At 44.7% G+C, this 72,089-nt stretch overlaps 1 protein-coding gene across 1 annotated transcript; it reads right to left on the bottom strand.

The window, feature by feature from the left end:
* Window positions 1-62,881: 62,881 nt before the first annotated feature.
* LOC308098655 (RNA ligase 1-like) lies at window positions 62,882-63,856 on the bottom strand (the record flags this gene model as incomplete). The annotated part of the gene is made up of 2 exons (XM_080447063.1): window positions 62,882-63,414; window positions 63,679-63,856. The coding sequence occupies 2 exons, from the start codon at window positions 63,854-63,856 to the stop codon at window positions 62,882-62,884; spliced, it is 711 nt and encodes a 236-aa protein (XP_080303189.1).
* Window positions 63,857-72,089: the final 8,233 nt, after the last annotated feature.

Below are 72,089 nucleotides of genomic sequence, written 5' to 3'. Positions count from 1 at the left end.
ACCGTAACTGTCACAGGCTTTGCAAATTTTATCACATACATCCATGAGGCCTTCAAAGTCTGGACTGTAATTTGTGATGTTTTACTGTATGTGAACACCAAGGTGTGCTGCAACTCAGTTGGTTTGCTGCAACTCTGCAACTCAGATGTGTGCTGCCAGTTGAAGCACACTTTGGTTTACTGTGAAGAGAGACAAGGTAAACCAAAGTGTGCTTCAAATGATGGAAGCAGTATGTTTTCTCTCTGAATGTGTTTTCAGGTCAAATTGAGTTCATGTGGAAGTTGAAGCAGTATTCTGACAAAACTGAGATCAGGTCAAACTGAGTTCATGTGGAAGTTAAACTCTGTTTGACCTGAACTGGAAAACTCACAGTTGAAGCACACCTTGGTAGTGCTGATTGAAGTTGCAGAAGTTGGATTTGGAGGCCTTCAAAGTCTGGACTGTAATTTGTGATGTTTTACTGTATGTGAACACCAAGGTGTGCTGCAACTGAGGCAACAACTTGTTGCCTCAGTTCCACTTTGGTTTACTGTGAAGAGAGACAAGCAAACCAAAGTGTTGTGAAGAGCACTAAACTTTAGTTTACTCTGCACAACACTTTGGTTTACTCTGAAGAGAGACAGAGAAAAAACACACAACACTTTCACAACACTTTGGTTTACTCTGAAGAGAGACAGAGTTGTGTGTTGTGTTCAACAACAACTTGTTGGTTTCAACCTATCACCGTAACTGTCACAGGCTTTGCAAATTTTATCACATACATCCATGAGGCCTTCAAAGTCTGGACTGTAATTTGTGATGTTTTACTGTATGTGAACACCAAGGTGTGCTGCAACTGAGGCAACAACTTGTTGCCTCAGTTCCACTTTGGTTTACTGTGAAGAGAGACAAGCAAACCAAAGTGTTGTGAAGAGCACTAAACTTTAGTTTACTCTGCACGACACTTTGGTTTACTCTGAAGAGAGACAGAGAAAAAACACACAACACTTTCACAACACTTTGGTTTACTCTGAAGAGAGACAGAGTTGTGTGTTGTGTTCAACAACAACTTGTTGGTTTCAACCTATCACCGTAACTGTCACAGGCTTTGCAAATTTTATCACATACATCCATGAGGCCTTCAAAGTCTGGACTGTAATTTGTGATGTTTTGCTGTATTGAACACCAAGGTGTGCTGCAACTCAGTTGGTTTGCTGCAACTCTGCAACTCAGATGTGTGCTGCCAGTTGAAGCACACTTTGGTTTACTGTGAAGAGAGACAAGGTAAACCAAAGTGTGCTTCAAATGATGGAAGCAGTATGTTTTCTCTCTGAATGTGTTTTCAGGTCAAATTGAGTTCATGTGGAAGTTGAAGGAGTATTCTGACAAAACTGAGATCAGGTCAAACTGAGTTCATGTGGAAGTTAAACTCTGTTTGACCTGAACTGGAAAACTCACAGTTGAAGCACACCTTGGTAGTGCTGATTGAAGTTGCAGAAGTTGGATTTGGAGGCCTTCAAAGTCTGGACTGTAATTTGTGATGTTTTACTGTATGTGAACACCAAGGTGTGCTGCAACTGAGGCAACAACTTGTTGCCTCAGTTCCACTTTGGTTTACTGTGAAGAGAGACAAGCAAACCAAAGTGTTGTGAAGAGCACTAAACTTTAGTTTACTCTGCACAACACTTTGGTTTACTCTGAAGAGAGACAGAGAAAAAACACACAACACTTTCACAACACTTTGGTTTACTCTGAAGAGAGACAGAGTTGTGTGTTGTGTTCAACAACAACTTGTTGGTTTCAACCTATCACCGTAACTGTCACAGGCTTTGCAAATTTTATCACATACATCCATGAGGCCTTCAAAGTCTGGACTGTAATTTGTGATGTTTTACTGTATGTGAACACCAAGGTGTGCTGCAACTGAGGCAACAACTTGTTGCCTCAGTTCCACTTTGGTTTACTGTGAAGAGAGACAAGCAAACCAAAGTGTTGTGAAGAGCACTAAACTTTAGTTTACTCTGCACGACACTTTGGTTTACTCTGAAGAGAGACAGAGAAAAAACACACAACACTTTCACAACACTTTGGTTTACTCTGAAGAGAGACAGAGTTGTGTGTTGTGTTCAACAACAACTTGTTGGTTTCAACCTATCACCGTAACTGTCACAGGCTTTGCAAATTTTATCACATACATCCATGAGGCCTTCAAAGTCTGGACTGTAATTTGTGATGTTTTGCTGTATTGAACACCAAGGTGTGCTGCAACTCAGTTGGTTTGCTGCAACTCTGCAACTCAGATGTGTGCTGCCAGTTGAAGCACACTTTGGTTTACTGTGAAGAGAGACAAGGTAAACCAAAGTGTGCTTCAAATGATGGAAGCAGTATGTTTTCTCTCTGAATGTGTTTTCAGGTCAAATTGAGTTCATGTGGAAGTTGAAGCAGTATTCTGACAAAACTGAGATCAGGTCAAACTGAGTTCATGTGGAAGTTAAACTCTGTTTGACCTGGACTGGAAAACTCACAGTTGAAGCACACCTTGGTAGTGCTGATTGAAGTTGCAGAAGTTGGATTTGGAGGCCTTCAAAGTCTGGACTGTAATTTGTGATGTTTTACTGTATGTGAACATCAAGGTGTGCTGCAACTGAGGCAACAACTTGTTGCCTCAGTTCCACTTTGGTTTACTGTGAAGAGAGACAAGCAAACCAAAGTGTTGTGAAGAGCACTAAACTTTAGTTTACTCTGCACGACACTTTGGTTTACTCTGAAGAGAGACAGAGAAAAAACACACAACACTTTCACAACACTTTGGTTTACTCTGAAGAGAGACAGAGTTGTGTGTTGTGTTCAACAACAACTTGTTGGTTTCAACCTATCACCGTAACTGTCACAGGCTTTGCAAATTTTATCACATACATCCATGAGGCCTTCAAAGTCTGGACTGTAATTTGTGATGTTTTGCTGTATTGAACACCAAGGTGTGCTGCAACTCAGTTGGTTTGCTGCAACTCTGCAACTCAGATGTGTGCTGCCAGTTGAAGCACACTTTGGTTTACTGTGAAGAGAGACAAGGTAAACCAAAGTGTGCTTCAAATGATGGAAGCAGTATGTTTTCTCTCTGAATGTGTTTTCAGGTCAAATTGAGTTCATGTGGAAGTTGAAGCAGTATTCTGACAAAACTGAGATCAGGTCAAACTGAGTTCATGTGGAAGTTAAACTCTGTTTGACCTGAACTGGAAAACTCACAGTTGAAGCACACCTTGGTAGTGCTGATTGAAGTTGCAGAAGTTGGATTTGGAGGCCTTCAAAGTCTGGACTGTAATTTGTGATGTTTTACTGTATGTGAACACCAAGGTGTGCTGCAACTGAGGCAACAACTTGTTGCCTCAGTTCCACTTTGGTTTACTGTGAAGAGAGACAAGCAAACCAAAGTGTTGTGAAGAGCACTAAACTTTAGTTTACTCTGCACAACACTTTGGTTTACTCTGAAGAGAGACAGAGAAAAAACACACAACACTTTCACAACACTTTGGTTTACTCTGAAGAGAGACAGAGTTGTGTGTTGTGTTCAACAACAACTTGTTGGTTTCAACCTATCACCGTAACTGTCACAGGCTTTGCAAATTTTATCACATACATCCATGAGGCCTTCAAAGTCTGGACTGTAATTTGTGATGTTTTACTGTATGTGAACACCAAGGTGTGCTGCAACTGAGGCAACAACTTGTTGCCTCAGTTCCACTTTGGTTTACTGTGAAGAGAGACAAGCAAACCAAAGTGTTGTGAAGAGCACTAAACTTTAGTTTACTCTGCACAACACTTTGGTTTACTCTGAAGAGAGACAGAGAAAAAACACACAACACTTTCACAACACTTTGGTTTACTCTGAAGAGAGACAGAGTTGTGTGTTGTGTTCAACAACAACTTGTTGGTTTCAACCTATCACCGTAACTGTCACAGGCTTTGCAAATTTTATCACATACATCCATGAGGCCTTCAAAGTCTGGACTGTAATTTGTGATGTTTTGCTGTATGTGAACACCAAGGTGTGCTGCAACTGAGGCAACAACTTGTTGCCTCAGTTCCACTTTGGTTTACTGTGAAGAGAGACAAGCAAACCAAAGTGTTGTGAAGAGCACTAAACTTTAGTTTAGTGATGTTTTGCTGTATTGAACACCAAGGTGTGCTGCAACTCAGTTGGTTTGCTGCAACTCTGCAACTCAGATGTGTGCTGCCAGTTGAAGCACACTTTGGTTTACTGTGAAGAGAGACAAGGTAAACCAAAGTGTTGTGAAGAGCACTAAACTTTAGTTTACTCTACACAACACTTTGGTTTACTCTGAAGCTCTACAGAGAAAAAACACACAACACTTTCACAACACTTTGGTTTACTCTGAAGAGAGACAGCGTTGTGTGTTGTGTTCAACAACAACTTGTTGGTTTCAACCTATCACCGTAACTGTCACAGGCTTTGCAAATTTTATCACATACATCCATGAGGCCTTCAAAGTCTGGACTGTAATTTGTGATGTTTTGCTGTATTGAACACCAAGGTGTGCTGCAACTCAGTTGGTTTGCTGCAACTCTGCAACTCAGATGTGTGCTGCCAGTTGAAGCACACTTTGGTTTACTGTGAAGAGAGACAAGGTAAACCAAAGTGTGCTTCAAATGATGGAAGCAGTATGTTTTCTCTCCGAATGTGTTTTCAGGTCAAATTGAGTTCATGTGGAAGTTGAAGCAGTATTCTGACAAAACTGAGATCAGGTCAAACTGAGTTCATGTGGAAGTTAAACTCTGTTTGACCTGAACTGGAAAACTCACAGTTGAAGCACACCTTGGTAGTGCTGATTGAAGTTGCAGAAGTTGGATTTGGAGGCCTTCAAAGTCTGGACTGTAATTTGTGATGTTTTACTGTATGTGAACACCAAGGTGTGCTGCAACTGAGGCAACAACTTGTTGCCTCAGTTCCACTTTGGTTTACTGTGAAGAGAGACAAGCAAACCAAAGTGTTGTGAAGAGCACTAAACTTTAGTTTACTCTGCACAACACTTTGGTTTACTCTGAAGAGAGACAGAGAAAAAACACACAACACTTTCACAACACTTTGGTTTACTCTGAAGAGAGACAGCGTTGTGTGTTGTGTTCAACAACAACTTGTTGGTTTCAACCTATCACCGTAACTGTCACAGGCTTTGCAAATTTTATCACATACATCCATGAGGCCTTCAAAGTCTGGACTGTAATTTGTGATGTTTTACTGTATGTGAACACCAAGGTGTGCTGCAACTGAGGCAACAACTTGTTGCCTCAGTTCCACTTTGGTTTACTGTGAAGAGAGACAAGCAAACCAAAGTGTTGTGAAGAGCACTAAACTTTAGTTTACTCTACACAACACTTTGGTTTACTCTGAAGCTCTACAGAGAAAAAACACACAACACTTTCACAACACTTTGGTTTACTCTGAAGAGAGACAGCGTTGTGTGTTGTGTTCAACAACAACTTGTTGGTTTCAACCTATCACCGTAACTGTCACAGGCTTTGCAAATTTTATCACATACATCCATGAGGCCTTCAAAGTCTGGACTGTAATTTGTGATGTTTTGCTGTATTGAACACCAAGGTGTGCTGCAACTCAGTTGGTTTGCTGCAACTCTGCAACTCAGATGTGTGCTGCCAGTTGAAGCACACTTTGGTTTACTGTGAAGAGAGACAAGGTAAACCAAAGTGTGCTTCAAATGATGGAAGCAGTATGTTTTCTCTCTGAATGTGTTTTCAGGTCAAATTGAGTTCATGTGGAAGTTGAAGCAGTATTCTGACAAAACTGAGATCAGGTCAAACTGAGTTCATGTGGAAGTTAAACTCTGTTTGACCTGAACTGGAAAACTCACAGTTGAAGCACACCTTGGTAGTGCTGATTGAAGTTGCAGAAGTTGGATTTGGAGGCCTTCAAAGTCTGGACTGTAATTTGTGATGTTTTACTGTATGTGAACACCAAGGTGTGCTGCAACTGAGGCAACAACTTGTTGCCTCAGTTCCACTTTGGTTTACTGTGAAGAGAGACAAGCAAACCAAAGTGTTGTGAAGAGCCAAAGTGTTGTGAAGAGCACACAACTTTAGTTTACTCTGCACAACACTTTGGTTTACTCTGAAGAGAGACAGAGTTGTGTGTTGTGTTCAACAACAACTTGTTGGTTTCAACCTAACACCGTAACTGTCACAGGCTTTGCAAATTTTGCAGAGGTTTTGGTAGTGCTGATTGAAGTTGCAGAAGTTGGATTTGCAACTGAAACCCCAACGGTATCACATACATCCATGATGCCTTCAAAGTCTGGACTGTATGTTGTGATGTTTTACTGTATTGAACACCAAGGTGTGTTTCAACTGAGGCAACTCAATTAGCATATTAGCATCTTAGCTTAGCATGTTAGCATTAATTAGCATAATGTTGTAATTACCCCTAGTGGTAGGTTTTGGTACTGGAAAGTGCCCTGTGACGTCAGAGAACAAAATGGCGGATGCTAACTTTATTAGCATGTTAGCATAAATTAGCATAATGTTGTAATTACCCCTAGTGGTAGGTTTTGGTACTGGAAAGTGCCCTGTGACGTCAGAGAACAAAATGGCGGATGCTAACTTTATTAGCATCTTAGCTTAGCATGTTAGCATTAATTAGCATAATGTTGTAATTACCCCTAGTGGTATGTTTTGGTACTGGAAAGTGCCCTGTGACGTCAGAGAACAAAATGGCGGATGCTAACTTTATTAGCATGTTAGCTTAGCATGTTAGCATAAATTAGCATAATGTTGTAATTACCCCTAGTGGTAGGTTTTGGTACTGGAAAGTGCCCTGTGAAGTCAGAAAACAAAATGGCGGATGCTAACTTTATTAGCATGCTAAGCTAATATGCTAATAGCGTTATCATCCGCCATTTTGTTATCCGACGTCACAGGGCACCAAAACCTACCACTTGGGGAAATTTTACCATTATGCTAATTCATGCTAACATGCTAAGCTAAGATGCTAACTGTGTTAGCATCCACCATTTTGTTTTCTGGCTTCACAGGGCACTTTCCAGTACCTAAATCTATCACTAGGGGAAATAATAACATTATGCTAATTAATGCTAACTTGCTAAGCTAATATGCTAATATGCTAATAGTGTTAGCATGACATCACAGGGCACTTTGACTGTCACCTGTCAAACCAAAGTGTTGTGAAAGTGTTGTGTGTTTTCTCTCTGTCTCTCTTCAGAGTAAACCAAAGTGTTGTGAAGAGCACTAAACTTTAGTTTACTCTGCACAACACTTTGGTTTACTCTGAAGAGAGACAGAGAAAAAACACACAACACTTTCACAACACTTTGGTTTACTCTGAAGAGAGACAGAGTTGTGTGTTGTGTTCAACAACAACTTCTGTCACAGGCTTTGCAAATTTTATCACATACATCCATGAGGCCTTCAAAGTCTGGACTGTAATTTGTGATGTTTTGCTGTATTGAACACCAAGGTGTGCTGCAACTCAGTTGGTTTGCTGCAACTCTGCAACTCAGATGTGTGCTGCCAGTTGAAGCACACTTTGGTTTACTGTGAAGAGAGACAAGGTAAACCAAAGTGTGCTTCAAATGATGGAAGCAGTATGTTTTCTCTCTGAATGTGTTTTCAGGTCAAATTGAGTTCATGTGGAAGTTGAAGCAGTATTCTGACAAAACTGAGATCAGGTCAAACTGAGTTCATGTGGAAGTTAAACTCTGTTTGACCTGAACTGGAAAACTCACAGTTGAAGCACACCTTGGTAGTGCTGATTGAAGTTGCAGAAGTTGGATTTGGAGGCCTTCAAAGTCTGGACTGTAATTTGTGATGTTTTACTGTATGTGAACACCAAGGTGTGCTGCAACTGAGGCAACAACTTGTTGCCTCAGTTCCACTTTGGTTTACTGTGAAGAGAGACAAGCAAACCAAAGTGTTGTGAAGAGCACTAAACTTTAGTTTACTCTGCACAACACTTTGGTTTACTCTGAAGAGAGACAGAGAAAAAACACACAACACTTTCACAACACTTTGGTTTACTCTGAAGAGAGACAGAGTTGTGTGTTGTGTTCAACAACAACTTGTTGGTTTCAACCTATCACCGTAACTGTCACAGGCTTTGCAAATTTTATCACATACATCCATGAGGCCTTCAAAGTCTGGACTGTAATTTGTGATGTTTTACTGTATGTGAACACCAAGGTGTGCTGCAACTGAGGCAACAACTTGTTGCCTCAGTTCCACTTTGGTTTACTGTGAAGAGAGACAAGCAAACCAAAGTGTTGTGAAGAGCACTAAACTTTAGTTTACTCTGCACAACACTTTGGTTTACTCTGAAGAGAGACAGAGAAAAAACACACAACACTTTCACAACACTTTGGTTTACTCTGAAGAGAGACAGAGTTGTGTGTTGTGTTCAACAACAACTTGTTGGTTTCAACCTATCACCGTAACTGTCACAGGCTTTGCAAATTTTATCACATACATCCATGAGGCCTTCAAAGTCTGGACTGTAATTTGTGATGTTTTGCTGTATGTGAACACCAAGGTGTGCTGCAACTGAGGCAACAACTTGTTGCCTCAGTTCCACTTTGGTTTACTGTGAAGAGAGACAAGCAAACCAAAGTGTTGTGAAGAGCACTAAACTTTAGTTTAGTGATGTTTTGCTGTATTGAACACCAAGGTGTGCTGCAACTCAGTTGGTTTGCTGCAACTCTGCAACTCAGATGTGTGCTGCCAGTTGAAGCACACTTTGGTTTACTGTGAAGAGAGACAAGGTAAACCAAAGTGTTGTGAAGAGCACTAAACTTTAGTTTACTCTACACAACACTTTGGTTTGCTCTGAAGCTCTACAGAGAAAAAACACACAACACTTTCACAACACTTTGGTTTACTCTGAAGAGAGACAGCGTTGTGTGTTGTGTTCAACAACAACTTGTTGGTTTCAACCTATCACCGTAACTGTCACAGGCTTTGCAAATTTTATCACATACATCCATGAGGCCTTCAAAGTCTGGACTGTAATTTGTGATGTTTTGCTGTATTGAACACCAAGGTGTGCTGCAACTCAGTTGGTTTGCTGCAACTCTGCAACTCAGATGTGTGCTGCCAGTTGAAGCACACTTTGGTTTACTGTGAAGAGAGACAAGGTAAACCAAAGTGTGCTTCAAATGATGGAAGCAGTATGTTTTCTCTCCGAATGTGTTTTCAGGTCAAATTGAGTTCATGTGGAAGTTGAAGCAGTATTCTGACAAAACTGAGATCAGGTCAAACTGAGTTCATGTGGAAGTTAAACTCTGTTTGACCTGAACTGGAAAACTCACAGTTGAAGCACACCTTGGTAGTGCTGATTGAAGTTGCAGAAGTTGGATTTGGAGGCCTTCAAAGTCTGGACTGTAATTTGTGATGTTTTACTGTATGTGAACACCAAGGTGTGCTGCAACTGAGGCAACAACTTGTTGCCTCAGTTCCACTTTGGTTTACTGTGAAGAGAGACAAGCAAACCAAAGTGTTGGGAAGAGCACTAAACTTTAGTTTACTCTGCACAACACTTTGGTTTACTCTGAAGAGAGACAGAGAAAAAACACACAACACTTTCACAACACTTTGGTTTACTCTGAAGAGAGACAGCGTTGTGTGTTGTGTTCAACAACAACTTGTTGGTTTCAACCTATCACCGTAACTGTCACAGGCTTTGCAAATTTTATCACATACATCCATGAGGCCTTCAAAGTCTGGACTGTAATTTGTGATGTTTTACTGTATGTGAACACCAAGGTGTGCTGCAACTGAGGCAACAACTTGTTGCCTCAGTTCCACTTTGGTTTACTGTGAAGAGAGACAAGCAAACCAAAGTGTTGTGAAGAGCACTAAACTTTAGTTTACTCTACACAACACTTTGGTTTACTCTGAAGCTCTACAGAGAAAAAACACACAACACTTTCACAACACTTTGGTTTACTCCGAAGAGAGACAGCGTTGTGTGTTGTGTTCAACAACAACTTGTTGGTTTCAACCTAACACCGTAACTGTCACAGGCTTTGCAAATTTTGCAGAGGTTTTGGTAGTGCTGATTGAAGTTGCAGAAGTTGGATTTGCAACTGAAACCCCAACGGTATCACATACATCCATGATGCCTTCAAAGTCTGGACTGTATGTTGTGATGTTTTACTGTATTGAACACCAAGGTGTGTTTCAACTGAGGCAACTCAATTAGCATATTAGCATCTTAGCTTAGCATGTTAGCATTAATTAGCATAATGTTGTAATTACCCCTAGTGGTAGGTTTTGGTACTGGAAAGTGCCCTGTGACGTCAGAGAATAAAATGGCGGATGCTAACTTTATTAGCATGTTAGCATAAATTAGCATAATGTTGTAATTACCCCTAGTGGTAGGTTTTGGTACTGGAAAGTGCCCTGTGACGTCAGAGAACAAAATGGCGGATGCTAACTTTATTAGCATCTTAGCTTAGCATGTTAGCATTAATTAGCATAATGTTGTAATTACCCCTAGTGGTATGTTTTGGTACTGGAAAGTGCCCTGTGACGTCAGAGAACAAAATGGCGGATGCTAACTTTATTAGCATGTTAGCTTAGCATGTTAGCATAAATTAGCATAATGTTGTAATTACCCCTAGTGGTAGGTTTTGGTACTGGAAAGTGCCCTGTGAAGTCAGAAAACAAAATGGCGGATGCTAACTTTATTAGCATGCTAAGCTAATATGCTAATAGCGTTATCATCCGCCATTTTGTTATCCGACGTCACAGGGCACCAAAACCTACCACTTGGGGAAATTTTACCATTATGCTAATTCATGCTAACATGCTAAGCTAAGATGCTAACTGTGTTAGCATCCACCATTTTGTTTTCTGGCTTCACAGGGCACTTTCCAGTACCTAAATCTATCACTAGGGGAAATAATAACATTATGCTAATTAATGCTAACTTGCTAAGCTAATATGCTAATATGCTAATAGTGTTAGCATGACATCACAGGGCACTTTGACTGTCACCTGTCAAACCAAAGTGTTGTGAAAGTGTTGTGTGTTTTCTCTCTGTCTCTCTTCAGAGTAAACCAAAGTGTTGTGAAGAGCACTAAACTTTAGTTTACTCTGCACAACACTTTGGTTTACTCTGAAGAGAGACAGAGAAAAAACACACAACACTTTCACAACACTTTGGTTTACTCTGAAGAGAGACAGAGTTGTGTGTTGTGTTCAACAACAACTTGTTGGTTTCAACCTATCACCGTAACTGTCACAGGCTTTGCAAATTTTATCACATACATCCATGAGGCCTTCAAAGTCTGGACTGTAATTTGTGATGTTTTGCTGTATTGAACACCAAGGTGTGCTGCAACTCAGTTGGTTTGCTGCAACTCTGCAACTCAGATGTGTGCTGCCAGTTGAAGCACACTTTGGTTTACTGTGAAGAGAGACAAGGTAAACCAAAGTGTGCTTCAAATGATGGAAGCAGTATGTTTTCTCTCTGAATGTGTTTTCAGGTCAAATTGAGTTCATGTGGAAGTTGAAGCAGTATTCTGACAAAACTGAGATCAGGTCAAACTGAGTTCATGTGGAAGTTAAACTCTGTTTGACCTGAACTGGAAAACTCACAGTTGAAGCACACCTTGGTAGTGCTGATTGAAGTTGCAGAAGTTGGATTTGGAGGCCTTCAAAGTCTGGACTGTAATTTGTGATGTTTTACTGTATGTGAACACCAAGGTGTGCTGCAACTGAGGCAACAACTTGTTGCCTCAGTTCCACTTTGGTTTACTGTGAAGAGAGACAAGCAAACCAAAGTGTTGTGAAGAGCACTAAACTTTAGTTTACTCTGCACAACACTTTGGTTTACTCTGAAGAGAGACAGAGAAAAAACACACAACACTTTCACAACACTTTGGTTTACTCTGAAGAGAGACAGAGTTGTGTGTTGTGTTCAACAACAACTTGTTGGTTTCAACCTATCACCGTAACTGTCACAGGCTTTGCAAATTTTATCACATACATCCATGAGGCCTTCAAAGTCTGGACTGTAATTTGTGATGTTTTACTGTATGTGAACACCAAGGTGTGCTGCAACTGAGGCAACAACTTGTTGCCTCAGTTCCACTTTGGTTTACTGTGAAGAGAGACAAGCAAACCAAAGTGTTGTGAAGAGCACTAAACTTTAGTTTACTCTGCACAACACTTTGGTTTACTCTGAAGAGAGACAGAGAAAAAACACACAACACTTTCACAACACTTTGGTTTACTCTGAAGAGAGACAGAGTTGTGTGTTGTGTTCAACAACAACTTGTTGGTTTCAACCTATCACCGTAACTGTCACAGGCTTTGCAAATTTTATCACATACATCCATGAGGCCTTCAAAGTCTGGACTGTAATTTGTGATGTTTTGCTGTATGTGAACACCAAGGTGTGCTGCAACTGAGGCAACAACTTGTTGCCTCAGTTCCACTTTGGTTTACTGTGAAGAGAGACAAGCAAACCAAAGTGTTGTGAAGAGCACTAAACTTTAGTTTAGTGATGTTTTGCTGTATTGAACACCAAGGTGTGCTGCAACTCAGTTGGTTTGCTGCAACTCTGCAACTCAGATGTGTGCTGCCAGTTGAAGCACACTTTGGTTTACTGTGAAGAGAGACAAGGTAAACCAAAGTGTTGTGAAGAGCACTAAACTTTAGTTTACTCTACACAACACTTTGGTTTACTCTGAAGCTCTACAGAGAAAAAACACACAACACTTTCACAACACTTTGGTTTACTCTGAAGAGAGACAGCGTTGTGTGTTGTGTTCAACAACAACTTGTTGGTTTCAACCTATCACCGTAACTGTCACAGGCTTTGCAAATTTTATCACATACATCCATGAGGCCTTCAAAGTCTGGACTGTAATTTGTGATGTTTTGCTGTATTGAACACCAAGGTGTGCTGCAACTCAGTTGGTTTGCTGCAACTCTGCAACTCAGATGTGTGCTGCCAGTTGAAGCACACTTTGGTTTACTGTGAAGAGAGACAAGGTAAACCAAAGTGTGCTTCAAATGATGGAAGCAGTATGTTTTCTCTCTGAATGTGTTTTCAGGTCAAATTGAGTTCATGTGGAAGTTGAAGCAGTATTCTGACAAAACTGAGATCAGGTCAAACTGAGTTCATGTGGAAGTTAAACTCTGTTTGACCTGAACTGGAAAACTCACAGTTGAAGCACACCTTGGTAGTGCTGATTGAAGTTGCAGAAGTTGGATTTGGAGGCCTTCAAAGTCTGGACTGTAATTTGTGATGTTTTACTGTATGTGAACACCAAGGTGTGCTGCAACTGAGGCAACAACTTGTTGCCTCAGTTCCACTTTGGTTTACTGTGAAGAGAGACAAGCAAACCAAAGTGTTGTGAAGAGCACACAACTTTAGTTTACTCTGCACAACACTTTGGTTTACTCTGAAGAGAGACAGAGTTGTGTGTTGTGTTCAACAACAACTTGTTGGTTTCAACCTAACACCGTAACTGTCACAGGCTTTGCAAATTTTGCAGAGGTTTTGGTAGTGCTGATTGAAGTTGCAGAAGTTGGATTTGCAACTGAAACCCCAACGGTATCACATACATCCATGATGCCTTCAAAGTCTGGACTGTATGTTGTGATGTTTTACTGTATTGAACACCAAGGTGTGTTTCAACTGAGGCAACTCAATTAGCATATTAGCATCTTAGCTTAGCATGTTAGCATTAATTAGCATAATGTTGTAATTACCCCTAGTGGTAGGTTTTGGTACTGGAAAGTGCCCTGTGACGTCAGAGAACAAAATGGCGGATGCTAACTTTATTAGCATGTTAGCATAAATTAGCATAATGTTGTAATTACCCCTAGTGGTAGGTTTTGGTACTGGAAAGTGCCCTGTGACGTCAGAGAACAAAATGGCGGATGCTAACTTTATTAGCATCTTAGCTTAGCATGTTAGCATTAATTAGCATAATGTTGTAATTACCCCTAGTGGTATGTTTTGGTACTGGAAAGTGCCCTGTGACGTCAGAGAACAAAATGGCGGATGCTAACTTTATTAGCATGTTAGCTTAGCATGTTAGCATAAATTAGCATAATGTTGTAATTACCCCTAGTGGTAGGTTTTGGTACTGGAAAGTGCCCTGTGAAGTCAGAAAACAAAATGGCGGATGCTAACTTTATTAGCATGCTAAGCTAATATGCTAATAGCGTTATCGTCCGCCATTTTGTTATCCGACGTCACAGGGCACCAAAACCTACCACTTGGGGAAATTTTACCATTATGCTAATTCATGCTAACATGCTAAGCTAAGATGCTAACTGTGTTAGCATCCACCATTTTGTTTTCTGGCTTCACAGGGCACTTTCCAGTACCTAAATCTATCACTAGGGGAAATAATAACATTATGCTAATTAATGCTAACTTGCTAAGCTAATATGCTAATATGCTAATAGTGTTAGCATGACATCACAGGGCACTTTGACTGTCACCTGTCAAACCAAAGTGTTGTGAAAGTGTTGTGTGTTTTCTCTCTGTCTCTCTTCAGAGTAAACCAAAGTGTTGTGAAGAGCACTAAACTTTAGTTTACTCTGCACAACACTTTGGTTTACTCTGAAGAGAGACAGAGAAAAAACACACAACACTTTCACAACACTTTGGTTTACTCTGAAGAGAGACAGAGTTGTGTGTTGTGTTCAACAACAACTTGTTGGTTTCAACCTATCACCGTAACTGTCACAGGCTTTGCAAATTTTATCACATACATCCATGAGGCCTTCAAAGTCTGGACTGTAATTTGTGATGTTTTGCTGTATTGAACACCAAGGTGTGCTGCAACTCAGTTGGTTTGCTGCAACTCTGCAACTCAGATGTGTGCTGCCAGTTGAAGCACACTTTGGTTTACTGTGAAGAGAGACAAGGTAAACCAAAGTGTGCTTCAAATGATGGAAGCAGTATGTTTTCTCTCTGAATGTGTTTTCAGGTCAAATTGAGTTCATGTGGAAGTTGAAGCAGTATTCTGACAAAACTGAGATCAGGTCAAACTGAGTTCATGTGGAAGTTAAACTCTGTTTGACCTGAACTGGAAAACTCACAGTTGAAGCACACCTTGGTAGTGCTGATTGAAGTTGCAGAAGTTGGATTTGGAGGCCTTCAAAGTCTGGACTGTAATTTGTGATGTTTTACTGTATGTGAACACCAAGGTGTGCTGCAACTGAGGCAACAACTTGTTGCCTCAGTTCCACTTTGGTTTACTGTGAAGAGAGACAAGCAAACCAAAGTGTTGTGAAGAGCACTAAACTTTAGTTTACTCTGCACAACACTTTGGTTTACTCTGAAGAGAGACAGAGAAAAAACACACAACACTTTCACAACACTTTGGTTTACTCTGAAGAGAGACAGAGTTGTGTGTTGTGTTCAACAACAACTTGTTGGTTTCAACCTATCACCGTAACTGTCACAGGCTTTGCAAATTTTATCACATACATCCATGAGGCCTTCAAAGTCTGGACTGTAATTTGTGATGTTTTACTGTATGTGAACACCAAGGTGTGCTGCAACTGAGGCAACAACTTGTTGCCTCAGTTCCACTTTGGTTTACTGTGAAGAGAGACAAGCAAACCAAAGTGTTGTGAAGAGCACTAAACTTTAGTTTACTCTGCACAACACTTTGGTTTACTCTGAAGAGAGACAGAGAAAAAACACACAACACTTTCACAACACTTTGGTTTACTCTGAAGAGAGACAGAGTTGTGTGTTGTGTTCAACAACAACTTGTTGGTTTCAACCTATCACCGTAACTGTCACAGGCTTTGCAAATTTTATCACATACATCCATGAGGCCTTCAAAGTCTGGACTGTAATTTGTGATGTTTTGCTGTATGTGAACACCAAGGTGTGCTGCAACTGAGGCAACAACTTGTTGCCTCAGTTCCACTTTGGTTTACTGTGAAGAGAGACAAGCAAACCAAAGTGTTGTGAAGAGCACTAAACTTTAGTTTAGTGATGTTTTGCTGTATTGAACACCAAGGTGTGCTGCAACTCAGTTGGTTTGCTGCAACTCTGCAACTCAGATGTGTGCTGCCAGTTGAAGCACACTTTGGTTTACTGTGAAGAGAGACAAGGTAAACCAAAGTGTTGTGAAGAGCACTAAACTTTAGTTTACTCTACACAACACTTTGGTTTACTCTGAAGCTCTACAGAGAAAAAACACACAACACTTTCACAACACTTTGGTTTACTCTGAAGAGAGACAGCGTTGTGTGTTGTGTTCAACAACAACTTGTTGGTTTCAACCTATCACCGTAACTGTCACAGGCTTTGCAAATTTTATCACATACATCCATGAGGCCTTCAAAGTCTGGACTGTAATTTGTGATGTTTTGCTGTATTGAACACCAAGGTGTGCTGCAACTCAGTTGGTTTGCTGCAACTCTGCAACTCAGATGTGTGCTGCCAGTTGAAGCACACTTTGGTTTACTGTGAAGAGAGACAAGGTAAACCAAAGTGTGCTTCAAATGATGGAAGCAGTATGTTTTCTCTCCGAATGTGTTTTCAGGTCAAATTGAGTTCATGTGGAAGTTGAAGCAGTATTCTGACAAAACTGAGATCAGGTCAAACTGAGTTCATGTGGAAGTTAAACTCTGTTTGACCTGAACTGGAAAACTCACAGTTGAAGCACACCTTGGTAGTGCTGATTGAAGTTGCAGAAGTTGGATTTGGAGGCCTTCAAAGTCTGGACTGTAATTTGTGATGTTTTACTGTATGTGAACACCAAGGTGTGCTGCAACTGAGGCAACAACTTGTTGCCTCAGTTCCACTTTGGTTTACTGTGAAGAGAGACAAGCAAACCAAAGTGTTGGGAAGAGCACTAAACTTTAGTTTACTCTGCACAATACTTTGGTTTACTCTGAAGAGAGACAGAGAAAAAACACACAACACTTTCACAACACTTTGGTTTACTCTGAAGAGAGACAGCGTTGTGTGTTGTGTTCAACAACAACTTGTTGGTTTCAACCTATCACCGTAACTGTCACAGGCTTTGCAAATTTTATCACATACATCCATGAGGCCTTCAAAGTCTGGACTGTAATTTGTGATGTTTTGCTGTATTGAACACCAAGGTGTGCTGCAACTCAGTTGGTTTGCTGCAACTCTGCAACTCAGATGTGTGCTGCCAGTTGAAGCACACTTTGGTTTACTGTGAAGAGAGACAAGGTAAACCAAAGTGTGCTTCAAATGATGGAAGCAGTATGTTTTCTCTCCGAATGTGTTTTCAGGTCAAATTGAGTTCATGTCGAAGTTGAAGCAGTATTCTGACAAAACTGAGATCAGGTCAAACTGAGTTCATGTGGAAGTTAAACTCTGTTTGACCTGAACTGGAAAACTCACAGTTGAAGCACACCTTGGTAGTGCTGATTGAAGTTGCAGAAGTTGGATTTGGAGGCCTTCAAAGTCTGGACTGTAATTTGTGATGTTTTACTGTATGTGAACACCAAGGTGTGCTGCAACTGAGGCAACAACTTGTTGCCTCAGTTCCACTTTGGTTTACTGTGAAGAGAGACAAGCAAACCAAAGTGTTGTGAAGAGCACTAAACTTTAGTTTACTCTACACAACACTTTGGTTTACTCTGAAGCTCTACAGAGAAAAAACACACAACACTTTCACAACACTTTGGTTTACTCCGAAGAGAGACAGCGTTGTGTGTTGTGTTCAACAACAACTTGTTGGTTTCAACCTAACACCGTAACTGTCACAGGCTTTGCAAATTTTGCAGAGGTTTTGGTAGTGCTGATTGAAGTTGCAGAAGTTGGATTTGCAACTGAAACCCCAACGGTATCACATACATCCATGATGCCTTCAAAGTCTGGACTGTATGTTGTGATGTTTTACTGTATTGAACACCAAGGTGTGTTTCAACTGAGGCAACTCAATTAGCATATTAGCATCTTAGCTTAGCATGTTAGCATTAATTAGCATAATGTTGTAATTACCCCTAGTGGTAGGTTTTGGTACTGGAAAGTGCCCTGTGACGTCAGAGAATAAAATGGCGGATGCTAACTTTATTAGCATGTTAGCATAAATTAGCATAATGTTGTAATTACCCCTAGTGGTAGGTTTTGGTACTGGAAAGTGCCCTGTGACGTCAGAGAACAAAATGGCGGATGCTAACTTTATTAGCATCTTAGCTTAGCATGTTAGCATTAATTAGCATAATGTTGTAATTACCCCTAGTGGTATGTTTTGGTACTGGAAAGTGCCCTGTGACGTCAGAGAACAAAATGGCGGATGCTAACTTTATTAGCATGTTAGCTTAGCATGTTAGCATAAATTAGCATAATGTTGTAATTACCCCTAGTGGTAGGTTTTGGTACTGGAAAGTGCCCTGTGAAGTCAGAAAACAAAATGGCGGATGCTAACTTTATTAGCATGCTAAGCTAATATGCTAATAGCGTTATCATCCGCCATTTTGTTATCCGACGTCACAGGGCACCAAAACCTACCACTTGGGGAAATTTTACCATTATGCTAATTCATGCTAACATGCTAAGCTAAGATGATAACTGTGTTAGCATCCACCATTTTGTTTTCTGGCTTCACAGGGCACTTTCCAGTACCTAAATCTATCACTAGGGGAAATAATAACATTATGCTAATTAATGCTAACTTGCTAAGCTAATATGCTAATATGCTAATAGTGTTAGCATGACATCACAGGGCACTTTGACTGTCACCTGTCAAACCAAAGTGTTGTGAAAGTGTTGTGTGTTTTCTCTCTGTCTCTCTTCAGAGTAAACCAAAGTGTTGTGAAGAGCACTAAACTTTAGTTTACTCTGCACAACACTTTGGTTTACTCTGAAGAGAGACAGAGAAAAAACACACAACACTTTCACAACACTTTGGTTTACTCTGAAGAGAGACAGAGTTGTGTGTTGTGTTCAACAACAACTTGTTGGTTTCAACCTATCACCGTAACTGTCACAGGCTTTGCAAATTTTATCACATACATCCATGAGGCCTTCAAAGTCTGGACTGTAATTTGTGATGTTTTACTGTATGTGAACACCAAGGTGTGCTGCAACTCAGTTGGTTTGCTGCAACTCTGCAACTCAGATGTGTGCTGCCAGTTGAAGCACACTTTGGTTTACTGTGAAGAGAGACAAGGTAAACCAAAGTGTGCTTCAAATGATGGAAGCAGTATGTTTTCTCTCTGAATGTGTTTTCAGGTCAAATTGAGTTCATGTGGAAGTTGAAGCAGTATTCTGACAAAACTGAGATCAGGTCAAACTGAGTTCATGTGGAAGTTAAACTCTGTTTGACCTGAACTGGAAAACTCACAGTTGAAGCACACCTTGGTAGTGCTGATTGAAGTTGCAGAAGTTGGATTTGGAGGCCTTCAAAGTCTGGACTGTAATTTGTGATGTTTTACTGTATGTGAACACCAAGGTGTGCTGCAACTGAGGCAACAACTTGTTGCCTCAGTTCCACTTTGGTTTACTGTGAAGAGAGACAAGCAAACCAAAGTGTTGTGAAGAGCACTAAACTTTAGATTACTCTGCACAACACTTTGGTTTACTCTGAAGAGAGACAGAGAAAAAACACACAACACTTTCACAACACTTTGGTTTACTCTGAAGAGAGACAGAGTTGTGTGTTGTGTTCAACAACAACTTGTTGGTTTCAACCTATCACCGTAACTGTCACAGGCTTTGCAAATTTTATCACATACATCCATGAGGCCTTCAAAGTCTGGACTGTAATTTGTGATGTTTTACTGTATGTGAACACCAAGGTGTGCTGCAACTGAGGCAACAACTTGTTGCCTCAGTTCCACTTTGGTTTACTGTGAAGAGAGACAAGCAAACCAAAGTGTTGTGAAGAGCACTAAACTTTAGTTTACTCTGCACGACACTTTGGTTTACTCTGAAGAGAGACAGAGAAAAAACACACAACACTTTCACAACACTTTGGTTTACTCTGAAGAGAGACAGAGTTGTGTGTTGTGTTCAACAACAACTTGTTGGTTTCAACCTATCACCGTAACTGTCACAGGCTTTGCAAATTGTATCACATACATCCATGAGGCCTTCAAAGTCTGGACTGTAATTTGTGATGTTTTGCTGTATTGAACACCAAGGTGTGCTGCAACTCAGTTGGTTTGCTGCAACTCTGCAACTCAGATGTGTGCTGCCAGTTGAAGCACACTTTGGTTTACTGTGAAGAGAGACAAGGTAAACCAAAGTGTGCTTCAAATGATGGAAGCAGTATGTTTTCTCTCTGAATGTGTTTTCAGGTCAAATTGAGTTCATGTGGAAGTTGAAGCAGTATTCTGACAAAACTGAGATCAGGTCAAACTGAGTTCATGTGGAAGTTAAACTCTGTTTGACCTGAACTGGAAAACTCACAGTTGAAGCACACCTTGGTAGTGCTGATTGAAGTTGCAGAAGTTGGATTTGGAGGCCTTCAAAGTCTGGACTGTAATTTGTGATGTTTTACTGTATGTGAACACCAAGGTGTGCTGCAACTGAGGCAACAACTTGTTGCCTCAGTTCCACTTTGGTTTACTGTGAAGAGAGACAAGCAAACCAAAGTGTTGTGAAGAGCACTAAACTTTAGTTTACTCTGCACAACACTTTGGTTTACTCTGAAGAGAGACAGAGAAAAAACACACAACACTTTCACAACACTTTGGTTTACTCTGAAGAGAGACAGAGTTGTGTGTTGTGTTCAACAACAACTTGTTGGTTTCAACCTATCACCGTAACTGTCACAGGCTTTGCAAATTTTATCACATACATCCATGAGGCCTTCAAAGTCTGGAAAGTAATTTGTGATGTTTTACTGTATGTGAACACCAAGGTGTGCTGCAACTGAGGCAACAACTTGTTACCTCAGTTCCACTTTGGTTTACTGTGAAGAGAGACAAGCAAACCAAAGTGTTGTGAAGAGCACTAAACTTTAGTTTACTCTGCACAACACTTTGGTTTACTCTGAAGAGAGACAGAGAAAAAACACACAACATTTTCACAACACTTTGGTTTACTCTGAAGAGAGACAGCGTTGTGTGTTGTGTTCAACAACAACTTGTTGGTTTCAACCTGTCACAGGCTTTGCAAATTTTATCACATACATCCATGAGGCCTTCAAAGTCTGGACTGTAATTTGTGATGTTTTGCTGTATTGAACACCAAGGTGTGCTGCAACTCAGTTGGTTTGCTGCAACTCTGCAACTCAGATGTGTGCTGCCAGTTGAAGCACAGTTTGGTTTACTGTGAAGAGAGACAAGGTAAACCAAAGTGTGCTTCAAATGAGGCAACAAGTGTTTGGGAGTTTTCTGTTTCCTCTCTGTCTGGAAGCAGTATGTTTTCTCTCTGAATGTGTTTTCAGGTCAAATTGAGTTCAGGTCAAACTGAGTTCATGTGGAAGTTGAAGCAGTATTCTGACAAAACTGAGATCAGGTCAAACTGAGTTCATGTGGAAGTTAAACTCTGTTTGACCTGAACTGGAAAACTCACAGTTGAGGCACACCTTGAAGCAGTATGTTTTCTCTCTGAATGTGTTTTCAGGTCAAATTGAGTTCAGGTCAAACTGAGTTCAGGTCAAACTGAGTTCATGTGGAAGTTGAAGCAGTATTCTGACAAAACTGAGATCAGGTCAAACTGAGTTCAAGTGAAAGTTAAACTCACTTTGACCTGAACTGGAAAACTCAGTTGAAGCACACCTTGGTAGTGCTGATTGAAGTTGCAGAAGTTGGATTTGCAACTAAAACCCCAACGGTATCACATACATCCATGAGGCTTTCAAAGTCTGGACTGTAATTTGTGATGTTTTACTGTATTGAACAGTTGAATGTAAAGGTGTTTTGCCAAAGTCATGAACTCAGTTTAACCTATACATTGAAAACATACAACACTTTGGTTTAGTCTGAAGAAAGACAGAAAGAAAACACACAATCTCTCTGTCTTCTCTCAGTGTTGATATCAAATGTTTGTACTTGTGAGAACTCCTTTTAAGAACAGGATTACAAATGTTTGCTCATAATAAAATTGTTTTATTTATCTATTCATTGTTCTTGTCATTCTTAGGTGATTTTCTCCCCCCTTGTATACATGTTTGGCTGAAATATACTGGATGAACACTCATTTGTTTACAACACTTTGGTTTACTGTGAAGAGAGACAAGTTAACCCAAGTGTGCTTTCAAATGAGGCAACAAGTGTTTGGAGTTTTCTGTTTTCTCTCTGTCTGGAAGCAGTATGTTTTCTCTCTGAATATGTCGATCTCTAAATGTGTCTTCAGGTCAAATGGAGTTCAGGACAAACTGAGTTTATTTGGAGTTTGGTGAGGAATGAAAGTTCTGGAAACTCCAAACACTTGTTGCCTCAGTTGAAGCACACAATAATCATCGCAATACAACTTTAAAAAAAAAGTTAACCCATTTTACGATTACTTTGGCTATTTTTCATGGCTTTGTTCATTTCTGCTTCTGTGGAACATAGATTATATGTGATGCAACACTTCTCAAACAAAACATGTCTCATGTATACTGGACATATGGGTGGTAGGAGGCAACGCATAGCACATTAAAACGATGAAAACACAGAAAAGAGGGTCAAACAATGAACCTAAACTTAACAGGATAGCTCATGGCAAGTAAGGCTGAGGTCCTTGATATTCCCTTTGCTGAGCTCCTCCGATTTTTGCAAACAGCTCTGGTACAGTTTCAAGACTAACTCTTTCTCATCATCCGTAATCGCTGCCAGTTGGCTCCACTCCTTGTTCTCATACAGCTGTTTAGCAGTCATCCTCTGTGCAGGGTTGGGTTGGAGCAGGGAAAATACGACAGCCTTCACCACAGGCAGACGCAATACATTCGGCATCAGCTTCTCCCGTGCCTTTAGCGAGCCGCCGTCGCCCGGCATGTCTATCAGCATGCTCACCAATTGGAAGTACGCACGCTCTAGCTGTTTTTTATCTTTTGCACTTTCAAGCACACTATCCCAGAATAATCTCCTCTTCTCCACTGATTCGGCTATTAAGACGCCTAGGCTCCAGTTGTCTATGTCTGTTGAATAGATAGTATTTCCGTGGGCCAGCTCAGGGGCTCTGTATAACAAAGTGCATACCCCACCACTCATCTCTGTTGAGTTGACCCATCTGGAAAAGCCGAAGTCTGCAATCTTGGCCCTCAGGTTGGCATCAACCAACACGTTATTCGCAGTCAAGTCCCTGTGGATAATACCCATCTTATGCACATGCGCAAGACCACATGCCACGTCCTGGGATACCTTGGCAACATAGCTGAGCGGTAACTTGTGTGATATGATCATTCTCTCGAGGGTAACTGGCAAGTATTCCATGGTGAAAGCGTGCGATTTTTCATTTTTTACATTTGGGAGACCTGTGAGTATCAACCCTTCGTGGACGGTTACAATGTTTGGGTGGCTACTCAGCCTACTCAGAATGCGTATCTCCCTGGCAAAGTCCAGGGGGAAAGATTTTGCCTTGTACTGTGTTGTGGCCACCTTCATTGCAAGCTCCTGGCCGCATCGTTCAACCACCTTGAACACCTTCCCAAATGAGCCCTCACCCACAAGCTTGATCTCTTTGTAATCAAGGGGTATGATTACCCAATGATTGGACTCCATGGTGCAGACCTTGCTGATAAACCTTAAGGAATGGCTTTATATCCTTCTTTAGCATCCCCTTTGTCCTTTTCCTTCAAAACGGGGCGGATCCTTAGTGTGCATTGCCCAGAAGAATTGTCTGAGGTGATGAAAGAGTAATCAGAAAAGAGAGACTACATAGTATTTCATCTCTGTTTATTTCACAGCAAAAGACACAACCTCTATCAACACTGCCTCAGCCATGCAGAAACAGCAGTAGGTTTATGTGCAGCAGTTCGACCAGAGCCACCAGCTGCATATAGGCACAACCTAGAGCATTCAGGTCCTGCCTTACATTTAGTACAAAGCGGTTCTCTAGGCTGCCCACGCTGCAACCCAGATCGTCCTTGGTCGCTCGCGAGTACCTTTGCCCCGTGACACATTGTAGCCTTACATACTCCTCGATGGTTCTCTGGTAGTCAGCATCGCAGCAGCGCGTGAGCTGCATCTCGCCTTGGTCAGACTGGGTCAAACGAACACTCAGGAGAGGGTTGAGCGCTCCGCATACAGTGATGACTGACTCCGTGCCGCCGGTGAATTTGCACATTACAGGCTCCGCACCTGCATTGGGCAGCTGCTCTAATATGTGCATAGCACACAATGAGTAGATGTTCATAAAAGCATACGACTCGGCTTGTGAGATCAAAGTCAGCGCCTTGGCTCTCACCAGGTTCTGCAGGTCAAGCAGCTTTTCCCTGAGCTTGCTGTACAGTTGCTCATACTCTGTGATCAACAACCCAGGTTTGGTAACCTTGTCGGGCATCATTTCTCTGTGCTCTCCATATGTCCTGGGCCTCTTGGGTGGCTGTTGGACACACCCTGCTCCATCACGACCCCACTCGGGTAGAGTTCCATAACAGGCCAGAATGGCAGAGGCCACAAAGAATCGGCCAGGTGTCCTGCTATCTACCTGCCCGGGCCCACACCTTTGCATAAGGGACTATGTCACCTTCTTAGGTTACCTTGCAGATGAGATAGTTGTGGCGACTGCTGAACACGGTGTCCCACTTCAGGGTTCCGTACTAACTTCGAGGTGTTTAATAGATTGCCTGGCTGACTACAGGTTGCTGGTTGCAGGCTGCTCTCTGTGGTCCCCTCGTCGTTCGGCATACACAGAATTTAACACGCAGCTGCATGGGGGCTTCTCATACCTGCGAACCTCGGGTCCGGTGTTGTTGGAATTCCTGGAGAAGCTGGTGCCAATCTATTGTCGCCTCTGCTTCCTCACAGTGAGGCACGAAGAGGCCAAGGAGAACGCACAGGCACTGGCCGCAGACCTGCGTGTTAATCACACTAACGGGGCAGCATCATTCAAGATCAGAACACTCGAATACCTGGCAACCAACCTATCAACAACAGTACCCGCAGAGTGGGGGTATCTCTCGCGCTCACCTGATGTTTCGCCCTCTTGTAAGATTGGTGCAGAATTGTTGTGGAGCCATTTGACTCTGCTGTATGCTGGACACCGGAAGCTACTGTTATTCAACTTGGGAGAATTATTTTCCAGAACCCAACCCTCACTTCAGCTTTGCCCCTGGGAGCTCAAGAATGCGTTGTTTCTCCATGGTCACGAACACAAGCCAAACTTGCCGCACAAGGTTCGAGAGAACCCCGCCACGTCCGCTCGCAAGTGTCCCATCCTGGCATGTGGACCCAAAGGCCCACGCGCAAAAGCCAAGAGCGCAAGGCTGTACGAGTCGCGGACCTCACGGCTGTGCTGGCTCACGGGCCTTTGGTGCATGGATGCGGACGTGCACCGACGTGCCTTTCGTTGGCTCTACACACCGGAGCCCTACTCAGCGTTTATCCCATCTGAGGGAAAAGTGGAAAAGCCCTAACGCAATGCTAAGGTACACAGGCAGCTGTGTGGTGCCCCTAGCTGGTGATGTCTTGCTACACGTGCTGCAGGTAAACACTGTGGGAAATCAACAGTTTCACTCAGTGGTATTCTCCAAATCCCTACGCAAATATGCAGAGGTGCAGTCCAATACCACCAAGACACTAAAGAAATCCAGGCTCAGCTTTGTTTCGCACAAGAAGAGGCTATGCTCACGCCATGGCCACAGGAACACCTACATAGAGTTCACGACCAACGTGAGCCGAAGCGCTAACTTCACATCCAATGCAAAAGAGCCACTCCAACCATATTTCAGGAGCACCTTTGAGACCATTTCGCTAGCACAGGGACGGGCTGTCACCTCAGCGAGACCGTTCACTGTCAGCAATGAGAATATCACGTGCTATATCTACGGCGTAGCCAACCCTGCTGCAGTGGTGCTGAAAATGAAGATGAACAATGTGGATTTTCACGAGCCTTTCTTCTTCTCCTCAGTCAATGTGTGCGGGAGCGAGAGTCACCAGCTTTTCACATCCATGGCCATCAACTCGCAGAAGGTGAAGAACGCAGAAGTGGAACTTCCCAACGCACTGAACAAGGTGGCCCGCATGGTTGAAATCCACGTGCACCTCAACAGGCTCTGCTGCCAGCTGGCTCAGGAACGACGCGGGATGCTCACCTCGAAGGAGAAGCTGTGTATAGTTTACCTTAACGAGACATGGTTTGCAGGGATCGTTGACCGCAGCTCGCCCAGGTACTGGCACCAGTACAGCAGTCATATACACAGGGAATTCGAAAAATACAAGAGCCCAATGTCGTTTCACCAGGACAAGGTGCTGATGAACTACCACGCGAAGAACCCTGAGTTTGTGCACCTTACCCGCTGGCTGCTTAAGAACCCCAGCGAGCAACACCACAAGATGATAATAGACCATGAGGCATACTTAAGGGCCGAGAGCAAGCTCCATGCCAGGGCGGAACTCATTGTAACCGTTTGGAAGCATGTCGCTCAACACAACGCAAGAGCACCAGAGGGATTCCCCCCCGTCTCATCTATACGTTTCGAAGATCTCGGATATAGTGAACAAGCATTACGAGAGTCTATTGGTGGATACGGGTCTCTCCTCGACTAAAGTTAAGGCTCAAGTCAACAGGCGCGATCGCAGTAAGGAAATCAGGGATCTGGTGACGAGCAAAGAGAAGAGGCTGCGAAAGCTCGAGGATGGCATCAAGGACCTAGAGAGCGTGAACTTTGCGGGGGGTTCTCACAGAGCTGAACAGGCATCCACCTCAGAGTTTGATGGTGATTGGAAGTTCCTCTACCTGGAGACCGGGCGCCCATTTGGCTACATGCGCTTGGAGGCTATGGATGTTGAGGGTAACTCGGGTACTTTCGGTCTCCCGAGTAACGTACTTGCTGAGGCGAGTTTGAAACAGCACAAACGCGGTTGCGAAGATAACCCACAAGGAGGAGTATACAGCGAAATCAAATGCCCTGCCTGCGGAAACAATTTTCACCTGTACAAATTTTGGTTTCACGCGCTTGAGGAGATCTGCCGCAACAATGTTCGAGTGCACGCTTACATGAGGGATGACAGGTGGGTTGTTCCGAGCTCCTCTGGATGGACCATTCCTATTTACCATGTCCAGTTGTTCGATCGCACACAAGAGCTGGCCAACTGTTTCAGCTTGCTCAATATTGATGCCAACCTGGATACGGACCAAAGTTTCTGTGACCTTTTGGACAGAAGATGCTTAATGCTTAGCAGTTTAACTGGAGAGTAACTATGGATGAGTCGATTGTCGAGGGATACCTTGGGAAACGTTCAATAAAATTCAATATATTTGCTGGAGTGCATATCGAAAACGGGGATCCCCAGTTTGTGAGCTATGCCACCTCGCCGCAGCACAAGAGATGCTTCGCTAACAAGATGGAGCACATGCAGCGTGTCAACCAGTTCTTGAATGCCTTGTTGAATGTAAGGCAAACTTACGAAATATTGCTATACGTGCCAAAGCCATTTCAGAACACCACAGTGTGGATCAGAGTCTCACTAGATAATATTGACTCCCTCAGCCTGGAGATCCTGTGGAGTCTACCAGGACGCGGGAGTTTAGACCCTAAGGGTTTCCTCAACCTCATGTTTGATAATGTCTTGCCCACCCAGGTGACAATCAACAGCGAACGACTGCTCAGTCTCTGCTCGACCAAAGAAAACCTGATTAGCCGCTATGCTGCACTTGCCGCAGAAGTGTTGCGCTGTCATTCACCTACCAAAGCTAACCCAAAAACCAACACAGGTATTGCGATTTCCTGCAGGGTGAAAAAAAGAACCAGATCACTCAGGGAAGGTCGTAACGTAAACACCTTTACTCAATCTTCAGAAAAGACAAAGCACATCTTGCCTGGGACTTGTAGGGGTATCAACAATGTTGAAACTTTGAACAGGAGGAAGAGGCAGAACTGGACCCGTTCCAGGCGTCTCCTGCACACTTCTGGCTCTATGAAAAGGTATGCTTCTGATGACCTCACACTTGGTACAGAGAGCCCCGTGACCCCTCCAGCAGATGGATCAGATCATGAGCAAGTGGGTCACTCCTTAACCGTTAATGACTCCCCTGCTGTGGATAAACACAAGGATCCTGATACCCATTCCGTGGCAATGCACGATCACTCTCTGAAGCCTCCTTCCGTGCACGAGGAACACAATCCCTTGGATCTGACTCCGAAATCCATGTGTTTGCTGATGTGACCTCCATTTTCTCTTTATCATCCCTTTCCCGTGGGCTGTGCTTTACGTCTGACATGCTGAGACCCAGTTTGTGAGATAGGAGCAGGGCGTAGGCTGACTGAGTCAGGTTTTCTCGCACCAGCATGATCTCGTTTACAGGCAGAGAGCCATCTGGCCTTCTGCCCACAAGGTTGTCTGCAAACGTGCGTCCTGAGATGTTGAGCAGTTCCACAAAGAAAGTGTGGAATGTGTGGCTTGGTGAGCCAGAGTCAAACTCCCGGCCCTGGTTCCTGCTGGTGTACTGGATTGCGTTGTGTCTCCTTTCGAACTGACTTAAGCCAGACAGTGTGCTGCGCCAAAAGTTGGTCCACATGTTAAGGATCTCCTCGATCTGTGATATGTTCGCAGCCGAAGGATAGTGACACAGCAGTCTGACTTCAGGGCCAAGGTCCTTGACCGGATCATCTACAGAGTCCATGGCATCTTCATTCATAGCCTTCATCTGCTTCACAACCGCTTCTGCAGCGGAGATCAGCCTTATGTCCTTGTTTGGGTTGCATTGAACTTTGAGCTCAAGCAGTGCCCTCTCGGGGTCTGTGGACAGAGTCCTCAGGAATTGGTCGGTCACGATTTTGTCTTTGCTGTCTTCGACCAAAGAAATGAGCATTGTGCTCAGTTTTTGTGTGAGACATGCAGACCTATGTGTCGAGGTGTCAGCACCTGGCCGTAATAACACATTGTTCAGAACCTCTGGTGGAATACTAAACAAATCTGAACTTCTGTCATTGATCAGCATTTCTGTCACCCTATCAATGGGACGCCTGGGAGAGGGGCCTCCTGTGCCATCTTCATTCATAGAGACCACCACTTCAGCGAACCTGCCTACAGCTGAGGAATGCAAGGATGGACCAGATGATGTGTACATGCGCCGGTTGGAGGACATGCGTAACCCCTTGACAGTCTCCTCAAATAGCGTGGACCAGCCCTTGACTGTGGCATAAGCCCTGCTGGCCAAGGTGCACACAGGAGCACAGGATGTGTCTGTCCTCAGCACCGAAATGTGCTCATACACTATACCCTGGACTGAGGCCGTCACCATGTCCGTCACTGGATCGTAGAATGCCAGGCAGCCCGAAGGCCTGCACTCAGGCACCACAGGGCAACGGCCATGCTCCAGCGTTTTGACCACCTCCCACAGATCTACAACGGATATCTTAATTTCACTTTCGCGCTTCCCGGCCATTAAAATATCACCAATCCATTCGCTGATCAGCTTGCACACAACATTGGTGAGATTGCTGGGCACAATGTTTTCCATCAACGCTTTTAGCCGATCTGGTACCTCACTGATGTCCACATTGAGGAGCAGCTCAAGCACCTTTCTATGTGCCTCCTGTTCCTGCATGGCTTCTAAAGCCGCCTCCCTAGGACCCATGGCAGATAAGTGCTTGCTTCTTACGCTTGAGCTCAGGCATCTCCCGGTAGCTCGGACAACATTTGTGTTAGCTGTCCTGCCAAACAAGCCCAAACGCAGCTCCCTGAGCTCCCTCCAGGGCACAAACAAGCAGGGAACGAAGCCCTCGAGCACAGTCCAGCGCACAAGGTTTCTCAGCGTGTCCTTGATGTGATTACCCACATGCGTGAACGGGTACTGATTGAGCAGAAATTGCACAAGCGTAGATGCACTTTCGCAGTTGCCGCCCAACACGTGGTACAGCAACAGTTGCACTGAAAGGTGTGGGTTGAACGAATTGACAATCTCCTCGATGACAATGTTCAGCTGTTGGTCCTCACCCACCAGGAGCTGTGCCTCAGTGTTTCTGTACAGTGCACTATGCAGAGGAATCAGTTCATGTTGCTTCTCACCACGCTGTCCCACTGACCAGCTAAGGTTTCCTCCTAAGCGCTCTGGGTTCCGGTTGGCTAGAGCTATCGCAGACAGTTTCTTCTCTTCCTTATCCATGGACTCGTTTTCTCTTGTACCTTTTTTCTCTAGCTGTGTCCCTCTGTTTTGTTTGTTCATTTTTCTATTGATTTGTGTTTGTTTGTTTTGTACCATGTAAGATTGTGAGTGAACCTTCAATAAAAACGTTGTTTTTTTAAGCACAAAAACTCTGAGCCTGTTGTGTTCTATTGTATTTTGTTCAGCGGGCCGGGCTGGTTAGTAATACTAACATGCTTCTGGACTGGCTTTATTGTGTTTAATCGCCTTGTGAGTCGCTAACATGCCGTTTTTCATAGCCAGACTCATATTCTGCCTGTGCAGCCCAGGAAGCTACCTGGAGGATGAGCTGGCTGAGGACAGTGAGGATGATGAGGACGGCGAACGGGACATCCTCGGCAGAGCCGATAAGAAACGAAAACAGAGGGAGGTAGAAAATGTGCACCGAGCTGTGGCGAGGATCACAAACTCAGTTATGTTTTCCCAGCGGGCGAGTGAGCACCCCAGAGACCAAACATTACTAATGAAAGCAGAGAGAGCCGAGGAAGCAATGACCAGGTCTTTGGCGGAAATCAGGCACAGAGTGCTGGGTTTTTTACCCATACAGCGCATGAGAAGCAGCACGCGAAGCAGCACGCGAAGCAGCACGAGAAGCAAGTCAAAGTGACAAATTGCACAAGTCAGGTCATCTAAATACCCCCAGATAGGACGTGGGCACTCTGTCCGCGTAAAGAGCGTGAAGATGAGCACAAATGTATTGGATAACTCCTCGTTTTCCCTTGTTCCCAGCGCCTATCTGCGATATACGGAACAGGGTGCCCCGGGATTTCTTGACTGGCAGCCAGCGGCTTTAGCCAACGCATTGGTAGAACACATATTCGGGCCAGGGGCAGTGAACTCGAGCATCAACACACAGACTTTGATCAAGTTTGCAGTGTCAGAGATAGGAAGGGTGTTATTCAGAGATAATGAAGAGCTGTCAAAGCTGCTTGCTGGCTTTGTATACAACATGATGGTGCCTATGCAACATGTTCCCAAATCTAGTGAGTTTGTGAAAAAGTTCACAGTGACTGACCAGCGAGAGGCCCAGGAGGGTGCTTATGACTCAGTGGGAAACAGCGTTCAGACCAGAGAATACAAGCAGGTGTACAGGATGATAAACCGTTTCCATTCTCTGAAATTTGGTAATTTGCTGAAAATGATCAGCCGCACTGAGGCACAGCTCCTTATCAATCAAGAATTCCAAAACGCCAGCAATTCCTGGCGGCTAGCAAAGGTTGTAAACGTGCTGAAATACTGCTCACAGCAGCCCACGCTGGTCGATATGACACTGCGCCGCATCAAGCACCCGACCCCAGCTGATCGACTCTACTGGGCGCTCCTATTCACAGAGATCTTGTGTGGAATCATCAACATATCCCCGGATGCCGCCCAAAACGTGTTCGAGGACGTACGCAGAATCCTCAACAGCGAGAAGGACGAGGTGCTGATCATGGGCCAGAGCATGTACCGGGCAATTTCCAATTGCAAGCTGAAAGAGATAACCGTCAATCCTGATACTTTTTACTATGACCTGACAGCGGAGGCACTGACTCCTGATCGCACCTGTGAGTACGTGATGAAGTGCTCAGAAGGCCCATCATCAGGCACAGAAGGAGCAGCCGACGTGCCCTTCATTAAGTCCTCGGAACAACAGCAGAAAGGGGAAAAAATGAATGTGCCAGTCATGACATTACGCGGTGGAAAGTCGTCCGAAGTGCCCATAATACGCGTTGGCACACTCCAGTTGGAGCACAACACTGAGGAAGACACTTCACTTGAGAACAAATGCTTTTCGAACCCTCAGGGGCACAAGTGGGATTACTGCACAGTTGGTTGCCTTGCTCCTGTTGTGACTATGATCAGGCCCAGCCAGATCCTGGGCACAAGCGGTGGTGAGGGTGAGTTGACTTTTCAAGATGTCATGAAGCGTTCCCCAAACGTGTCCCACATCATCCAGTATGATGGCAAGGTGGTCAGAGTAAAACTTAAAGAAATCCATAAGCAAGCAAACCCATCCATGCTGTTTGGTCCAAAACGTATAGAGGATCTCCAGAAATATATCCTAAGCACGTTCCAAGGTCGGCCCTTGGTGCCAGTGAACAAGCTGTCTCTGCTGGGTCATGCGGACAACTGGTTGGCCAAGACGGAGAACCCTGCCTGTGTGCTTGAGTTCTGCCCACGGTACATGGTGATTCCACAGACAGAAACAGACAATGCCAGTAAGGAAAACCTAGAGCCTTCACACTGGACAGTAAGGCCCCGTGTAGCACTGTTCAATTCCTCGTTGATGAACAGTGTCTCAGGCGAGCTTGTTCAAATCGGAAGCGAGCTTCTTGGCCTGCTGGGCAAAGAGCAGGGAAAATGCCTGGAGGACTACTTCCAGTTCATCCAGCAGGGCTTGAACAACTCCAATGGTGCCAAAGAGATAATGGAAATCAGGAAAAAAGCTTACAGTAAAGACACAGAACGCAAATCATATAAAGAAACAGATCCGTTGATAATGCCTGGTTTTTGTAAGCTGACAGCCATCATGAGCGACCCAATATCAGCTGTTTTCACTGCACAACATTTCAGAGATATGAAACAAGCAACACCAGAAAGTGCTGCGATGTTGACTACATTCGATGGCTTCCAACACTGTATCCTGAACATATTCCAGAGAGTGGTTGGCAACAGACGCACAAACACTGTGGTGGCTTCATTGCCTCTGTTCTGTGATCCCCCAGAAGTCAATGAGAGGTGCGAAATCGGAACAGGAAGCTACCCATATTGGTTCACCCAGGATGACATCGACTACTGCAATCTAATGTACTGGATCATCCTGCCTGTTCTTGGTGCAGACGTCTACTCTACAAAAAAAACAGACAGTAATAAACCATTCAAGCTGAATTTCGGAAAAGAAGAAACAGACCTTAACGCAGAGCTGGGCCTGCGGGGAAATGGAAATCTCACCGTTGGCAGACTGGAGGGTTGTGATTATGTATTCGCCACAGTGCAACCCAAGGGTTATGTCTGCTGTTCTCATGTTTTCGAGCCCACCGCGGGAGAACCGGAGCAGGTCGGACACCTGGGCCTAAGCTCCACGTCAGTAATCACCTACGCTTGGGCGTTCAGAGTGAATATGCTTCGAAATCTACCACAAGTTTTGCCCAAAGTGTTGTTGGCTATGCATTACACTACGCTGCTTACACAACGCGTGATAGTGGAACACTTTGATCAGGAATACTACTCTGGTTACTCGTACCTGCTCTTCCGTGGTGTGCGCTTCACAGGAGTGGGAGCAACGCTCATAGGACAGAAGTCAGTGAACTTCACCGTGGGGACCAAAATTATGTGCGCACCGACCGACCACAACACCCACGTGCAGACCACGTATACACAGTCTTGCGAGACAGTGGTGATGCCTGAGGGGCTAGAGTCACCCGGGATCCATGTGCCCAACATGTACATGAAGGACATAGTTGGTGGTGATGTGTCTCTCTCAGAATCCGACCCCTATTCGATGGTGGTGGCAGACACTTACAACAGCTTCAGCCCAGAGTCGGACGGGTCAGCAGGTTACCGCAGACCTTTCATCTTCATCTGCGGCCGCTCCAAAGACCTGAACGGGGATTTGGAGCCAGATCCCCTGGCCGGACCTGGGGGTGGACGTTTTTATTGCTGCATGCCTACACTACTCAAACCCTTCAGCTCGGTGTACTGTTTCTACCAGCGACAAAAGCAACAAAAGCGCAAGCCAATGCAAACCTTAAAGCTATTCTGCGAAGTGCGTCCCGTGTGCGACGTCGATAACCAGCTCGACGAGGCATTTTGCGGTGACCCTTTCCAAGACGCAGTGAAACGTGCTGGGAACAATTTGGGGTTGAACACTCTTCTAACCCCCGAGCTCGGCGTGGCTTTCTGTGCTACTTATGGTATCGGCAACTTCTCAGACAAGGCACTTAAGCAGCAGGATGTACAGCGAACTATCGCCAGCGAACTATCGCCAAGAATAAGTGGCACAGGTTTGTTCCTGTACTCAAATGCAGATGTTGCAAAGAACATCACAGGAATGCTGCTGTCCAGGATTATCAACTTTAACACGCACCAGCGCTACATCGTAAACTGACATGCAAGAGTGGCTGTGGCAAGGTGCCGGAGAGAAGATATGCCGTGGCCTGGCCAAGCTCGCTTTCCTTGTCATATTCAGCGGCACAAACTTTTTTGCATCACTCTACATTCACCACCGCCCCCGTGAGTCCATGCTGTGCAATGAGGAAAGGAAGAACTCCACTCTTGACATCGCGCTCCACACGATCTCCAAGTGCAAGGCTGATCTCGAGAGACGCTGCAATTACTACCGTGAGCTGAGGACACAAGCCATAGGCCAGTCTTTTTCGAAATCGGAAATCATTATTTACGACAAGGTTATCGAGTCGACGATCAGAGAAATCAGCAATTTGGACAACGTCCTCAGTATGCTGGACAGTGGCATTAGACCTGACGAACTGACTGCAGCTGTGGAGATTGCAGTGAGGCGCGCTGCTGAAAACCTCAACACCTCTGCTTACATTGATAAGCAGTCCCTAACTCTAGCCTTAACCAGGGACGTAAACATGATGAGAGTGCCAGTCAGCCCAAGCACTGTGGAAGATGCACTCCAGGATTACACAGACAGTAATGTGAGACAAGTTTCCCAAGGTAATATCACTGGGCTTGTGTAATCCCATGAGGATCCCTGTGAGAGTAAAATAAATATGTACAAAAAAAAGTACCTTTGAAGTAAAAATCTGTTTTGTGTTTTATATGTTAAGCAAACATAAATAAAAAATAAATTGAAGTAAAACAAAAAAAAACTTTGTCCATGATTATCTTTTTCCTCAAAACAAGACAATGGATGGCACTCTCGAAGTATATCAAACTCCATGTTATGCTACATGTTATGATCAATTGGTCTTAGCACAATATTGGAAGAGAGGTGTTGGCAAGACAATACCTTGGGAGCCACAGCAATGCTGCTTTCACACAGTGATAACAAGTAAGGCATGTGTAGACATGTTCTTGTTTTTATTTTTATTTCAAATAGCAAAACATAAATCAGTATTGAATTATTTATTTTTTATCCAGGCAGCAAAACAGTTTTCCCACAGCTTATCAGCATGAGGGTAATGTAGAACTTCATCTAGTTATGCATGTTTAAACTATGTTCAATAAAAAAAACTCTTTCATTCATCGTAATCCTTCTCGTCCATTCTCCGCCTCTCCAGCACCATCTCGGGTCTCTTCCAAGGCATTGGAATCTTGGCCTCCTTGCATCTGCTGCTCACCTCCCTCGCGGCCCCCCTTGATCAGTAAAGCTCTCGGCAGACTCCCCTTGCCGTACTCTGCCGCTGCATCACGTCCTCTCCTCAAATGTAGGGCCTCTTCCACCATCTCCATCGGAGAGGCAAGACTAGAGGTGTGCAATTTCCGCTGTACAATGACAGTGTCCTCTCGTTCGTAGAACAGAATGTAGGCTGACTTTTGCCGATTGCGACAGACTGACTTACCCGTTGTTTGATACACTTTGTGATCATCATAGATGAGCCAGCGGTCTGTCTCAGGACGATACAGCCCGTCACAGGTGAAATGGCCTTCACAAACATTGGGTCCAAAATGGTTGACTACACTCGCCAGAGTGTACATTGCTCTATGGTCATTGTCTGATGCACTGACTAGCAGCTTCCTGGACAGGTGCACCTCAGTATCTTTTGTTTCATTCCAATTGGAACGATTAAGGTGGAGAACCAAGATATTAGGCAGGTTTACAAATAACCACTGCTGGGCGGATCTCAGATGTCCGCACTCACACGTGCATTCCAGATCTGTCTCCTTTAGGTATTCGTCGAGACATCTTTCCACGGATAATCCAGGTATCACAGTCAAGGACAGGTTGGTGAATTCCTGCTGTGTAAAGGACAGCCTGCAACATCCTTCACAGGTCCGGGTGTTGCACATCAAAAAGCTCAGGTGAGCCTTAACAGGACAGGTGTACGTCTGTGTTGCTGCCTTCAGACTGGGGTACTGAGACCTAAGCTGTTCCAGCACACAGATTAGGAACTCATGGGCGTCCTTTTGCTCGTTGTCACGAAATATCTCATACTCTTTGCCCTGTGAGATCCTCCACTTGAAGATGTCCAAGATTTTTTTTTTAAAGTCCACATCACTGGAGAAACGTGACAGGTCAACAGTCACCAAAAGAAACAGTATTTCAGCCTCAGGGACTATACTTAAAACAGTACAACAGTATGTTTTAAGTTGAAGGTGAAGCTCATCCCTGAATGTTTTCAAAGTCAGTAGGCTCTGCAGGATAGAGTTCATATAGCACGTTTGCCCCACGTTGTAAAACCCAAGGTCGGAAAGCTTTTCTGTTTCACAGAGCTGGGGGATGGCTGAGACTGAGTGCTGAATGTTTGAAAAACACACTGTTACACCTGCTGGAGTGAAGTCCTTGAGTTGAAAATATGGTGTTACACCTGCTAGTGTCCCTATATTTGAATCTTCCTGTTCCCCCACTCCGTTGCCATGTGAGCTGACACGTTCTGTAAGCTTGTCATTTTTATCCACAAACTTCTGGACTACTGCATTCCGTTGAGCAATTGTTGTCTTTGTTGCAGTAACTTTCGACAAATCCGTTGGTTGCTGAACAGGACATTGTTCAAGTGATGTTTGCACCCTTTGCTTAGAGGTCTGAATTTGCAGACTGCTCCTCCCGTACCCGAAACGCCAGCGTCTCTCCATCCTATACATCTCTACTCTACTACATCTACTCATACTACATCTACTCATTGGTGAAGTGCACCTTCAGTAACGGGTCTCCATTGTAAATGCATTGCTGATTCTTCTGTGCATGTTATCCTGGATTGTCTTCTAGAGCCTTGTGGTATCTTATACTGATGACTGAGATGATGAGGATGATGATGATGATGATGATGATGATGATGATGATGATGATGATGATGATCTTATAGTGGGGGAAGGTGTTGCACATTGAAAGAGTTGAAGTCTTACACAGTCTGTTAGGCTTGCATTACCACATCTACAACCATCATTCATCTGCATTCATACCCATTCATGGAGAAGCTGAAGGAACAACTCTCTACCAATGCATTCAAAGTTCTTCATATTTATATATGTGTGTGTCACAGTGTGTAGATAGGAGATAGACAACTCTCAAATGAACTCACAAACTCATGAACTCAGTTTGACCTGAACATTTGTAGTTCAATGTCAGAGTGGCCGGTGTTCTAAAGGACATCAAAGCTTACAAGGTTAATTAAGAAAACCACACTAAGGGTTAGAGCAAATCTTGTTTATTTTTCATTTGGTGTTAATAACTTCCATTATCACATCAAACAGTGAATTACAGCATTACACTGATACACTCATACACTCATACACGTTTTCTGAACGCCACTCTTGTCCAGTTCGCTCGTGTCCAGTTTGCTTTCTGTTCTGCCAGCAGAAAAATCCCAGTAAGGATGAGAGTAATAATGCGACCAACATAACATTAACAGCAACCAATCCAGCTTGTACAAAGTCTGTGACAGTCGTAGTTCCATGATCTCTGTTCTTTTGACCAGCTTCCGGGAATAGTGGTTGTTCCTCAAGAGTGTAGTTGATGTGTTGTAGGTGGCCGTGTGCTTCAAGAGTGTAGTTGATGTGTGGTAGGTGACCACTTGTAGTTCCATTCTCTCCGTTTTTTAGACCACTCTCCGAGATGAAGAGCAGTGTGACAATACAGTTGCATGTTGGCAAAAGCCACTCTAAGCCAGTGTTCTCATCAATTGAACCAGAGGCAGGAACGTAACACCTGTACTCTTCTTTGTCTGACAACTGAACACTGGACAGCTTCATTGACAGGTTACCTTGAGACAGATCCTCAGCAGAGAGGGCTGTCACAATTCTCGGGTGTAGACTCAACATTTGAGCAATATGAAAAAATGGTACTACACGATGTTTGTACAATGGATTCAGAAGATCTGTAACCAAACTTCCATCATGCTGGACATACACATATTCTGGCTCAAAGTCAGGTCTGGTCCACTCTACTGTTGTATTGTCAGCATCAAAAGGTGTGTCAATTTGACAAGGAAGTGTTACATTATCTCCTACTGTTACCAGCATTGTATGAGAGGACTCCATCACCTTGTGTTCTCCTATTGCATGTGTGATGCTGCTCCATAGCATCAGGACATTATGGAAATAAACCCAAGTGTACATAATTTCAATTAACCAGAGTTGTTACTCAAAAAGAAAAACTTCTCAAGTGGCACACTGACCAAAATGTAACAGGCTTCTTTTCAGCACCAAGTGGGGCCCTTTGCATTTGCAGTAGTTTTTGTTGGTTAAGCTCTATACTTCCTTTGGAATCAAAGACCAGCTCAAAGATCTTGCAGAAAAAGCTAATAAGGCAGGGATCTATATATAACGCGTGCCAACATGTCTTCACCATGGGGGGCGTGGCATAGTAGCTGCAGATATACTTGTGGGAGGCAATGTTAAGTCAACCTGTTTGTCCGCCGCTACCAAATGACACTTTTTGATGCCCCCTTCAGGATTCTTGACATGCACTATAACAAAATGAAACAATAATTACTAACAATCTTTATCCTTGCCTGTCCACAGAGAGATCCAAGGCCACAATGGGAGAAACAGGTTTTCATCCATCGAAACTGACTTGTTTTACCACAGTCATCGGAAAGCTCCAGTCACAGGAGTTTCTGCAGGTTAGGGAAAAGATCAAGGATCATGCCTCAATCGCCTGTACCTATGTGGTTGTAGACAATATCACCTCAGACAGCCTTTTTGCTGAAAATTTGAACACAGAGTTTGTTCGAATGAAAAACAGCAAAATTGAGAGTTTGAACAAACATGAGCCACTTGAGCGTCTCAGAATTATCCGAGACTACGAAATATTCAACATGCTGACTCAAGGGGAAGATGTATTTGAGGATGGGATAGAGGTGTACAAGAAGCTGTTCTCAGAATACAAGGTTTATTTGACTTTGGAAATGTGTGAGTTGGCTTCTTATTTGTTGACATTTGCGGTTTTTGCAGCGTTCCGCAAAAGGTCAGACCAGCTGGTGTACTTCAACTTCGGGATAGACATGAGCTCCCTGAGCCAGGAATCCCTCTTGGAAATGAAGCATGGCAGTGGATTCAAGGTTGCCATGAAAATTGAACCATGTCAGCAGGCTGCCAAAGGGCACACCAACAGCATGCCCTCACCCTTCGTCAGACCAAGGGATCTGCTCTCAAGGAACCCTAACTTGGCCCTGGCCAGATGTAGGTTCACAACAGACCTCATGTACATGGCCGGAGGAGGTATGGACACAGGCGGGGTGCGGGACGTTTTACACGTGAGCAAGCTGCAGCTGAGCATGATCGAGCGATACCGTTTTGACCCAGTTTCCCATTTTGATTTCACACCGGGTCTCTATGCACTCCCATCAGTTGAATCAGTAGCAATTGCAGCATTGGGATGTGTTAAGGGAGAAGATGTTTGGGGGGGGGAATTTTTGGTTTCTCATGATACGCAGACCGAGATGAACATTTCTTGCCAGCCTGTCAGTTACAAGACACTAGCGCAGAAGTTCACAGAATCCGTTGGTCTCCACCCACTGGAGCAATTGATGGAGACAGTATTCAGGCAGGGTAATTTTCAAAACCTCAGAAACACCCAGCACGTGAGAGTTGGGTCAGTGACACTTTCCGGAACTCATAACGGGCTAAAAAGATTCATCCTGTGGAGAATCCTGGATCCAGCCTCTGTCCGGCTGTTGCACAAGAATGAAAATTCATTCAAGTAGGTGCAAAAAACACAACAAATTTGTTCAGCCTTCTGGTATATCATGATAGTGATGATGGTGATGATGGTGATGATGATGATGATGATGATGATGGGGTCTGCATATATATACTGAACTGAAATGTTACAAAAGTCTGTCATTCTCCCTTATCACCCTCAATATGGAAGCACTGCCAACTGATGTGGTGAAATTTTATTTAGGAGTTATGATGAGAAAGATGTACATGAACACCCACTTTAAGTTTAGACTACAATTTGCAATTCATGCCGACATCATCACAGGATTCACAGGATACACACATAGATACGACAACAAAGAGCAAAAAGATGTTTTTGAAACAATCAAGAGTGAGCCCAGTTTTCTCCAAAGATGCTCTAAACTTGAATCTAAGGTGGAAGCCAGCTGCAAAGAATTTATCACTGTACTGCGCAGAAGTCTATTGAACTCTGGTGTGTTTGGCTCTGAAAACCACACCTACCCCTGGATTCGCACAACGGAAAACACACGGGTGACATTCTCAGTTGAGTTTAGAAGCATTAGAGAGACAAACAAGTGGATCGGGTACGGCTCTGACCTTGAGGCAACCAAACACATAAGAAGGCACTCACTGGCCATGGTTGAAGTGGAACAGGTGTGGGATGATCTAGATTCACTGATGCATTACTGTCTACTGGAATACCTCTACTGCATCTACCAACCGGGAAATGGCTATATCAAGAGATTAGGCCCATTTCATCCTCTTGGCTTGCCTGTTCCATTCGTGCACGTAACACCTAGAAAGAAAACTTGGTTTAAACCTGTCATGGCTGCCTTGATTAAGACCATTGTTATGGAGGGGAGGATGTTACCTGAAGTGACTGTGATGCTATCTTTAAGAGTGAATTTTGTCACAGGACCCAAAGCCCTGAAGATTGCTCACAGCCCTTTCCCCGAGTTGGAACAGATGTTGAGGAACGTAGACACCGTGAGAGATAAAATTGTATCCCTCTTGCAAGAGAGCTGCAATGATTTCTCTTCTGCTGTTCACCAAGATCTCAGTACAAACGGCCTGCCTTTTGCTCAGTCTTGCGATGAGGTGTTTTTCACTTACCTCTGCTGCAACATGAAATTGAAGACAACAACATTACACTTCAACGAGGCCTCAACAGAAAACATCCGAAGGCACTCGATTGGTCGGAGTGAAGAGAAACGAGTTTGGGCTGATATGGAGGATGTCACATATTACTTCCTGACAAAAGCCTTAGGAGATTTTGAGCGCAACAAGGAAGGATCCTTCGATCGTGGAAAAAATGTGTTAACAGTGACAAACAGCAATAGGGAATCAACGTGGACGGATCGAGTGCTTCATGAGTTCACCTTGTAAAATGAATTATGTATAATGATTTATATGATATGTGTATGCGATATATGGAGTGCCCATGGAGTTGCTCTGAAAATTGGGACACTACTTATTGTTACTTCTGTCAAAAATGAAAAGCATGACAAACAGAAACAGCTCTGAAAATGCTTGTTCACAATGTTACACTGCCATACCTATAATTTCTGTACATGTGACAGAGAGTTTATAATAACAATAAAAATAAACAGAATGAAAACGTCATGTGGTTATTTTTGTTGCGGCGGGTCAGAGTGCTGTGTGTGCGGGTGTGCTTCTTGGCTGAGTGTCTGAGAAAAGTGTATTTTTCTGAATTGGGGTACTGGGGCATAAATACTGTCAGAAGTGGGATTCTAACCCATGTCTCCGAGGAGACTGCATCTTGAGTGCAGCGCACTAGACCACTCGGCCATCCTGACATGTGTAAATTTTATTTATTAGTAATGGGTCAGAGTGAGTGTGTGTGCTGGGGGTGGGAGGGGGCTGTTGCACTTATAAAGACTTGAAGTCTTACAGAGTCTGGTATTCTTGCAGTACCACATATACAACCCTCATCCATCTTCATTCATACACAGTCATGGAAAAGCTGACCAGTGCCTTCAAAGGTCTTACAGGCGTTTTAATGAGAGACATGACAAAGGTCCCTGAATTTCTTATGGTATGGGGAGTTAACGTGAATATCTTCACAGGACTCCTGCAAGTGACTCGTGGTGCAGAGCTTGAAAATGTTCTGAGAGATATTGAAACTAGACCTGACGACTTCCCCGAACATGGCAAGCTAGCATCAGCTTTGAAGAATAGCTGCAAAGAATTTGCCTCTGCCTTATGCCGAGATCTGGAAGAAGCCGGCTTGTTTGCAGCTCAATCCTGCGACTGTGACAGAGAGAACGATGTGACATTCTGGAAGACATTGAGTCCTACGGTAGAACGCATGTGTTTTACGTTTGGGAAAGGCGCAACTGAAGATATCCGAAGGTACTCACTGGCCATGGTCCAAGCGGAAAGTGTATGGGCTGATCTAACTTCTCTGATGTATTACACACTGCTTGAATCCTTCAGCCGCATCGATGAGACTGAGTCGGAATCCACCGCCAGGACTGAGACGTACGCCGGTGTGACTCACAAAACGGAGAAGAAAAGTAAAAGCATAGTTCATACTCTTTTCTTGCAACTTGTCCTTCCAGATCAGCTCGAGGCAAAGGAAAAAACCTCTAACTCAATGAGGTTTCTGAAACCTCTCATGGCCTCCTTGGTTAGGAGAATAGTTACAGACGGGAGGAAGTTGCCTAGGTTTATACTGCAGCTACAATTTAATCTGAATTTCCTTCTGAATGGACGAGGACCCACAGAGCTGTATATTAGTTGTACCCCTTTCCCGGAGCTCAAACAGTTTTTGAACAGAGAACTATTGTGGAAAAGCGTTTTTTGGCATGCCATAGATGAGAGCTTGGATGATTTCTCATCTGCTGTGCAACAAGATCTCAAGAGAACCGGATTGGGTTCAGCCAAGTTGAGCGACAAGGTGATTTTTACACTGCGCTGGTCGAACCTGGTTGATAAAACGACAATGATGGCGTTCGGTCAGCATGCCACCGAACACATCCGAAGACAATCATTGTGTCGGAAGGAAGAGATAGTGGTCTGGGCAGCTATTGAGAATTTGCTATACTACATTTTGAGCAAAACCTTCCAAGATGTCGATCGCAGCGAGGAGGCTTCTTTCGAGCGTGGTGAAGCCAACTCAACAAACTCAGCCAGTGGTGTGCCCAATGGAACTGATATTGATATTGTTCAGGAGGACAAGTTGGAGGATTTTTATGTAAATTATACACCTATTAAAAATATATCCTGAACGTCTTCATCTCTAGACCATGGCTAGCAACAGACAAATGCAGACAAGTCAATTACAAATAAAAGTAAAGCATTGCAAAAAACTACAAATGTGAGTTCATGAAAAAAAAAAAAAGAGAACCACCTGACCATGCATATATAACAGTGCTTCCACTGATCTGGCAGACACACTACGGTTGTCTTTATTGCTGTTTCTTCCAATATGTCCCATACTAGCATAGGGAAGTATCTTAAGATGAGCCGCAGGAGGGGAATTGCACTCAAGCTTAGGGGATACAACCCTCAGAAGAAGCAGAGATTGAGAAGATGTAACTTGCAGAGACTGACAAAGAACAGAAGGGCTTTGGACAAGTGGCACAAGCCTTGTCTGGAGATCAACCAGTATGGCAGCAAATGCCAAACCCTGGAGAGTGTACTGGATGCAATACACCCCAACCTCAAGTGGGAGACATCTATTAGTCATCCCGACTTGTCACAAGTAGCACCGGAGTTGCTGTCGCAGGTCGCAGATTACCGACTTAGTATTGTGGCATGGTTTGTTCATTGCCTAGACCTAAAAAACTGGTATCCCCATGATTTATTCAACCTCATCAGCTTTGTGGACAGGAACTACATTTTTCATAAAGCCAATATTGAGTCGTTCCTGAAGGCTCACAGTAAAACTTCAATTTCCGTAATGGTGGCCTCGCTGCTCGCAGAGGTGAAAAAGAAGTGTTGCATTGAGATTGATGCGGACAATGAGACTATAGCTTCTGCTATAATGTGGCCAAACAGGGCATATGATAACAACTTGTCTCAGGAGATCCCTGTGGTGTGTACAGATGATGTCCACAAGATGGAAGCGGCCCTATTGCTCCTGCCTACTGCAATACAGTGTCCAGTACCAGAGAACATTGTCAATCTTGTCTGCTACTACTTGGTTCTCTGGCTGACATGCAATAATGTGGAACATAGCGAGGACAATAACATTGATCTTGTCAGGCTGAGCAAGTTGGCAATTAAAAACGCCTGGTGTTTGCTGTTGACAATGCATCTTGACATTGGTCTCGCCTGCTTGCCTGCATGGAAGTGTGCCATAGTAGCTTCTGAGATTTCTGTTGGCGCTGCCTGCCAGAGAGTTAAGTGGAAAGAATGCAACAAGGGAGTGCTCCGCTTTGCCTTAAGTGAGTTGCTGCACAAGACAAACACAGACTTTGAAGACCTTGCCGAAGTGCAAAATATGTTCCAACGGGGTTGCTTGCTGTGCAAAAACAGCAACTTTATAAATGTTGAAATGCGATGTTGCCTATTGGTAATAACAAGCTTGACATGTCCAAAGTGTGAAGAAAACGCCAGAAATTAAATCCTTTTGATCATTCTGTATGTGATCAGGAGAATAATCGTATGTTTTCATCAAAAAGAATAAAATAAAGATTGTGTTTTTGTTAACCTTTGCAAGCCCTGCTTTCTTCCTTTTACTGGTATATTATCGGGTCATCTGAGCATCTCTGCAGCATAAGCACATATGCATTGAACACTTTATTGGTGTGAGGTATGAGGGTGAAATATAGTATATTATTTTTTAAACAGAGTACAAAACATTTTAAGTGTGCCATAGTCTTTGTGGAGATATTCTTTGCTGTACATTGTTTATTTAACAATTTCATAATGATTGGACAGATAACAGCAAGTGCATGTAAAAAGTCATGTTTTATTACAAGTAGCATCAGACACAGGTTACATTTTCTCAATGTTTGGGATTATCCAAGAACAAAAAACGATCACAGGAGCAAAGCAATGCCTGGTGGTGTATCTTTCGGTCAACCAGTAACTCAGATGGGTTGGTTAGGTTCACCTCTTCTTTTTCTTCTCAGGAAGGCAACTGAAAATCTAACTTTTTACATCAACCCAACTTTTTTGGAGAGGGAATGGTCGGTGACCTGGAGAGTTTGAATCATATTCGAACACGCTCTATGTCCCTTATTCCTTACTGCATCTATGACTGAACGAGCCTTCTCTGTAACCACCTGTTTCAATTCCAGTAACTCGTATTCTGCATAGCAAATAGCTTTCTTTTGCAAAAGCTCATCTAGGACTACTTGAAGAGTGTGAGCTGAAATGCTTTGGACCAACTGGGACCGCGCTTTAAACAGTTTTTGTTCAGCTGAATCAATGAGCTCATCCTGTTCACAGGCAGAGGTGTTATTCTCAAGCAGGTCTTGAAATAATTTGGGGTCAGTGTCACTGAGAACATCTATCATTTGAGAACATGCTGTACATCCCTTGTTCTGTAATGTATCTATTACAAAACGTATCTTGTCATATATTGTTCTGCCAACAACGTGTTCCATGTTCGATGCAAATACAAACTCTGGATAAGATAACACCTTACTCTGCCAAAGTGCATCCAGGACCATGTTGAAAGTGGATGGTGAAATGGTGTAGATCAACTTGCTCCGCAAATTGAACAGCTTCTGTTCACCCTCGCGCTCACAGCCAGAGGTGTTACTCTCAAGACTCTTCAGCATAGGTCTTGTCTCTCCAGGCCAGTATCCCAGTGTTTTTGACAGGAATGGGTCGATGTCACAGAGAGCCTCTATCATTATCAAGCATGCTGTTTTTCCCTTCTTCTTTACTGTATCAATGACAAAACGTGCCATATCTCTAACCCACGGGTTCTCTGCATTGGCAGTCTCGTATTCTCCAGAGTTGATAACATTCTTCTGCAAAAGTGCATCCATGACCGCTTGGAGAGTGGGAGTTGAAATCCTTCTGATAATCTCTCCACGTGAATTGGCCAGTTTTTCTGCAGGTGAATCATTACTCTCCATACTCTTTTTCTAGGTATTGTTTTTCTGGAAAAGTCAGATGAAGCTCAAGTAGAGAGAACAGTAATGTGTGTTTGAGATCACTGGGAGCACTCCTATATAAACCTGTTTTCTCCCAGAGAGAGGCGGACCTATTCAGAGCCATGATGGCAGAACATAGAGAAAAAAATACTGTCAAGTATAAGGGATAAGATAACTTTTATCTTTGTTTTTGTTATTATAGGGAAAATCTTTCATGAATGAATGAATGAATGAGCATTTTGAATGAACAGAGGTTATACAAAAAAAAACAATAACCCCAGTTGTTTTGCATTAATTAAAATGTGTCTTTAATAATGCCACGGATAATTTTGCCTAGGATAATAATACCAAGGATAGTTGAAGTTGTCCCATCTTAAGTCCGGAAAACCGTACCAATGTCCTAATGGAGGCCTCCACTTCTCATGCTTGTAGAGGCAGCTTGGGTAGGGACATAGATTTCCTTTGGAATGGTGCCAACACCTCTGGTTGGCCATGGTGGACTTTTTCTTCTTGATTTGCATTTTTTTTGCTTCCGACCCATCCTCGAGCCACTCATCGGAGGGGATTATGAATGGCGACTTCACCCTGCACATGGGGCAACCCCATCTTGTGGGTTTCTTGAAGGCGAGCGCTTTTCTCCAGGTCACTATGCAGTCGAGGCAGTAACAGTGTCTGCAGTTGGGAAGAATTCCAAACTTACCCCTGACCTGTTCCCAGCATACAGAGCAGGTCATGGGCTTCATGTTCCTTGTTTAGGAGCTGTTGTCCTGCCTGAGTGGTACCTTTTTAAATAGCTCTCTTTGTCTCACATCTGGAATTAAGGCTGAAGGCAGCACACCTTGTTACATGATAGTCACCATGTCTAACCATATTCTTAACATGTGCTTTTCCTTTTATACAGAAGACATAAAAAAAGGCATTTGGGATTGGCTGTGGGTGGGGTAAAGCAAGTACATCCAACTTGGAGAGACGTATGGAAACCTTTAATATTCAGTCTAAAAAAACACACCACTGTGAACATAGGTAAACAAACGCGAAACACTGCATGATATCCAGCAGTTGTCAAACATTTAATTTAGAGTGCTGCTGTATTTGCAGCAACCAAGCATTGCTGTCTTTACATTACTGTCTGCTTTACTTCATGTAGAGCTTACAGGTTTCCCTAATGCCCTTCCAGCTCGGAATCCTGATATTCCTGATCAGATACCAGTCATTTTCAAGTTTTTTGCGAAACCTCCAGTCGCCAGTGCAAGTGATCCTATGAAACCCGGAGTCGCTGGTGCAACTTATCTTATTTTCTCCCACATAGACAACTCGATCACCTCCGTACAATTGATATGCCTCTAGTGCCTCTCTGGCCATGGAGGTATCACAGGGAGGCCATACCATCATTAGAACCGAGCGTTCTGCTTTCCCACCACCAAAATATGCACAGCAAGCATTCGCAGCTGTGGTCTTCTCCACTGCAGTCATTTTCTTCCCCTCTGCCTTGTCCACCGCGTGGATCTCGCACTCATACTCGTGCGCCCTCAATCCCAGCAAAGCGCTCCACAGCCCCGACCCGGCACCCATCTCCACGATCTTCCTTCCTTGTGCAAACTTTAAGATTTCGGTTACTGCGGGCTCGTTGGGTATGCCCCAGGTAATCCGCCTGCAAACCTGCTTTCCACCATTACTCTGCCTATCACAATAATAGCAGCCCTGGAGGTAAGGGAACAGTTTGAGGTAATCGTAGATGCTGTTTGCCTCATTCTGCTTAAGCAGTCGTTGCAGATCTTCGAAAACGAGAATGCTTATTGTATCGAGTTCGTACACTTGTCGAGTACTCATTTTAGTCATGAACCACTTATACACAGCCTTGTTCATCCTTCGGGAAGAAAACAGTTTAGTCAAACTCGGCGGCTGCCATTCATCTTCCAGTTCCTCTGCTCCATCGTCTTCTGAGCTGATGCTTTCAGTAAGCTTGGCCATGGGGTTACCTAACCCCTCATTTGAAATATTCAGCTCTGACATCTTTGCCATCACAGGAACTGGTGATCAGAGAGAGGTTAACAAGCGGATTTACCCAGCTTGCAGTAAAGTTCTTATAAAAAACAATGATCTGGAATTCCCTGCCCCAACACCTGCACCCCCCCCCCCCCCAGACAGGCCCAAAAGGCTCTACCTCAAACTCACACATCACACACACACAGCCAGAGGCACAGTTACTTCAAAACCTTGGACAGCAGCTGCTGTGACAGTTTTACTTCCCATGGCCCATGGGGTTACCTAACCCTTCATTTGAAATATTCAACTCTGACATCTTTGGCATCACAGGAACTGGTGATCAGAGAGAGGAAGATAAGGTGCAAAAGAGTAAAATCTGCAACATTATCACCGGTGGTGCAGCAAGGAAAAGAGACATTGCAATAAACAATAGTGTGAAGGAAACAAATATTGTAATCGTTACAATGAACAGGTCCTAACTCTATCTTATAAATAAATGATAGTAAACCATCTTTGGTGTTCTGTTTCTTTACATTGGATACATTGTTTTTGATGACTCTGTTCTATTAGCTTTATGAAAACAAAACATGATCTAACATTTAGTCCCAACACCGGTTTGTCAGAAAAACCTCAAACTGTCGAACAAACTCAGTTTGACATGAAGTCACAGGAAAACACACCACCACTCTTGCAGATGTATTTTATTAAGTTCTTTTACTAATTTTACAGGAATGCAATTACAATGCATAAACAGCGACATTTGTTACTTGCAAAAACATACTGTATATGTAGATCAAGCTCATTCTAAGGAGATGAGAATTTTCCAAAGAAAAGTATGGAATCGGTCTTGTTGTGCCTTATGATGAAAAGGAAGGGGTGATCGGCAATGAAGTCTTCTCCCATCCAAGTTGGGCGGTCAGAGAATATCGTAGAAGTTGCAGCAGCGGGCTCTGAGCCCTTCTCATTGACATCAATGCATGCTTGGTGAGCCAGCACATCAACGCAGAGACTATGGTGACCATAGATTCCAGAGAGATCAGCCTTACCGGACTGGAACAAGTCCTTAATGCCCAGTTCTGTGAGAAATGTCTTCATGTCATATGTCTCCTTCAATGCAAATTTTGGCAGGTGCAAGTTGATTTCACATGGTCTTGTCTTTTTGAGCCAATCCTTGAGTTTTGCAGCAGTCAACTCATTCTCCAGCTGTTCCAGCGGGTCTTCCCCGTGGTTGGGTTTATCGGGTAGTAACAAGATCATGCTCATGTCACCCGAGGCATATGGCAACTCCAGCACCTGTAACTTTTGTTCCTTGCAGTGGTGGTAAGGTAGTTTGGTACTTTCAAGATGCATCATGAGTACAGGCACACTCCTATTTGCGGTAATGTGAAATTGCCTCTCCCGGGTGTCGGATTTTTCGAAAGGCAAACGCCAGTTCCCTTTGAAGTACACAAAGTCGAGTACAGCAAGTTTAGTGTGCTCAGTAAATGAACCTTCTGGCACTGCCTGCTGTATCATCTGTTCGGTTTTTGTCGCGACCCACTCGTTCAGTAGCACTCGAGCTGTTTCAGGGGATTCTTTGAAATCGGCTGCCGTGATTTCGGCACCGTGCACATTCCGTATCTGTTGTTCGAAATCGGCTTTGAAATTATAACTCTTCTCCCTGCACAACAGCGTACCGAATTTCAAAGTGCATGAGGGGCCTGAAGATGCCATAATGGCACGTTTTGAGTTGATGTCTTGATCTTGATGGTATGAGAGGACCCTTTCAATCTGCTTAGCAGTATCGCCCTTCGCTCCCAAAAATATCATGTACATGGCGGACCTTACGCTGATGGGGGAGAAGAAGACATTCCCGGAGTTCTTGGATTTGCTCAAAGCCTTAAACAAATCCACCTCAAAGTCAAAATTTGAGATTGGCACCATGATCACTTCACCTGCTAGTTACAGTATGACTCGGCTATGTTTGTCTTTATCCCTCCAGTTGGGCTGCTTCTGCTGCTGCTGAGTTAGTACAGAGGAAACAGTCAGCAAAGGGGTAGCATAAATTTTAGCTCTCTGTCTCAAATCCAATGCTTTACCACACTATATGTGTTTAAACTGCTTTCCCTTCTGAGATATGAAAACCTTTATGTAGGCATCTTCAACTGCTTTTTATGGAGGGTGGAGCTTATTAAAAGTAAATGCACCACCCATAAAATAAGTGGTTGTCAGTTGCAGTTGTCATCAACATGAAGGCGAGTCACGTCAGAGCTCTGTGGTGTGTCTGCTTGTTGGCAGTGGCTGGACTCTGCCTGTCATCAGCCCAACGAGATGTGAACTACATACCATTGGAAGGGGGTTGCAAGGCTGTGTGTGCGCGACTGTGCCTCTGGCTGTGTGCTGAAAAAAGTGAATTTTTCGCGCACCCTCTATAAAAGTGTCCAGCAGAGGGCGGCGGCGAGTTTGAGAGAAAGTTCTGGAAGGTGGTGTAGGAGGGTTGTGCCGCAGGGTGTTGTCCAGCAGAGGGCGCTATTGTATCATTTTTGAATTAAAGTTTGTTCAAAAAGTGTCCAGCAGAGGGCATTGGTCAGGGGTGGAATTCCCTGCCCCCAGAGCACACCTGCACCCCCCCCCCCCCCCCAAGACAGGCCCAAAAGGGAACCTAGGCCCAAAAGGGAACCTACCCAGTCTCCCCTGGTTGCTGGTTGTCCCACGGACCGCCACAAGTGGGCGCATGTTTTTCTTGGCCGGGTGCCAAAAACAGGGGGGGAGCAGGACCACAGGTTCCAGTGCCCAGGGTTCCATGGTGTAAAAATGTAGTCTAAAGGCTGTCAAGCACACATTGACTGGCTGTGTGCTGAAAAAAGTGCATTTTTCGCGCACCCTCTATAAAAGTGTCCAGCAGAGGGCGGCGGCGAGTTTGAGAGAAAGTTCTGGAAGGTGGTGTAGGAGGGTTGTGCCGCAGGGTGTTGTCCAGCAGAGGGCGCTATTGTATCATTTTTGAATTAAAGTTTGTTCAAAAAGTGTCCAGCAGAGGGCATTGGTCAGGGGTGGAATTCCCTGCCCCCAGAGCACACCTGCACCCCCCCCCCCCCCCAAGACAGGCCCAAAAGGGAACCTAGGCCCAAAAGGGAACCTACCCAGTCTCCCCTGGTTGCTGGTTGTCCCGCGGACCGCCACAAGTGGGCGCATGTTTTTCTTGGCCGGGTGCCAAAAACAGGGGGGGAGCAGGACCACAGGTTCCAGTGCCCAGGGTTCCATGGTGTAAAACTGTAGTCTAAAGGCTGTCAAGCACACATTGACACTTGCACATCTGGTATGTAAAGGAGAGGAAGATGGGAAAAACACTTAACAAGCATAGGGAAATATATCACTTCTGCATCAACTGCATGTAAAATACATACACACAAATACAACAACAACAACAATAAAAATATTAAACATTTAAAATACTACTACTGAAAACTCAAACAACCAGCAGGGGGGGGTGTTTTAGAATCAGGGTCCCACTGTCAAATACACAACTTAACCTGCAGGGGGTTGCAAGGCTGTGTGTGCGCGACTGTGCCTCTGGCTGTGTGCTGAAAAAAGTGAATTTTTCGCGCACCCTCTATAAAAGTGTCCAGCAGAGGGCGGCGGCGAGTTTGAGAGAAAGTTCTGGAAGGTGGTGTAGGAGGGTTGTGCCGCAGGGTGTTGTCCAGCAGAGGGCGCTATTGTATCATTTTTGAATTAAAGTTTGTTCAAAAAGTGTCCAGCAGAGGGCATTGGTCAGGGGTGGAATTCCCTGCCCCCAGAGCACACCTGCACCCCCCCCCCCCCAAGACAGGCCCAAAAGGGAACTTAGGCCCAAAAGGGAACCTACCCAGTCTCCCCTGGTTGCTGGTTGTCCCACGGACCGCCACAAGTGGGCGCATGTTTTTCTTGGCCGGGTGCCAAAAACAGGGGGGGAGCAGGACCACAGGTTCCAGTGCCCAGGGTTCCATGGTGTAAAAATGTAGTCTAAAGGCTGTCAAGCACACATTGACTGGCTGTGTGCTGAAAAAAGTGAATTTTTCGCGCACCCTCTATAAAAGTGTCCAGCAGAGGGCGGCGGCGAGTTTGAGAGAAAGTTCTGGAAGGTGGTGTAGGAGGGTTGTGCCGCAGGGTGTTGTCCAGCAGAGGGCGCTATTGTATCATTTTTGAATTAAAGTTTGTTCAAAAAGTGTCCAGCAGAGGGCATTGGTCAGGGGTGGAATTCCCTGCCCCCAGAGCACACCTGCACCCCCCCCCCCCCCCAAGACAGGCCCAAAAGGGAACCTAGGCCCAAAAGGGAACCTACCCAGTCTCCCCTGGTTGCTGGTTGTCCCGCGGACCGCCACAAGTGGGCGCATGTTTTTCTTGGCCGGGTGCCAAAAACAGGGGGGGAGCAGGACCACAGGTTCCAGTGCCCAGGGTTCCATGGTGTAAAACTGTAGTCTAAAGGCTGTCAAGCACACATTGACACTTGCACATCTGGTATGTAAAGGAGAGGAAGATGGGAAAAACACTTAACAAGCATAGGGAAATATATCACTTCTGCATCAACTGCATGTAAAATACATACACACAAATACAACAACAACAACAATAAAAATATTAAACATTTAAAATACTACTACTGAAAACTCAAACAACCAGCAGGGGGGGGTGTTTTAGAATCAGGGTCCCACTGTCAAATACACAACTTAACCTGCAGGGGGTTGCAGGGCTGTGTGTGTGCAAAGGGAATTTTCTGCTGTAGGAAAACAAAAAAATAAGAATAAAATAAAATAAATAACACCAGATAGACACAATCTTTGTTATTTGCAGATTTTATTATTTAGTTCCAAATTCATTTTAATTAGTTCAATATGTTTTGGATTACACATGTGACATTGCAGATACAAAAGTCAGAGTCGGATAAGGTTCATCATGGATTTCATGGAATCATGGATTGGATGTCAGGTTCATTTCTTGATGACTTTAAGACTGGCTCTTCCGTGTTGCTCTGTTTGCTCATAAACCGTATATAGTCGGTCTCCTCTTTTCAGTCCCTTAACTCTTGACTTGACTTTTTTTCCACGCAGTGGAATTCCCTGCCCCCAGAGCACACCTGCACCCCCCCCCCCCCAAGACAGGCCCAAAAGGGAACTTAGGCCCAAAAGGGAACCTACCCAGTCTCCCCTGGTTGCTGGTTGTCCCACGGACCGCCACAAGTGGGCGCATGTTTTTCTTGGCCGGGTGCCAAAAACAGGGGGGGAGCAGGACCACAGGTTCCAGTGCCCAGGGTTCCATGGTGTAAAAATGTAGTCTAAAGGCTGTCAAGCACACATTGACTGGCTGTGTGCTGAAAAAAGTGAATTTTTCGCGCACCCTCTATAAAAGTGTCCAGCAGAGGGCGGCGGCGAGTTTGAGAGAAAGTTCTGGAAGGTGGTGTAGGAGGGTTGTGCCGCAGGGTGTTGTCCAGCAGAGGGCGCTATTGTATCATTTTTGAATTAAAGTTTGTTCAAAAAGTGTCCAGCAGAGGGCATTGGTCAGGGGTGGAATTCCCTGCCCCCAGAGCACACCTGCACCCCCCCCCCCCCCCAAGACAGGCCCAAAAGGGAACCTAGGCCCAAAAGGGAACCTACCCAGTCTCCCCTGGCTGCTGGTTGTCCCGCGGACCGCCACAAGTGGGCGCATGTTTTTCTTGGCCGGGTGCCAAAAACAGGGGGGGAGCAGGACCACAGGTTCCAGTGCCCAGGGTTCCATGGTGTAAAACTGTAGTCTAAAGGCTGTCAAGCACACATTGACACTTGCACATCTGGTATGTAAAGGAGAGGAAGATGGGAAAAACACTTAACAAGCATAGGGAAATATATCACTTCTGCATCAACTGCATGTAAAATACATACACACAAATACAACAACAACAACAATAAAAATATTAAACATTTAAAATACTACTACTGAAAACTCAAACAACCAGCAGGGGGGGGTGTTTTAGAATCAGGGTCCCACTGTCAAATACACAACTTAACCTGCAGGGGGTTGCAGGGCTGTGTGTGTGCAAAGGGAATTTTCTGCTGTAGGAAAACAAAAAAATAAGAATAAAATAAAATAAATAACACCAGATAGACACAATCTTTGTTATTTGCAGATTTTATTATTTAGTTCCAAATTCATTTTAATTAGTTCAATATGTTTTGGATTACACATGTGACATTGCAGATACAAAAGTCAGAGTCGGATAAGGTTCATCATGGATTTCATGGAATCATGGATTGGATGTCAGGTTCATTTCTTGATGACTTTAAGACTGGCTCTTCCGTGTTGCTCTGTTTGCTCATAAACCGTATATAGTCGGTCTCCTCTTTTCAGTCCCTTAACTCTTGACTTGACTTTTTTTCCACGCACACTGGCAGCAGGGACTCTTGCCCTGACACTTTTTTCACACACACTGGCAGCAGGGACACTTGTAGTTCTGTACCATGGCATTGTCTTCAGAGCAGGACACCTTTGTATTAGAGCTGTCTCTTGTAGCAGAGACAGGAATGCCTTACAAGTTGTTTCACCCTTGCTCATCATTTTGTCCACGATTGCAGTGGCTGGGTCTACGTATATACAGGCACAAAATCTCATCAGTCTAATGTGCTCACTTTCGTTGATTATGTTTCGTCCATAAAGAAGGTTGAGGACAACACCTGTGACCTCAATATCTGAGCTCAGGATAGCTTGAAGTGTCACCTTGTTTTTTCTTATCATCTCACTTGCTTCCTCTCCAGTTGTCTCCAGTTGTCCGGCGGCTTGAGGACTGTACCATGGCACTGTCTTCAGGTCAGGTATCCTCGCTGTAACTCGATTCTCTTGTAACATAGACAAGAACACTTCACAAGTTGTTTCACCCTTGCACATCATTATGTCCAAGAGCTCCATAGTTGTTTCGGAAGGGTAAGAGATTGTCGACAGCTTGTAGTACTCATTGTGGGTAACCAATTCGGATGAATAAGCACACTGGAAGATATAGTTCACATCTTCGAGCAGGATGCTTATCAGTTTGACCTTGTTTCTTCTTATAATATCTTTGAATGTCATGCCTTGCATGTAAATAAGTCTCTTTCCGGCTGTTTCAGTGCAAGCCATTGCTGCAAGACTGTACGATGGGATTTTCTTCTTCAGATCAGGAAAGGTGTCTGTTAGTTTTTTGTCTCCTAGCAGAGACAGGAACGCATGGCAAACTTTTTCACCCTTGCCAAGTAGCTTGTCCAGGAGTTGCATTGCTGCTTCGTAAGGGTCAGAGATATCCATCAGTTGGGAGTACTCCCTGAACACCAATGGTCTTTCCTCTAATTCAAAAACACACTGGATGGCATATTTGATATCTGACATCAGGACAGTTTGAAGTGTCATCTTGTTTTTTTGAATCATCGCTACAACTTTCAAGCCTGTGTCGGTGCTAGCCATGTCTCCAGGACTGTACCAAGGCATTTTTTTCAAATCAGGAAACGTTTCTGTCAGCTCTGTCTCTTGCAGCACTTGCAGGAACCTACTGCAAGTGTCTTCCCCGTAGACCATGATCTTTTCCAGGAGTGCAATAACTGCCAGGGCTGGGTCATTGTTACACATTGTTTTGACAGTTATGTAGTCCGTGTCATCAACTAAACCATGTTCAGAAACAAACTGGAGGACATATAGGATATCACTCATCAGTATTTGTTGAAGTTTGTCTTTGTAGCTGGAGATCGATCTCCTACTGGGATATCCTTCATAGCTGCTCACAAACACTGCCTGATCAAGTGGGTTGATCAGTTTGATCAGGCAGTGATCCAGCTCATCAAAGGAAGAGGAGCATAAGGATCCTGAGGCAGACAGCACTGCCTGGTCCTCCTCCATCAGTACCACGGCATGATCGTTATGCTCCTCTTCCTGTGTTGAGCTACAAGCAGACTTCATCGTGTCCACCAGCTCCAGGACGTTATGCACCTCTTCCTGTGGTGAACTAGAATCAGACAGCACTGCCTGGTCCTCCTCCACCAGCTCAAAGACAGGATCCTTATGCTCCTCTTCCTTTGATGAACTAGAGGCAGACAGCACTGCCTGGTCCTCCTCCATCAGTACCACGGCATGATCGTTATGCTCCTCTTCCTGTGTTGAGATACAAGTAGAGCGCATCGCGTCCACCAGCTCGTTATGCACCTCTTCCTGTGAAGAAGCAGACAGCACTGCATTGACCCCCTCCAACAGCTCCAAGACAGGATCCTTCTCTTCCTGTGTTGAGCTTAGATCAATTTTTGGCTCTTTTTTGGGGGGTTTCTCATCCCCAGTCAGCACCACCAAAATATCTTCAAAATCTGCACTTTCTTCTTCGCAGCTGTTGCTCTGTAGACAGCTGCAGCTGCCACTTCCACTGCATCTGCCATGAGAGTCCCTGCTGGATCTACAAACAGACTGCATCTTGTCCTCCTTCACCAGCTCCACAAGCTTCAGGATCTTATGCTCCTCTTCCTGTGGTGAGCTAGAAGCAGACTGCATCCTCCCAAACCAGTACCAAAGCAATGGAAAGCACATAGGGCTTGTTTTGCCAACTAATGTTTATAGTGGATGGGCTGTTCCAGCACAGCAGTTGCCTGTTTAAGCTCCTCCCCCACCACAGACCCTCCTGTGCCAAAAGTAACTGCAACCTTTGATAATTGCAGATGTATTTCAAACCAAGACATGTCTCTCCGACGATGAAACGTGTTTTCTGGTCGAACGAAGCTCACTTGACAGTTGGGAGTATTCGGAGGAACCAGTCTGTTGGAAAGGAACGTGTTTTGCAGTCAAATGGAGCTCTTGTAACAGTTTATGTTTTTTACACTATGTTGATGCATGTCCATATATGTTATAAGAAAATAGCCTAGGTATAAAATAGGGATCCGCAAGCTGTTTGTGTGCTCCTGTCAGGTGGCTGTTTTAGTGGTGTGTGTGTGGGTGCATGAGAGCTCCGTTTGACTTCAAAACATGTTTGGTTCGAAAACTCCTGTGAGAACTCTTTCTACTGAGTTTGCCTGAAAGTTTCACGTATAAGGGTAAATCATTTTTATAGATTCAAGGTGTGTTAGGACAAAAACATGTGTCCTAACCCTAACCCTAAAAGTGCACTGACTAATTACATTTCAACAAAGATAAAAAGGACAGCCAGACAATATGGTTGGTGGATTTTATTCAAAACACATATTAAGTACAAAAATATAGAGTGATCAGATTAATGAAGAAAGACATATTTGAACACAAAATGCGTTTTTTTCACCACTGATGCGGAGGTAGTCCCAGTTACAGATTGATATACTTCCATAGTGCAATGCCAGTCTGCAGAATATTTTCAGTATCAACCTCAGAGCATATTTTGTGAAATGTTTCAGGATCAAACCCAAATGGGAGTTCCTGATTGTCACTGAGCTTACTTGCTGCTCCATTCAGAACTTTCATTCCCTCAGATGCTTTTCAGGATCATCAATTACCTCAGAGTATATTTTGTGAAATGTTTCAGCGTCAAACCCAAATGGGAGTTCCTGATTGTCACTGAGCTTACTTGCTGCTACATTGGGAACACACAGACTGCAATTATTCTCCATGTCCTCATCAGCCTGCAGATGCTTTTCAGGATCATCCATTACCTCAGAGCATATTTTGTGAAATGTTTCAGTGTCAAACCCAAATGGGAGTTCCTGATTGTCACTGAGCTTACTTGCTGCTACATTGTGAACACATCGACACCTGCAATTCTTTTCCATGTCCTGTTTCAACTGAAGCAGTAAGTGTTGGGAGTTTTCCAAAACTTTGATTCCCTCTTCAGTAAAAGAAAGACACATTTCAGTTTCCCTATTCAGGATGCCAAGATTGAGCAATATCCGTGTTATACAACCTTTATATATCTGGCAGCTTCGGGACAAGTGTACTCTGCCACAAATGATCAGCGATGTCATCATTTGCAGAGTGGCTCTAGAGAACTTTGGCAAGTCTTCATGGCACAGCTGGTAAGTGCCTGTGTATTTGTAGCAGTAATAGTATCTGCCTTTCGCATCCTTCACTCTTTTTCTCTCCACCATGCCCAGTGTCAACATTACATGGACAGCTTCGATCACGCGTTTCGGGTCCTTTAGTAGATGTCTAGAGAGTTGGATAGTTGTAAACTCCTTCCAGTTCTTTATAAGCTTTATCATCTCTTCCATTTTCTACCTTTTTAGAGTGCAAAGCTGCACTGACTCAACAAAAAGGGAAACATCTGCATTTGTATCCAACTTAGTCTCCTGTCTGCATAGCCCCTCCCCATTTACTCAACAAAAAAGGAAACATCTGCATTTGTATCCAACTTAGACTCCTGTCTGCATAGCCCCTCCACATTTACTAACAATTACTAACAATGGCTACTGGGAAAACATTGGGAAAACTGGGTTTGTATAGGGAAAAGGGTGTACAATGTGGGAATTTCACACAGAGTGGAAAGACCTTGGGATCATGACCTGCTTGGTCCTGAGCACTCTAGCACTGCTCTTGATTATATTTGCTCTCATCGTGTTCACTCGCAAGGCCATGGAGAAAAAACTAGACAGGCATTCCTTGTCGCCCATCTACCGAAAACTACCAGCGCGATCCACTGCTGTGTATGGGTGCACAACAACCACAGGTCCTTGGGAAGTGGAGAGCAAAGAACAGAGCCTATGGGAGGAGAGATCACCCTCCGTGTTGTGACAGTAGTGATAAATTAAAGGTTGGAAATCTCAACCCACATGTTTAGCAGGGCATGGTCAGAGTTGTGTGTTAGACTCTGTGCAAGTTCAAATCTCAACCCTATTGATGTACACAAATGTTAAGTAAAAAATGTGAAGTAGTGAGGACATACCAAGCAGTACAATGCATTTCACCATCAATGAGGTTCTAATCGACCATAACATTACAGAGTGTGAGGCCAACACTCCCATGTTTGTGCAAATCCCGCTGAAGCATTTGGTGGGAGCTAATGGCATAAGCCCATTGTTCATGGTCGAGAGATTGGAACTGAAAGCCTATGCTGAAGATGATCACCGGGAGGTGCCTGTCAAGTTCACACTCATGGACTCCAAGGCCCGGAGGGTGCTCACCTGTGAGCCCTCCATGTGCCCTGCTGAGTGGGTGAAGAGCACAGATAGGCGCAAGCTCCCGACGCCTGCAGCAGCTACCAATGAGTACCCATTCAAACGCCTCTACTCCTTGGACGAGGAGGACAACAGGGTGAGCGTGATTAACGCACTTCGCTTCCTAATGTCAAGAGTGATTTACATTCAGGTTCCAGGCAGTTGCACCTTGCCCACCATAACAGAGGGGCTGCAGCATCACACCCTAAAGTTTGTGTGTGAGAGCTGCCAAGAGCCTGCATTTTACATTCTAAATAATCAGGGGCTAATGTTGCAACAGTGCCCACAACAAGAGCTTGATGATCCAGACTGCTTCCCCTTGTCACCTTTTTGCACTCCCAGAGAGGACCATTGCATTGGCAAAGATGACATTGCCCTGCAATCCCTGGTGAACATGTATTTCTCCCTAGTAAAACCAGACCAGTTTTGCTACCCTTACGAACAGATCAGTGGTGAGTTTGGACACATCATCGTACCGCGGAGAAATTTTGAGCATGTAGCCAAGCTCTACCGGTGTGTTTCTGGCTACGCAGAAAACTTTTGTGTTCTCACCGAGGGTAATGCAACGGTAAAGCTCATGTTCGAGAGCCCACAAAAGATTGGGCTGTTAAGGGGGAAGATGTCTCTGAACCTGATCTATGGAAAATCACTGGCATCGATCCATGACACCATCCTAATTGAGGAGAATAGGCATATCCAGGACGAGGGCAACAATGATGATAGTTTCCCACTGCCCCAACAGGCTCATGAGGATGTGATACTGAGGCGTATATTGATGGATATCTGTCTAGTCTCTGATATGAGACTAGAGGAATATGCTGCCTACCTCTATGATGACCCACAGACACATCTCAGAATTTGATGTTTTTTGTGTTTAATGAAAAAACAAATGAATAAAACTCACAATACTCAAAATCTATGTTTGATGCATTTTTTATTATTGTACATTATAGGTGTTTAAATAAAAAACAATTTGTTAACTAAACAGAAAGATATGTGATATTATTTTTTTATTACAAGTTGCAATAGACATGGGTTAACTTTTCCCCAAACCCCTCTTCCATTGGATAGCATGCTCTGCTGCAGCTGGACACAGTCACTTACCAGTGGTTCTCAAAGTGTGATCCAAAGATGGTAAATGTGTTAGGAAAGTGCAGAGAACCTAAGCCTTCCTCTTTTAAATGTGAGTAACTTAAGTGACTGAGCTAAAGGGGTGCGAATTCAACTATGAATAATAGACATGTCCTTGCTTAGATAGTTCTCTCACTGGCCACTTGTTCTTCTAAGGTATTATTCTGACAAACGTGTGGTGTATTTGGGTCAGGTCAAACTGAGTTCAGGTCAAACTGGTATTCTGACTGGATGTCCTGGCTTAGACAGTTGAGCACTATAAAAGAAGCATGCCTGGACATGTGGTTGCATTCAAACAAACCAAAGTGTTGTGTGTTTTCTCTCTCTCAGGTCAAACTGAGTTTATTTGAGAGTCAAATTGTCAAATGTACTCAGTTTGACCTGCTCTTCTTAATATTAGGGATAACCCAGTTTGAACTGGTTGATTGATAATCCCGCAACCTCCCTCTTCATTGGATTACTTTCCTTGAGTACATAGATCTGCCCATTGGATACACCTCTGTTATTACACCATAGTGCATGCTGGATGGTTAGGTTCTGATACTAACACATTTTTTTTATCCAGTCAAGTACTTTGGCAATACACTCTAGCGCTGAGAAGAGAAGATTATAGATCACTGAAAACTTTTGTAGCTCAGTCACCATCTCTCCACAAAAACAAACAAACAAGTAAACGAAAAATGTCCCAACAACTGTGTTTTCTCTGTGGTTCCACTAGCGTGCTGCCTTGTTACACCGAAACCTGTTTGAAGACACTCGATGTTCTGCACAATTTTGAATCCTTTCTTGTGAAGCAAGATTCAGATGATTCTGTGATATCCTCCACCTTTGATGTTTTCATAGAACTGATCAGAAACGCACACCATAACACACATCAGAGCCCTGAGTTTTTGTTTTGCGATGCGGATTTCTGCTACAAGCACCTTAAGTCTCACACCCTGGCGTGGCTGCACATGTATGTGGCCGACTACAAGGACGTTAGCTCCTTGGAGTTCAAGGAGCTTATGGCTGCTCTTGAAGGGCTCCCAGAACCAAAGGAGCAAACTGAGGTTCCCCTACGCTCCCCGTATGCACCGCAGAAGCAGTTGTACATCGTCATATGGGATGATGTTCTATGTGAGCTCAACAAACTCGAGCTGAGCAAAGTGTACCTGATGCTCACGCTGATCAACAGCCAGACCTGTCTGAGCCACAAGTTTCAGTTGCGCCATCCACTAGAGATAACGGCAAGGGACATCAGCCTGTGTGCCCGACAGTGCTTCCAGTCCCATTTTGCCTGGGTTGCAAGGGCAGTCCTTGAGAGGCTGGGGCTGTATGATACGGGCATCCGCAAAGCAAACTACCTTAAGCTTCGGCAGTTGAACATGTTCTGCGACAGTAACGAGGCATTGGTTCAGGTCTATGTGCCGGATGAGCTGAATTTGACAACCGTGGCTAGAGTAGACAAGAAGGAAGCGCTCAAGCAAGAAGAAAGCTACATTAAGCGCACGCAGCAAAAGCACATAAGAGTGGCAACGTTTGAGCAGCTGCCCTTTTGCCAGATTCCGCTTTCGTTTAATTTACACCATATGGGTAAGCGCGACATAATCAACATCCTATCTCTCTCCATCAGCCCAGTGCTCTTGCCGGATGTATACCACTACTTTGCAGTACTCAACTTCGATGACCCGCTCAATCCAGGTGGCTACCTACGGCTTGACCTTGCTCGCGGGCTTGATGCTCAGCAGCCGAGAGTGGAGCATCTCGTTCTTCTTGCTAAGAACAACGGTCTGAGCACTGCAGCCGTGTGCCAGGGTCTGGAACTGATCCTGCGTAATGTGTTTCGGATGTCGAGCGTAGCTAACACAATGATAGAGCTTATTGCAAAGTTACCTGTTGAACCAAGTGTCTCGTACTGCCTCTCCAAAGATCAAGAGGATCTTAGCAGGATGACAGTGGCTGTGAGTAAGCTTCAGAGGTGCCCTTTAGCACTAGATAAAGTAATCGATCATTGCAATCACCAGAACACCATGCTTGTAGAAGGCGCATTCGTCACCGTAGGTAGAAGCGGAGCTGTCACATATAACGCTATGAACATTGTCAAAGCCTGCAACTCTAACTATGTACACTTTCCCTGGGGGTGGCTTCAAACTTTGCTATGGGGGGACGCTGATGACCCTGTTGGACATGATCTTGACGAGGAGGACTATGGCCGCTACGTAATGTATGCGAAGCAGCTTACCGAGGGAAGTAGAAACACAGGAACTGTAAGGAGTGGTGAAGAGGATATGGCAAGGATATGAATTATTTTGCTTTTTATTGTGGATGTAAAAAAAAAATATATGTATGTTATCACAAAATATTATGCATCAACCTTCAGTTCCCCTGTTCTTTTTCATTTAAATCAATATATCTCATTCACTTTATACTCTGCTCAGCACACCCCTAAGGATGCCAATAAAAGCAACTGCCTCCTTTTTAATCGAAAACATGTAACGTAACTCAGATCAAATAAAGAATACAAAAATATCAAAGATTGTGTCAAAACTTTATGATCTTTATTTATTGTTTCATTGCAATCATTTCATGATATCCTGCAGCCGCAAGAAGCGGCTTCCATTCAACTTGGACAAGGCAGTAAACATTTCCATGCTGCTACCCTTCATCTTCTTCATCTTCTTTCCATCTGTACAGCTGCTGCACTGATGCTGCTGGTGCTCTGGTAATCCTTCACGGTCAACATTAATGAACACAGGCCTGGTGCAAAGGTACTTGTCCTGAACATTTCTCCAGTCCATCTGCAAGTGCACTTTAGTGAGCTTGAACATAGCTCCATCAGCACAGTGCCACACAATGCCTTCAATCTGCCCTTCTGGCCTATCCTTGAACCAGAAAAGCAACTGCTCGCGGTTCAGAGAAGGAGGTTTTTTCACAAGCAGAGTTCCATGAGCCACCAGCATTCGGATGTTCAGTTTATAAGGGTTGCCGTTGATCTTTGGGCCAATTAGCTCAAGGGTCTGTCCCATTAGTTCTGCCAGTGGAACCAGAGCCAATTCCAACAGGACTTCCTCTTCAGAGCTCTGCCTGAGAACCAGGGCTGCACCATGGTTGACTACAGAAGAATGCAATGGGTACAACTTGTCACATTCATGTACAGGAACCCAACCTAGGACATTTCCAAATTTGTTAACTTCAGATTTATTTTCCCCAACGTGAGCAGGGATCCAATATTCTGGGATGTTCTTAAAGTCCTTCTTAATGTTGTATGTGAAGCCTTCGCGAATACCACGGCGGTGTGCACTGCGATTTTCTTTGAACCGTTCCCATTCAGGTTCTTTGAGCTTTAGTTCTCGCTTTGCCCAGAGGTATGGTTTACCCTCGAACTCTGTAACATAACAGCAGGTGCCATCCACCTTTTCTGTGACAAGTGCACTGTGAATGTCAGATTTCAGCACTAGGTCATTCAGTTTTTCTGTTGTGACAACCTTATATTGCTGGTCCTTGTGCTTGCTAGATGGTCCGTCTTCTATGGTTCTCTCAAATAAACACTCCATTTTCTGTTGTACAGAACCTAAACGAGGCATTTTATCTGTCTTGTTTAATTTTAGTTTTATTTTTTGAGTCCTACAAAATGTTACATGTGATGTCTGTCCTTCAGAGTCTGTCCTTCAGATGCTGTGTTACAAGTTTTATACTATCCCATACCACGCCCCTAATGACATCTCTGAAACACATGTGCCGAACCGCCTCCTTCTTTTGGAATCATCATACACTGCTTTCTCCAGCCTGGAAACCGGAATGCGAAGAGCTTTCAGCTCCTTGAAGAATTTTTTGCATCCTATGCAGTGATACATGGGTTTCTGTTTGTTCAACCATCCTTTTTTAGCAAATGTTACAAGCCACTGGTGAACTACCTGCCGGTCACTGTTGTAATATGGCATGATGACAAGGACCTTGTCAGGCAGTGGAGCAGTGTACATGGGAAAGGCTTCTGGCTCATAAACCTGCTTTGCCATGACTGCCTGGTACAGGCTTCCTGTCAGGTCAAGTATCTCACCTTCATCAAACTCACCCCCCTGCACTGATATCCATGTCCCTTGAGCACAAATACCGGCGTTGTCAAGCAGCACCCGAGGCACGCTCACTGAAATGCATCCCTTGTCAGTTTGCCTATCTTCAGTGAGCTTAAGGGTGCCCTCACGAAGGGTTTTGGACAGCAATGCGCCAAAGGCAGCAATCTCCGACCGGTACACAGTGTCCGGGTTTAGGCCCATGTCCTGGATGATCACTACACCAGCCAGCTTCAGCTTATCGACTGGGAACCGCAAGTGAGCGGTCCTGCGTGCTGTAATGCTCTGAAGCTCCTGGCGCCCGCAGCTAGGGATCATGTGTAGTGGACAGTTATTCATCAAGGTCAGGAACACTTTACTTGCCCTTTGTACTCGTTCGGAAATTGCATTGAACCTTTGGGCTAAGTGCTTGCGGCAGGACTCCATGGTCTCTTTGTCATGTGTTTGGCTGTACATGTAGCGGGACAGGCAGTAATCCACCACACAGTACGCGGTCATATTGGATTGACTGCTTATAAGGGAGATTTTGGCATCTCGGCTCACCAGCACCCTTGAGCTAAGCATGTTGTTGCTGCCGGGAGGAAAAGTAACCTTTTCCAGCTTGCCATCCGCTGCTTGTTGGGCTACTGTGCTCGCTTGGAACAGATCCCCATCTTGTTCATCTGAGTTATAGCAACTAGCTGAGGTCCTGTGTCTCTTGCTGCTTGGGCCCTCGTTATCGGTCTCTGCAGAATGAGATGAACACCTGGGCCTCTTGCTGCCCCTAGGCTCCTCTGCCTCTGCTCCACCTTTTAAGCTGCCAGTCTTGATTTTGAGATCCAGAGGGTACCTGTAGAAAACTGCCTCGCAAGGCTTTACCTTTTCATCGCCGGGCCTCATGGATGGCCTTAATGAAACACTTGTGATTTTCTGCAGATTCTGTGTGTGCTTCACTGTTTCCAAGTATGTGGTCCTGATGCTTGTGCTCTTGACCCTTAGCCTGTTGAGCACTTCCGGTTTCAGGTTGATGTTTTTCTCACATTTCAGCAGCCTGTGCCATGGAAAGAACCCAGAAGCTAACTTAGATGCCTCTAGCTCTGCCGCATGGCACGCAATCAGGTCCCTTCGTATGGCTTCTGCTGAAGAAAAGAGGTGGTTTAGGCAGTATAGCTTGTCCTTGTACAGCGTCATAACCTCAAAACACTCAGCATAGGTACCATTGCTGAGCGTTACAGACACGGCCGTGAACCCGTCATCTAGCTCCACTGCCTTTACCAGCTCGACCCTATGGCGGTCCAGTGCAGTTTCGCATTCCACCAATCCCAGCCATAGGCCCGTGGCACGGTCAATCTGCACCTTACGGCGATTGAACAACACACAGTCTCCCATGCTCAACTGGTGCCAGGGCAGGGTGGAGAAGCATCGGCTGATGTCGGGCTCCAGCTTCAGGCAGTCACCTCGCATCACGCAGGCGATGAATACGTTGGCCATCGCTTCGTCACATGCAGTGCGGACACTCTTGCAAACTGAGACGCCTCGCTTTTTCACTGCCACCTTCGCGAGCTCGCCCGTCTCGTGGTTTAGCGTGTGGCTCAAGCTGATGTACATCCCCTTGGCCTGATAGCATATGACCGAGCTGCTGTTTTCGTACTTGAGATTGATCCTATGGTTCTTCACGAAGGGGCCAGTTATATCGAGTTCAGGTCCGTCAGACATCTTGACCAGGTATGTTGGGTACCCAAGCGTTTCTCCACACTTTGGGTCCCTGAAGGCTCGGTGTGTAGAGTTTCCAGGCCCTATGTAATAAAGTCTACCAAGCACATCCTCAATGATCCTCTTGTGCACAAATTCACAGAATTTAGGTACCATTGTCTCCGTTCTGGCAAACTTTTGAGTGATTGCATCACGTGCCTGTGCTGCAAATGCTGCCAGCCCCTCTCCCTCTGCACCCGGCTGAACATTGTCTACTCTGTCTTGTAACTCATGCTCAGGCTGGTCTTTGGGTCCGTAGCCCACCACCATCATGATGCTGTCCGTGTGACTATACACCATGGTACACTTTGAATCAAAACATTCTGACGTGCACTCCTTGACCACCTTCATCTGCTGCCTGCCTGCAGCTGAGATGAGAGGTCCGCATATACCAGCAATGCCATAGAAGGAGTTCATCAAGATCTTACACTCAAGCACCAGAAGCTCAAAGTAAGCTCGCTTCTCTTCGCTTAGCCCCGACGCACTAAGCAACTGCTTGTACTCGGCACGGCGCTTGTAGTATCGCTCCATGGACGAGTTCATGATACCATCATCGCGAACAAAGCTTCCTTCCACGTCGTCATACTTCATGATCAGAGATGCACACTTGAATCCCTCGGCCTCCCAGTGGTAGCACAACCACCCGGTGAGGTCGTGGTCAAACTCTTTCGGTGGCCAAGGTACTGTGGACTCAAAAGATACGTTGAGCACACTCATGATCGACGGGTACATGCTAGCAAAGTCGAAAGACAGCTCCAGTCCCATGCCGGGTCCTGAGTAGTGAAGCCCTGTCATGGGATCGCACACAGAGCCGCCCTGGCATGATTCCTTGCTGAACTCAATGGTCCAGGGCTTTCGTTTCTTCAGTTTACGCCCAAGTGGACCAGCGACACACCTGAGGTTATCCAACTTGTACTTCAGCTGAGGGATCTGCACGGCGTGTATGCTTTGCACAAAGCCTTCAAACGTGTTGTAGCGGCCATGTACGATCACGTCGATGTTGAGCGTGGCGCGGCAGCGATGGAACAGGGAGGAGACTGGGTCCAGCACCTTGGCCAGCCTCGCGCACAACTGCGAGTCTTGCAGGTTGTAGACAAGCACCTTGAAGAGATCCTTTCCACCTTTGCGGATCATTTCGTCCTTGCAAGAGTCACTCACCTCCGATACTTTGTACAGCTTTCTAGGGTCCTTGAGCGTTAAGCCCCTTTTCAGTCTCTTGTCGCCAACGACGTAGCGGACAACGTCGTTAAGTTTCATGCTGGGACAGCAATACTTAGTGGACTGTGTCCCTGCCATTCTGAACAGGTCGATCACATTGGCACCACAGCTGTTGCTCTTGAAATGGCCAAGCTTCTTTTTTCCATTCCTGAACTCTTGAGCTGCATGGGACACACAGGGTTTATGCGCTGTGACCATTGATTCGTACATCTCAATCATACGCACCATCTCGAACTGAAACACAGGCTTCATCCTGCTCCCAAAGTTGTCAGAAACGAACAATCCGTACCAGAGCGTATGCAGCTTACCACGACTTTCGGCACTTAGGTGGTAATGGTGACTGCAACAGCTGCTCAAGTAAAACTGAACTCGCTGCTCAAGCACCCTAAGGTGAAAGTCGGCGTTGTACATGTATAGCAGCTCGATGTTCTGTTCTTTCAGTGCCAAGAGCACCTGACAAATCAGATAATACTCGTTTTTGCACTCCACGATCCTGATCCGTTTTGGATCTTTGATGGCCGCAGTAAGTGCAACCTCAGCGCTCACCTCAAGCTCGGGGCCGTTCTTCACCTTGCTTTTGTTGTAGAACACCATCAGGCTCTTCCTGTGTTCACCCGGCTTCTTGACTCGGTCCCCACGCAGGGACACGATGGAAAGGCAGGTAATCTCGTGCTGTTTTCCGGACACATCTTCGGGAAGACTTGGGATATCCACGTGTGATGAGCCTTGTGGGTTTAATTTTCCTTCCAACTCTCGCTTCAACTGGAGAGCACTGGCATTGAGCTTTTTCACCTTATTCTCTGTGCAGTAGGGGGATTTTGACGCAAATATAATGCACCGGGTTGTTGGATCTCTATATCTGTCCTTGTAAACCGTATCAATGTGGAGGCAAGCGACATTGTAGAATATGTCACGATGTTTTGTCTCAAACACTAGAGCCTCAGCCTCAGAGAGCTCGTGATCATAGATTAGGTTCTGTGGAGATATCTTGGTGCTCTTCTTCTGCCAGTCAACATTTGCAACTGGCAGGAAGTAGAGTCGGCCAAACATTATGCCTATGCACAGTGCTGGGACATTACCATCACTTGACATATAATATCCTTTTTCTACATTGAAATCACCAAAGTTCAGCGCTCCCTTAACTTTTTTAAAATATTTGTCTGCAGAGTTCACAGAAGCCAGAGGGAATACCTGAGCGTTCACCTGCTTCTTGATATCGTCCTGACGGACCAATACCTGTACAGGATCAGCAACCATATGCTGCTGCCAGTTGGTCCTGACTCCCTCCCAATTCTCATTTGAGGAATCCTCAATCTCAAGATCATAGCCCACCACTGGGTGGATGTTAGTCACATGCATTGAGACAGAGCTGTGTAGGGACTCTTTGCTGATTGAGTGCACAACCAGGGCCCTGCAGAGCAGGCTGTTTAGCTCGTGATCATACATGACAGACTTTATGAGGAGACCCACTAGGCTGGGTTCTTGAACTGTGTCAACACTGCGCCTTGTTGGGTACATGCCGGGGAAGATGGACATGAAGGGAAAAGGGCCATCCATGGTGGAAAAAAATTGTGCTTTGCTATGTTGACAACTTTTTGAGGATCTACAGGGAGTGGGCGGGTAACGGTGTTCACTTAGTGGATTGAATTAGGCTCCACCCCAGTCACAGTAGGAGAAATAGATAAGAGAGAACAAAATAAAATGTCTAAAATACAGCAGGGGGCTTTAACCTTACGAGGATCCCTAGGATGCCTCGTAAGGGCAAGGATGAGAGTCTGGGACCTCAGGTGCCCCCACGCAACTGGTGCACTGCAGCTTTCCCTGAGGTAGCTTTACCCAAAGAAAGGCATGTCATGTTCCTTGCTATCGAGAAGAACCTTCTCTATGACAACTCAACTGACATGCACTGCTTTGCAGCGCTTGAGCTCAAGCAGCGTGCACTGTTCCAGCTGCTGTTGTACATTACCTACTGCTTCAAGGGCAAGGTGTTGCAAATCACTATAGAGAATCGCGATGTGGGAAAACTATCATCGCCCATACGTGAGGACTTTGCAGAGGCACTTCTTTTTTGCTTTGTGCTAGACATGTCTGAGGAGCCTGATGTCCAGATTTCTATAAGTGAGCAAGAGACCTCCTCTGAGGTCTCTTGTGAGGAAAGTGAGGAAAGCGAAATGGAGGAAAGTGAAATGTTGGGGAGTTTAGGTGTGTTACATACAAATTACATAGACGAAGAAAATAGTACTGATATAGACGAAGAAAATAGTACTGATATACACGAACAACATACTATGGAAAATGTACACCAAGAGGCATTCGCTGGATTCATGAGGCTGTCTCTAGTGAAGCACAGGATATCTTCACTCAACTATGCCATGATCAACATGCGTGACAGCAAGGGCGAGATGAGTGCCATGTTCAACTGCCTTCACTGTGTGTCCGACAGCTTGGTTTCAAAGAATATGGAAAAGAGTAAGGTGCAGCAGCTCATGGGCTCTGCGTACATTCCCATGATCTCGGCTCGCGGAGCACACGCCGTACCCGCCACAATCCAGGACCTAAGCCTGGAAGGTCTGAGGCAGTCCTTGTCAGAGATCATTGACTTACACTTCCCATGTGGTGAGGGTGACGGCAGGCAACTCTTTAAAACCCTGATGGATGCCATGTCTTGTGAACAGTTGTTGTCCCAGGGCTGCTTTGCCAAGGAACAGGAGACATTCTTAGATGAAATCCGAGGGGTGGTTAACAACTTAGCCGAAAGCGGCAAGGGGAGTTTGGTGAATGTGCGGTCCCTAATTGTGTTTGAGTACAACATGGTCTCGCTGATTAACAGGGAAAACCCTGCTGCCTTTCTAGACATAAGGATTCACAAGCATGTATCGGTGCCTAAAGGCACAATGAGCAGGATGATGGAAGACATTACAGCATGCCGCAGGAATGCAGCACAAGCCAGTATTTTCCGTAAACTCCGCTGTGGTTGCTTTCCACGTTGCACGCAGGAGTGCTTAGCATGCTACACTTGCCTGTACAACACGTCGCCTATCCACCCTTTCCTAATGGTGAGCCAGGAGGAGACCATAGAGAGGCTGTTCCCACACTTGGCAAAGCTGAACCGCCTTGCCACAGAGATGAAGGCTAAGCACAAGTTTGAGAACAGCGCACATCTCTTTGAGACCATGGCTAACAAGATGTACACGTGCCTGACTGAGGGCCGGTTCAGTGCTCCCAAGCCAGTCAAGGACCTCTATGCTCAATTCCGTTCACTTACCGAAGGGTCTCGGGAGAATTCTGCTCTGTCACTTGGCAGGAGGTGTACCAACGTGTACTCAATGTTGTCTAGGGGCGTGAGGGGGCACCTAGAAACTTCCAGCTTCAACGCACTCAAGCTTTATGACAAGGCTCTGATCTCGCACATGTTTGTGGACACATTCAAAGTCCACCGGCTTTTCCAGGCATCCACTACGTTAAACTATGTGATCACCAATACCGCGCCTCGTTACACTATAGAGAGGTTCATGTTGTTTAATTTCACAGGTGCAGGAGAGGGCAAAACATTTATCAACAAAGTTATCAAAATCATGTTTCACATCACACCCACCTGCATGGAGGACCTGACTTCGTTCACAGATCAGTCATTCAAATACAAGAAAATTCGTACTTCATGGACTGTAATGATTGAGGACACTCACAACACGCAAAAGGGCACACGTGGTACAGACCGAGATTCTGCAAACATGCCCAACCAGTTCAAGCACCTCCTGGACGATAGTGTTTTTGAGAGTGACACCGTGATCTGTGACCCGGCTACTGGTCTCCTGGACACAAAGAAGGTTCAGGCGGTGCATAACGTAGGGTTTGTGTGGACAAGCAACTCACTGGAACACACCAGCCCTGCTTGGCTGGACAGGTGTCTTGTGATGTCCTCAGAGTTCACAAATAGCTCCTCGCGAACTTGTTCCTTTCAGAGTATTGTCGACACTGTGAAGGAACAGCAAATGGATATAATTGCCTCAACCTGTCTCTTCAGACAGAACTTAGTTCAGTGCGTTTGTATGATCGGCTGCTCCAGCTTGCTCCAGTTCAGCGAGTCTTTTGACACAGCTAGAACCAGCTGCATTGATATGATGAGGAAAACATTCGTGATGAACCCTGGTAGACGGGGCCGGGACAACATGAGGATGCTGGGCATCATCAATCAGCTGGTGTTTGGAGAGGCTATGAAGCTAGCTTGCCACTTTGTCTTTGATCTGTGGGTGCCTCCCTGGACTAGGGTGCCAGATACATTATCTAGCTCTGACTCTCACTTCATCTCCAAACTCAACAAGGAACGCATGAAGGCGCTAGACATGCTTTCATTTGGCCAGCTTTGCCTCGAGGTGTGCTCTGTGTTCAAATTGTGCTCGGCAGCGTGCCTCCCTGACGTACTGCCCAGGGTAATTGATATGAATGCAAACTTTGCTTGCCAGGTTCTGGTCTACGTATTGAAGCAAGTGAAGGTGCAGAGCTGCCTGAGCCAGTCCCAAAATAAGGACGGTCACATTCATATTTCGGGTATTGCCCAGCTGTACTTCCCAGATGATCAGCTACCAGCTAGTTCGATGGCACACGAGATGCTGGCGGAGTGCGCCTCGTGTACCTTTCCACCACGGATCCACGACGGAGACATGAGGAAACGTAAACTTTGCACATTTGTCAAGGACAAGAAGGATAAGGAAAATGCATTTTACGGTAAGATGCCGTACAAGACCCATTTCAAGGTTTCATCTGTGAC

Source organism: Gymnoscopelus braueri, assembly GCF_963280865.1.
Source record: "Gymnoscopelus braueri genome assembly, chromosome: 13".
Classification (NCBI taxonomy): domain Eukaryota; kingdom Metazoa; phylum Chordata; class Actinopteri; order Myctophiformes; family Myctophidae; genus Gymnoscopelus; species Gymnoscopelus braueri.
This window is presented reverse-complemented; position numbering and strand designations above follow the sequence as displayed.